At 27.8% G+C, this 72089-nt stretch overlaps 1 protein-coding gene across 1 annotated transcript; it reads right to left on the reverse strand.

Moving 5' to 3' along the window:
* Nucleotides 1-32802: 32802 nt before the first annotated feature.
* LOC148299640 (neuropeptide CCHamide-1 receptor-like) lies at nt 32803-58740 on the reverse strand. The gene is made up of 6 exons (XM_088275858.1): nt 58612-58740; nt 51864-52052; nt 43312-43415; nt 41248-41385; nt 37596-37727; nt 32803-32965 (listed from the first exon to the last, which is right to left on the reverse strand). Exons 1-6 carry the CDS (start codon nt 58708-58710, stop codon nt 32878-32880), a joined length of 750 nt encoding a protein of 249 aa, XP_088131984.1. The 5' UTR covers nt 58711-58740; the 3' UTR covers nt 32803-32877.
* Nucleotides 58741-72089: the final 13349 nt, after the last annotated feature.

Below are 72089 nucleotides of genomic sequence, written 5' to 3' on the forward strand. Positions count from 1 at the left end.
AAATAAAACAATTGTGATTATTATTTAAGAAAAAAGTATATTGCTCCAACTATTGAAAACAAAATCTTTGCCTAATAAAATGGGAATAAAAATTGCATACTATAGTGTGTATATATATAAGTATTGTATAATTTAATATTATGAATAATAATTTTGGATTATTTAAATAGTGCCATTTTCGAAAAATACTGGCGCTTATAAAGACATGGATTATGATATGATAATGGCAATGATAGATATATTTTTTTTGCAATCCTTCGTCCCCAAGAAGGCTTAAAAATTGTCATGAATACAGATAACATCGCCCAGAGTATGGTCACCACAGTTCATAGGTTTCATTGACCGAAGTGTTTTGAATTTGAAAAAAAATATTTCGCATAGAAATATTTTTATTGTATCTTAGGGTACTAAAAAAAAGATTCTCAAATTCTGGATTTAATTCTCTTAGGAGTTATTTACATCAAGATATTTTATTGATATCCATAGGTGAAGAAGAACATGGAGACTTGGGCATTTACAGGGTTTACGACGTATCGTTTGTCTTATTTATAATTGACCTTTATAAGTAAATTGAAATACTTGATAAAAAAATGTTGTTTATTTATGTTTTGCTGGCAGTTTTCCAGCCTGCTTACATTAATTTTATATCGTTTTTTTGTGTAAAAAAGTACGTTTTCTGAAATATGTAAGGCAATAAACAAACACATTATTTTACTACCCCCTAATACATATAAGAACAAAGGATTTTCTTAATTCAGCCAAGAATTATGCGTTTTCCCTCAATCAAACTTTTTAGAAATAAAAAAAGATTAAAAAATATTGCGAAAGCATTTATTTATTTCAGTCATTCAAGCCTAAAAAACCACACATAATACTTAATATTGGGAAAGAAAATCCATTTAAAAAAAAGACATTATGAATTAATTTAAAAAAATACCGTCAAGCTAATGAAAGTCAAATACACGGGTTTATTATAATTATAATTCATTACAGAAAAAAATTGGAAAAAAATTTGGTGAATAATGTTAGACGTTAATTTACTTTTTATTGAACGTTTCATTTTAATTTCCGTCTCAAAATACTGTCCGCAGGTAATATAAAATTCCGTCTTTAAAAAAAGTTGTACCGTTTCCTCATTTAAAAATTTCATCGTTTTCTATTTATACCAATAATATTAAATTTTTAACAGAAGAAATATACTAAACAATTTTGAATATTCTTCATTTTCGTCTTTTTGCTCTATACTGATAAACTATGTACGTATGTACGTCATAGAAGTGACCTGGGATGTAGGTATAGCTCAGCTCCATTACTACAAGTCCAGAGCCTAGTAAATCAGAAATGGACGAGGAACTTGGTAATTCCTCTTTTTTCTGTGCATATAACAGTAGATGATAATTGTTTACTTCCCTCGACTATTCCTGTTTCTACCAAATTCTAGAGACTCAGTTTGATCCATCTGTAAGTACGTCCAATGTGGGATAGAATAAAAAAAAATATGCACACATCGCTCACTCCTTTCAAGAACGTCATAAATCAAAAACCCTCAATTTTCAGTTGTGTATGTTTTCGGAATGCCCAGAAAATCAAATGTCTCAGCAAAAGCGGCATATTTTATATTTACAATAGAATTAGTAGTTTTGCATTTTGAAGAAAATGTGTAGTTTTTTATTTTTTTTTTAAATAAACTAAATATTTTTCAAATGGAGAAAAAACCTTCAGGTTTTACCTATAAAGATCTGTTACACAGTAAAAAGTTCAATAAGTGGCTTGATATTTATTTTTAATACAATGTGTTATATTTTTAAACTTTTAAAACGTTCTCCTGAAAAATCAAGTTTTTTTTATTATGACGTTCTTGAAAGGAGTGAGCGACATTTCATAATTCGATTTTTGATTACTCATAGTATCAGTTGAGCTGTAAACGTCTGAATCTCAAATTCAGCTTTATATTTTTATCTCTGCCCATATTACCACTTCATATTTTTTTCTTCTTCGTCTTAATCCTCATTACTGAGGGTTATGAACCTTGTCGAAGCAATGACTCTTCGCCAGCTCTCCTTTGACTGCGTTGTACGTAGCACTCCAACCACCGAGATGGCTGCTGCTGTCTTATCCATCGTGTGGGGAATCTTCCTCTCCCTCTTTTCCCCTCTAGGCTACCAATCACTAACCAGTCGTCCCGGGCTATCCTCGTTACCACGCACAACGTGTCCAAAGAACTGAAGAATCCGTCGTATATAGACACTGGCCAGAGTCAAGCCATCCAAGTATTACTCCTGACGAATGGACTCTTTGGTGCTTTTTGCTGTCCATAGGATTCGGAGCATGCGCCTCCAACAGCACTTCATACAATGCAACGAAAAGTTTTTGTTATCTTAAATGTATACCGATTTTTCTACATCTTCATCAGACTAGTCATTACTGATTTATCATTCCAGTGATTCTTCGGATTTCTGTTTCGGTCTCCACATTTCAAAATGAGTTATGTAAATAGTTAAACTCATGGACAAATTGATTAATAGAGTCCTGAAACAGTCTACGACAGTAGTAAATTTATCTCTATTTTGATTATTTGCTGTCCAGATTTTCCCAATCTTTCGTTTCCAATCTATTAAGCAATTGAGCCATCTGTTTATTGTGAGCCGATAAATCGAGTTGTGTCTTCTGCAAATCTCATATATATTTGAGATCTTTCTCTCCCCTTCTGTTACTCCATCTCATCATCTATCTAGTACGTTTTTAAATGATATATCCTCTAGATATTTTATTTATTGTTTCGGCATTTACTTTGTGGTAAGACATGCTAACATTATTAAAGAAAACACTTGTTTTATACCACTTTATGACTACTAGTTTCGAGAGGGGTAAGTTAGGGGAGGGGGGTTAGTCAAGGGGGTGGAGTTTGAAAATAAAGGAAAATGTAAAACCATAATTCTAATAATAATTTTCATAAATTTTCACCTTTGCTTTCCATTTTTCCTTTATTTTCTAACTCCCCCCCTTGACTAACCCCCCTTCCACCTAACTTACTCCTCTCCTTTTTATAGAACAGTTTATTATTAATTATGCTTTAGTTTACATTACCTGAGGATGGAAGCTTAGATTCCGAAACTAGTAGTCATAAATAAACTCAATTGGAATAAAAACAAGTGTTTTCTTTAATAATTTCAATATATTCTCCATAAAGAGTAAATTTAAAGTATCAGAATGTAATGTGCAATCTTCTTTCACGCCTTTTTGTAATAAAATATTTCCGAGAAAAAACCTATTATGTCGACCTCATATTTTTTTGTAATTTTTATTATTCTATTGATTTTCAGTATGCGTGATTTGAGCACCTACTTGGATTTTTCGTATGACAAATTTTGTACAAATAAACGTTGAGAACAAGTATTATCACCTATGTTGACACAGCAATCTCTTCTAAAACCGTATGAAGGCAATTCCAATTGACACATTTAAAAGCTTTTGTATAGTCCACAAAGCAAAATGTATACGGGATCTTCAATTCTCGCTTTTTTTGCTGTGTGGTATATTCGAGATTGATCCGTAAGTATATTTACGTCTGCTCGATTTCAACTTGCTGTATTGAAATTTGCTAGTCCAAGTGAAATTTCAATTTCGCTTTCAATGAATGTAGCAATGTATTGCTGGCATGAGAAATTATTTTTTTTTTTTAAATATAGGTACTTTCTTTTTTTTTGAAGATAACATTATCTGATTGGTGGACATTTTATGGTTATATCAAATTTAATATGAATTTAATAAATATTTTAATATTTCAAAAAAAAACTGTTGTGACACGTTTTATAAAATGTCACTAACCCTTAACGTAGTATTTTACGAAAATGGCGCTTTATAAACTATTGAAAATTATTATTACTTTAAACCAAATTGGCGTTTTAAAATGATATTGAATGTGTCAATCCTCGTGTCTCGATAGATTTTAAGAAATATTTGTCACTATCAATAAAAAAATTAAATAAGAAGGTCCAAATTCTCTTATTTAAATATGTTTGAATAGGTTCAATGTAGATATAACGTAACGAAAACGAAGCTCCATTGAGGTAGTATATGAAGAATATAGCGATTTAATAATTTAAAATAATAAATGGTTACAAATAAAATAATATTTTAAATCAAAGGGAATATTGTTGTTAGCTGATTGAATAAAATAGATTTGTGATATTTTTTAATTTTATTTTTAAACACGAAACGACCTCTACTTAATTAACAAGTTACTATAGATTTTTTATAAGTTTTTTTAATTTTTTGCCTCAAAAATTATAAAATATTGAAATGTGGTATAAAGTTTTATTCAGATGTACCCTTGCACATTTTACATATATACACATTTTGTTTAAAATTGATATATCATTCGTAGGGTGAATAAGCCGGTGTCTGATAAAAATAGCTTATTTTTGTTAGTACAAAAAAAAACGACTCGTGTACCTACTGTCTTTTAAAAGACGTCAACTTATCACTTCAACCTTTTCATGGTTCGTCATTTCAAAGAGAGTGTTTTATTTAGAAAATTATGAAAGAAAAATAAGATGTTATATGTTTGAACAGTTTTATAAAAATATTTGAAATATTAAGGGTATAATAAATAATAAATTTAGACCTTTTTTCCTTTCTTTGATATCAGTCAAATTTAAATGGAGTCAATTGAAGTTTGAGATTATTTCAATTAAAAATCGAAACCAAAAATCTTAAAAAATTCCATAATCCAAAAACCAATTTTCTTAAACTGAAAAAATAAAAAATATTAAGAATAAAAATTAAAATGAAATTAAATTAGGAATGTATAGGAATAATATCTTAAACATAAAACTCGACAACTTTTAAGAAAACTTTTACAAAATATTTCTTAATTACTTCTTATTAATTTTCTCATAAAAATAATATCATCTAAGAACTCCCTCAATTATATTCATCTTTTATATTTAATATAAACAAATAATTTCACGTATGTTTGTACATATACCCTCCCCATTATATTATATTATTGAAACCTTAGAACCCAACGTTATGCTAATGCGGAAAGGTTTTGCGATAATTGTTGGAAAAAATACAAATATCTCCTATAAAACGTTACAAAATATAACCTTTTAAACCGGTCAACCTCGTTATCCCTACCTTACAAGCTAATTACGGATTCTTTGAATTTGCTGTGATAGGAATGAAAGTAGCCTTGTGGGTTGGTTTGGTGTAATAAAGTAGATAGTTACGCCCTGCTTTTAGCATACAAATCCAATTACTTCGATTCTGCGTGGCGATTGTTAATAGATGTGACCTCAAATTGAAAAAAATAACATGATTATTTTGGTATTTAAAACAACGTTATAATCAAGTATTTACGACAGACATGCGTTACGAGCCGAGGTTAAACATGCACTAGTTAACATGCACGAGGTTAAACATGCACTAGTTGTAGTGCATGATGGTCTTCGGGTCGACCAAAAATCGCATGTGTTAAACATTTTGTGAAGTTTTAAGTGTGTAAATGGTGCTATGGTGGTGAAGGGTTATTGTTTGCATGCTGTAATAGTAATTGTCCTGAAGAAGAGACGGGTACATCTCGAAACCAGTAGACGTAAAAATCTCGGTGAGTGGTTATATACTAATATTATCAACATTTTTGTAAAAAAATAAATAAGTAAAAATGACTAACTACAAAGTAAAAGCTTTAAATATTAATAATATTGAGGGTAAATATGGTATTTAATGTGCTGTTGTAATAAAACACTCCATTATTTTTTGACATCTCAACATTGATGAAGGGATGAATTATCAGTCTTACATTTCTTTGTTTAACACTTGTATTTGTGTACATTAATACAGATCCTAAAATTGAAAGAAATAAGCCCATTGCAAACTTATGAAAATGATTAAAGGAAAAATGTTGTAAAATCATTTTATTCAAAGTGCTCAAATGAGACACATTATTTTTGACATTTCTACACAGATGAAGAAAAATACGGATGTCTTGACATTTACAGGGCTGACGATCGTCAGAGGCTGGTTAACGTGATCACTTTGAAACATTCATCAATTCCACCCATGATTGGCAGCCACCCTACTCAAATTCCTGAAACTTCTAGATATATTGATCAAATTCAAAACACTAGAGATATCTATGGTTATATAAATATATATATATATATATATATATATATATATATATATATATATATATATATATATATATATATATATATATATATATATATATATATATATATATATATATATATATATATATATATATATATATATATATATATATATATATATATATATATATATATATATATATATATGGTTATATATATTAACAATAAATTTTTCATTAACAATAAATGGTCAATGTAACTTTCTAACAAATAATATTTTTTCTTTCAGGTTACACCATTTTCAGTGAAAAGGCAAACATTGTATTTTAATTATTATATTTATGTTTTTTAATAAAATACTTATAACACTAAATAAATGACTCAGCTACCTTAATTTATTCAGGAAAACATCTTGTCGCGGCAAAAAAACGTGGGTTCATATTCATGAATTTTATTATTTCTAATTTCATCCAAAGACGATGTCACGCAAAAAACACCTACCACCCTTATGTATACAACACGCTCCATCTGGATTATTCCTCTGTATTTCAAACAAATATATGTTTATTGAGAATAATTATTAAGATAAAAGGGTTTCTTTATATACCTCGATATAAAGCTTAAGGTTGGAGACATTTCAGGGAAATTTTCTTTGTCATGCAAGTTGAAATTTCCTCAAGGAGTTTAAAATGAAGTTGTTTACAAAAAGCTCGAAGCGTTTGAAACAGTTATTAATTATGTAGTAATATTATTCTAAATAAGTATTTTTAGCACAAAGAAAGTTTAAAGTTTAAGCGCTTTGTTATCTATACAATAATTTATGTTTTTTAATAATTGAATATCTGGTAAAAGCTCGAAGAAGGAACATACAATCAATGGATTTTTTTTTCTAAAATCGATTGGATAGGGATTAATACATCCATTTTTGCTTATCCGCTAATGTTATATTACACGCAATATATATATATATATATATATATATATATATATATATATATATATATATATATATATATATATATATATATATATATATATATATATATATATATATATATATATATATATATATATAAAAACATTTAATCTTATATAATATAAATATATTTATATATATATATATATATATATATATATATATATATATATATATATATATATATATATATATATATATATATATATGTGTATATATTTTTAAATAAAATTTATCAATATTAGAATCATGAAATTATCATCAGCTATGTGCAATACTTACAATATAAAGGTCTCCAAACAATAAAACTTAATGTCTATTTTATTTTTCTACTTAAAATTCACCAAAAGGTGAGATGAATATTATATATTATTTATTTAAGTTTTATTTAAATCTAAAATCTACTATGATACGTATTTTGATGGATCATTTTCAAACTCCGTATTTGAAAATATAAATGAAAGTTACGGTGTTTGAAAATAATACAGAATGCATCAAAACACGTATCACAATAGGCTTTTAGGAAACATTGGTATTTACCAAGTGTTTGTAACTTAAAAATGGATAGATATTACCACAAAGAGACAGCCGAATCAATTAACGAAATAATATTTTACTTTTTCTTCTTCTTATTGGTGTGGCCTGTTTTAAAGAGGGATCAGCGTCCTGCGATGTCGATTCCCAGATATCGATCCATCTCTTTGGTGGTCTGCCCGGGAGTCGTCTACCATGGGGTTGGCCGTAAAGTGCGATGTGGGGGAGACTGGATGGTTCCATTCTCCTCACATGCGCATAACATTCTTCGTTGCCTTATTATATTATACTCTAGTATATTAAATATAGCCTATTACAAAACAAATTTTCACACGCTATTAACACTTACAACAACAGCTACAACAAAAAATATTTCAAGGAAAAATGCCATTAAATAGTTGCTACTGGGTCCATACTCTAATAACATGGTTTAAACTATTTTATGGTATAAAATTACCTTTCAAAATTCTAGACTCCTCCATTTATAAAAATAAAATAACTAAAAGTTATTTTCAGTCGCTCTTTTGTTAATATTAGCTTTATGAAGGTATTTAGCTATGTTAAATTCAATTAAAGGAGGAAAAAAATATTTTATTTGAGACGGATTTGTTAATTGAAATAGAATTTCTTTAAATATTAAACTTCGTACTATTTTTCCAAAGCGAACTGTATACAGTTCAATCAGTATCTCTAATTGGGATAAATGAGCGATTTATTCAACAATGTAACCTTTCTAAGGGTAAACGTTGGAGGAATAATGATATATACTCTTCTCTAGAATAGGGCTACCACATTGTAGGACAAAGAAATTGATATTGATCCTGACAATATTGATGTTTTGGCGATCTAAAAAAGGCTATCTAAAGAGAAAAATGGAGAATATTGAGCTAGTGAATGTCGTTATAAATCTGAAAACAATGAACTATAAATTATTCTCCTTGCCTACAGTCCATCAATGAGAATTTCGGAATTCTTGAAAGCCAAAAAAAAAAAATTCAAAGGATAATTTCCTTCTTGGATGAAAAAAACTTTGTCTCTTGAAATACATTCAACTTGAAAATATTTTTTGCATCTTTAAGCGAAAATGATCCGATGGAATCTCTGGAAAGTATGATAACCCTACTCTAGCATTCTAATCCAATAATCTCCCTGAATGCAAAGAAAATATTCCGAAATGGGGAACATGTTGTTATTTTCGTACAAATATACAATTTTGAATAAAAGAGCCTTAAAAAAAGACTCAACAGCTGAAATCTGCTATTCCCACCAAAAAAAAACTTCTAACTTGAAAATGATCTAGAAAAATATTAATTTATGTATTTTTTGTTTTAAACATCAAAGTAGACTCCGAAATACGTTTAATCAGCAAGAATTTAAATGTCAAAAAAATATCACGATTTAATTAATTGGAAAAACAAACTTCTTTTAATGCACTCTCACAAAACTGTACGTATGTTTTCTCTTTTTTTGACTTCTGATGGTCTTCGGTACCCAATGCACAGGGCTCTGCATCAAATGAATGCATCACCTATAGTGGCAAAGAAAAAATAATCTACAAGGCAAAATGAATTTTTTTCTAATAATTTTCTAACAATTTATTTATGTGTATAAATATATATATACACATAAATAAATTGTTTATTATTTACTTTTTTTAAATGTAAAGCTTTACAATTCCCGAACAAATAAAATAAAAATATATAAGGGTTTCTCCCCATTTCTCTTTTATTATATTTATTCTTTGTCGGCATTTTATAGAATCTTTGGTACTTAAGACGGATTTACACATGTAACTCTATATTTATCGTTGCTCATAAACAATGCAAGCAATTCATTTCAATGGAGGAATTCTACTAAATGAGCGCAAGAATCAAAGCAAACTTGGTGTAGTGTTACAACCTAATCACAAACAATATATATATATGTATATATATATATATATATATATATATATATATATATATATATATATATATATATATATATATATATATATATATATATATATATATATATATATATATATATATATATATATATATATATATATATATATATATATATATATTTATATATATATATATATATATATATATATATATATATATATATATATATATATATATATATATATATATATATATATATATATATATATATGTATATATATATATATATATATATATATATATATATATATATTTATATATATATATATATATATATAAATATATATATATATATATATATATATATATATATATATATATATATATATAAATATATATATATATATATATATATATATATATATAATATATATTATATATATATATATATATATATATATATATATATATATATATATATATATATATATATTTATATATATATAAATATATATATATATATATATATATATATATATATATATATATATATATATATATATATATATATATATATATATATATATATATATATATATATATATATATATATATATATATATATATATATATATGGATACTGGATATTTATACGGATTGTAATTGAAAATCAAAAAGATAAAAGATACAAACGACTGGTTAAATTCTATTTAATTGATTTGTTAGTAAATAATAATAAAGTATAATAGTTTAGTGAAACGGGTTTTATTCCCATAGGGGTTGAAATAAATAAAAATGATTTCTCGCTCCCAATTTATTAAATATATACCTAATTTGATACCTGAATAAATTATCATATTAGCATCACAAATAAACGATTGAAATAACACTATGTCCATTCGATAGTGTCTTAGACACCGTTTGGTGTGATTTAAGATAAGACGAATAAATAAAAATTGCTTTCATCATTAAAAATTAATTAACAATAAAAACCATCAAGTTATTTTTACTTCTCGTTAAATGTGTGAAATATGTTATTTAATATTCATACGTATTTCAAAAGAGTATTCGTAAAATAAATCTAAATTTACATTTTTCACTAAACTTTGTCATTAACAAAATACGCTTTCATCTGAAAAAAAAATCAGTCTAATTTCAATGTAACTACCCTTTTTATCCGAGTGATGTCCTGTAAATTTCATTTTAACTCCAAATGAATATAAATAGGTCACTGTAAACTTTTAATCCCCCATTTTAATCAAAAGGTCCGGAGAATGTTTATCGTCAAATGTTACGTTAGTATTAAATGGACATAAAAAGTTCACTATGAACAGTTCCAGGGTCGTAATTACTCATAGTTAGTAGACTTATAATGAAATGTGAAATTAAAAAATATATTTAAATTTAACTTATTAAAAAAGAAAAATAATGGAAGTAGAAAATTAAAAAAAATATTTTATTATTTTCTATCTTATAATTTTCCGTTGCCTATGTAAATATATTTTCTATTTTCATACATTTTTCTACTCCCTGGCAAGCATTTTATAATTACAACCTCGCGATTTACTACAACAACAAGAAAAAAAGAAGTTATTTATATTAAATAAATACAAAAACTTAAAAACATTAAAAAAAAAAAATCTTAAAAACAATATATCATATATAAAACCGTCTTAGTAGTTAACTTTAAACTTTATAGAAAAATCTAATATTTTTTTAATTACTATTGTAGAAATACCATTTAATAAACAACAAAACTTATTTATTTCACAAATCACAGAATGCAGAGTTCGCTCTTTAAATATATATAAATAATCCGCCACCGTGATGTTATGGCCAGTACGCTCGATTACCGTACACAAGGTCCCGGGATCGGTTCCCAGGGGAGGTCAAATAAATAGAAGTGATTTTTTCACTCTAATATTTATTCAATATTACCCTGGACTGGTACCTGAGGCGGAAGGCTGATTACCTTTCCTTCGTGTGTTAACGATAAAGATAACACTGTGTTTATAATGCAGTGCCCTACGCACCATTGGGGTGCGGAAAATGGTTTGAATGAATATTGACAATAATAAAATACAATTTAGTTTACTCAAAAAATCAATGTTTGATTTTAACATTTAATATATGATTTGATTAATGTTGTCTGCTAGCAAATAATTCCCGGAACATATTAGATATAATTCAGATAACCTACAGAAGTGAATTATATTTTATGCATATTAAAAATACCTACCACAGTAAGGTAAGTTTTATAGGTTATGTAAAAATCACGCATGCTCGATTTCTCGTAAAGGTGGAGGTTGAAAGGAACAGCAGAGAAGGGCTCCAAATTCTGACGTCACTCTCATCTTGAGTTCAGTGCTCACACTTTGACAGGTATCTGTGTCATGTTTTACAAACCGTCAGACCGTCTAGTTGTTAGAAGAAAACATATATGTATATCTACATGTACTTTTTACACATACATACAACCATCTGAATTGATTTCAAGTTGTATTGTAATTTTTCTGAACAAGTGTTATTTTGTTTTATTATTTAACTTTTGTTTTGATACGATAAAGATTCAAAGTAATCAATATTCAAAATCGTAGCTAGTGGCTTGGCTAAAATCATTCTATTACAGAATTAAAAACGAAGATATAAGAAAGGAATGTAAGTCTGGACAAGGGATAATTCAAAATGTAAGGAATAATTCTTTAAGGAGGTATGGACATGTGGGGCGAATGAATAACGAGAGAACGACTAAGAAAATATATATGACGAATGTGAGAGGGAGAACAGAAAGAGAACGGTCGAAAAAAAACAGGATCAGATCAATCCCAACCCAAAATCTGGTGGTGTTAAAAGTCTGCGTAATCGGAGGGCATATATGACTAAACGAATGGATGTGAAAGAAGCGAGGAGTGTATGTATGTCAAGACAGAGTGTGGCATTCCATCCTCTATGCCTACCCTGCGGCGAAACGGCGTGATGCTTGTAGTAGTAGTAGCTGGTGGTCGAAATTAATATCAAATTATTCTTTGGAAAATTATTTATTATTATCTTATTTTGAGTTATCCGTACGTGATTATTATGCGAATATAAATATATATATACTTAGTAAAGCAAATAAGAGTGATAATGAAATCCACATATAAAAGTTCAATATTCATTCATAGAACGTATCTCTCTGAAACGTGTTTAGATTACCATAACTTCATACCCCGATATTTTTGTATTTTAGTACTGTAGAATGCTAAAGCAGTCCGTTACATGACGCCCTTGATGTATTTATATAACCAGAATCAAAGAAATATATGAAAATATAAATATTATATCTTGTGTGCCCAATTTTTTGTTTTTAAATGCTAGATTCTATTCTATTTTGTCCGCCTCCGTAGTGTAATGGTCAGCACGCTCGGCTACCGTTCTGGAGGTCCCGGGTTCGATTCCCAGGGAGGGGGGTTAAAAAAATATAAGTGATTTTTTCACTGTAATATTTATTCAATATTACCCTGGACTGATACCTGAAGCGGAGGGCTGATCACCTTTCCTTCATGTGTAAACGATCAAGATAACACTGCGTTTATATGAAGCAGTGCCCTATGCACCATTGGGGTGCGGATAAGGGTATTTTTTTATTATTAGATTCTATTCCAATTAAGAATAATTTGTATCAAGATTTTTTTTGAAATATCTCAACATAGATGAAAGAAATATGAAGGGATATTTCATAAATTTTTTGCAGGTTGCTAATAATATTTTTTTTAAATAGGTACTTATTTCAACCATAAATATCGCCAAAGACTTAGCACATGGAAAATCTTTTCAATTGAAGCATAATACAACTTTCGAAACTTATTTTGGAGAACAAAACCTTGATTATGATCCAATAAAGTTAAACAACTTTCTTCCACTATCTATAAAATTATTAAAATTCATATAATAGAACGAATTATAAATAAATAATGGAAGTAGGTAGATCTGAATTAGATCGGATTATTTGGCCATATCGAATTTGATTGGATGTCATGAACATTTTTCTTTCTTATAATTTTATAAATAAATATTGTAAAATGTGCCATCGGCCAAGGAAATCTTAGTGATGGTACATGATTGTAATTTATTTTTGTTATTATCATATGTGTATGCTGTGATAAATAAATGAATGACTAAGACTAATGCCAAATGACTTTTATGTTTTGCAATTCGCTACGATATTGTGCAAGTTTATGTTATCCATACTTGAACTTAAAATTTTCCATAGATTTGTTGGATTCGTGCAGGTGGATATGAGATTTAAAAAAACACATTTAAAGACGATTTAAGTGATGAAAACCAAGGATTGCGAAACTTTTTTGAAAATGTTTACAACAGTGGTTGTTAACCTGTGCTCCGCGGAGCACTGGTGCTCTCCGAACTTCTTGCAAGTACTCAGCGAAATTAAGAAAACCAAATTTGATGTTGACTCATTTCCTTTGCAATTTAAGTTACAAATATGTATAATAAATTGTGTGCGCTCACCTCACAACTGCAGTCAATATATCTTTGTTTTTTATATCATCATAATTAAAACAATTGAAAATATCTTGGGAGTAATGTGCAGGAATTTGTACAGACGGTGTCCATTAACGGTAGGGTCATTGAAAGGATTTGTGACCCTTGATTTGTGAACTTTGACTTAGCGATTTGGAGGATATGAGAGTAGCTATATCAAATATTAGGCATAATATCGCTGAAATTCGTAAAAGCCGACAAGCACAGGTGTCACATTAAATTATTTTTGTCTCAAAAAGTTTCATGCGAGTATTTATGTTTTTTTGTATTTTTTTATATGTATAAAATAAGCAGTTTTATTTTCAATAAAAGTTATCTTTGTACGTTTATTGGATTTTTAGTTTTGGTGAACCGGGAATTTTCCTTACGATCAAAAGTGCTCCTTGACTTCAAAAAGGTTCAGAACCACTTGTTTAGAGGATGGTAATAAAAAATAAAAAGATTTCGGCACACAAAAGAATTATGTTGACATAAAAGGATTTTTTTACTAAGAATTACAAGCAATGGTTGTTGCCCGTTTTGACTTATACCATTATATGTTTTCGGCAGAAGCTTTTGCTGAAAACAGTCAACAATTTGTATACAATTTGGAGTTTAAGAACAAAGGGTTGGGTCGGGATACGGTCTCAAGTGGGGGATGTTTCAAACCGCCTTGAAGTTCAAAGATGATGTATATATTTGCAATGCTAAGGTCGTCAACCCAGGACCAATTGAATTGACTATTCAAAGACCAAATCAATTTCGGTAGAAACAAGTCTCCGTGTTCCAGTGGAAAGCCAAATATATTTAGAATTCCGGAGCAGGCCGTAAATTCTATAATTATAACACGTATTTATCTCAATTCCTTTCACATCGACAGGTCTTATTGTGGACGCTTAAAGAGTGCCGTGGACCGTCAGACTTTCTAGGTTGGATCTCACACTTCCTCCTATTTTAATTTGTTCTTAAAATAGCAAAAGCAAAGATTTTTTTGTAAATTAACATTTGTGCAATTGATTTTTTTTTAAATACAAATATATATTTTTTAATTTAAACATTTAACATTAATTGATTTTATTTGTTCGGAAATTGTATAGCTTTCCATTAAAAAAATATAAAAAGGAAAATAGTTATATTAGCAATAATAAACATCACATTCCATTAACAAAAATTCTTACATTAATAAAATTATTATAACGCCAATTAAACAATTCCACATGTATGTTATAATTACTATTAAAATAATTAAGAGGTAAAATAATACCACTTAATGAGTTTTATTACATTACACACGACTAGTTTCGAAAATTACAGCTTTTAATAAAAAGTAAAACTAGCAATGTTTTACTTTTCACCTGTAAGTGAAATCAATTGTAGTTTTTGAGTGATATTTAACTATTTTTTTTAAATAACGTATTACATTACTGCCGAATCAATAAATAATATAAAATTTAAACTTATAAATGTTTTGTCATATTTTGAAACCTTAAATATTTAATATTCAAACATGGTTTATATTTATTATAGAAAAAAAGTAATTTACATTATCAAAGGTAGTTAAATAATATAACAAAATAAGATAATACGCAATAAATATATCTTTTTAAACTTCCATATTACCTTTTATAAAAACAGAGTTTACCTCGCAAAAAATCAAACAAGCTGCTGACAAGAGAGTCTCACCATTTAATTAGTTTTGTTTTTTTTAAATATTATTCCAGTGTCAATTGTTAAATATAAATAAAATATTTTCCTGCTTAGACCAAAAAAAAACTTGAAATTGAAACATACAAGTTCATAAGACGTTTATTTCATGTTTTATATTTTAGATTTCGAATTCAGTGTTTTGAATTCAGGATGAAAGGAAACCACACACATTTCAAACAAGGACGAGAATCAGCCCTTTTCTAGGATTTAACGCTTCCCTTAAGGCTTAAGGTTATAACACGACACTATGGCGCCATGGCAATTAAATTCCAGGAGATAATTAGTATTTTCAAGGATCCGCAAGTAAGCATATAACTTTATCCACATGCCTCTATTTTGTACAGGTTGTAATGCTTTTTTCCAAAGTATTTTGAAATAAATTTTTTTAACTTCAATTTATTTTATTGATTATTAAAGTCGGTGTCTAATCAAACGACCTTCTTAACTTAAAAACGTTAACGACTTTCGCAATAAATATTTATATATATTTTTTCATTTTTTCCAATTCTTTATATTTTCACTTTGGTCTATGTGTATAATATGTCTGAATATCATTTTCTATATAAATAAATAAAAAAAACATTTTTGTTATTTTATCGTACACATCCATTATTAAATTCAAAACTTTTTAAAGGTTCTTCGTCTAGACAAAACAATAGAAGAAAGAAAATTGAAAACAAAAATACCTTTATTATTTTTATTTGTGTTTCTATTATTCATATGAATATTTCAATTTCACACTGTTTCTGTGAGCCTGAGCGGCTCATTAATTATAAATAGGTATTAAATTGTGATAGAGTGGGTTCGAACCAAAAAGCTCTGACTTAAGAGTCCGCGACACTAACCACTGGACCACAATCCGAGTCAAAGAAAGTTTCAAAAATATACTGAGCATTGAAATATGTTACCAGAGATACTAGGACTTTTTTGTGACAAGAAAAAAAATGAGTACGCAGTTTTTCTTTTCAGTTAACATTATTTACATAAATTCGATTAAAAAAAATAAATACTGAAAAATTAAGCAACATTTGTTAACTTGTATAAATAATTAAAGTTAAACGTGGAACTTTTCTTTAAAATTATACATACCTTATAATCCATGTTAGTACAAAATAAGAACTTTTTGGTTCAAATCGCCAAAGATGAAATATTGTTAAAAAAATAAACATCAATAAAATGTTTGTAATTTAAATTAAAAGAAAAGTTTTAATATCGTATTTTCTCAGTGAACCCTCGGAATTCACTAACCATGGTCAGTAATAAAATGGAGGACATAAGCTTTAAACAAACATTTTATATATTTAGGGATCTCCTTTATCCATTGGCCATATATTAAATTTTTGACGTCAAATTTAGATACATGTTTTCAGGATGCTTAAATAGAACAAAGGCATTTTTGCTTTCACTCGTGTACGTTGAATATAATAAAGAGAAACTAAAACATTTTTTTCTTGTTGTAATAATAAAAAATATTCGCTTTAAATATTCATAAATATAATATAATATGTTAGATCAATGAGTCATATTTTAATAAGGAATTTACTACCCCATCTTCAGGAATTTTCAATTGACTTTCATTTTTGACTTTGAACATTTTTAATGAAAATGAAACGTCAAACGTTTTACAAACGACAAAACCTTATAAAACGTTTCATTTCAGTAAAAATCCTGCAAGGACAAAAAATATAATTTTTCAGAGTTTGAAAATGTCATTAAAATTTTACTCGGTAATACGTAAAATCTCTCAGTATTAATATAATTTTTTGTGGAAAAATTATATTTTTTACCCAAGAAGTAAACCATACAACTTCTTTATTATTGGAATCTATTTGTGGTCCCGTGTTGCACAATCATAGTCATTCAAATCGCCTCCCACTCTGCCTCAACTTGATTTCACTTTTTACATGAACTGCCTGAAAATAGAACTCAAACGAAACTAACTAACTAACCATCACGCCGCTTCTCCGCAAGGGTAGGCAGAGAGAATAGAGCGCCACACCACTCTGTCCTTGCAAACATTCTTCGCCTCTTCCACGTTCATGCATCTCCTCATACATACCCGCCGATTGTTACGACTCCTAACCTGACTTTCAAGTATTTGGCATACCTGATCGTGCCATGTTTTTCTCGGTCTTTCTCTGCTTCTTTTCCCGCTAACATTCGCCTCATAAATTTGTTTTACTGTTCTCTCCTCACTCATTCGTTCCACATGTCCAAACCATCTCAAAACACCTTTCTTAATTTTATCGATAATGCTTATCTCAGCTTTGCATTCCTTCCTTATTTCACTATTCGTACATCTATCATACATTGTTTTGTCGCACATTCTTCTGAGAGATCGCATTTCAACTGCATTCAGTCTACTTTCATCCTTCTTTTGCCAACTCCATGTTTCACTTCCATACATTAGAGTTGGAACCAGGACTCCGTTGTGCACTGCCAGTTTAGCTTCCGCTGATAGGTTTTTATTTGCTATAACTGATTTCAGTGCACCATTAACTTTGTTCCCAGCATTTACTCTCCTTTATAAGTCTTTATCAATCTTTCCATCCCTAGAAAACATACTACCCAAATACACGAAATCATCTACCTGTTCCAAAATCTCTACGTTTACCAATATTTCTCATTCAGATTTGCATTCTTCTCTTTCAAAAACCATAATCTTGGATTTGCTAACATTCATCAATAAATCACTTTCCTTGCACACATTATACACTTTTGTCACCAACCCCTGCAGGTCTTCTCTGCTATCAGCAAGAAGATATATATTTATATATATATATATATATATATATATATATATATATATATATATATATATATATATATATATATATATATATATATATATATATATATATATATATATATATATATATATATATATATATATAATATATATATATAAATGTTTATGTGTGTGAGTGTGTGTGTTCGTATGTATTTTATTCGATGTGACCATTGAAAATTGGGCGTCATAAAAATAGTAAGGTTCCTTATAGCCGGAAAAATGTTACGAACACAATAAAGAAAGAGTGTTTCAAGTCGTAACTTCCGCAGTGAGTTATCCAGAGGAGGCAAACCTTTTTAATAAATAATATTTGCGCTTCTGATCCGATTTCACTTTTCTAAAAGTTTTAAAAAGAAGAATCGGCCTGCGAATTTCATTATCACTAATTTGCTTGTAATTCAAAGCAACTGATGAAGGTGGTTGGCACGAGTACTTTAGGTTTCTGTACAGATTTTCTATTATTCAATGAACAACGGAAACAACTTTATGTAACTTGTTTTTTAACAATTGGGTTTTTTACCATTCAATCGTGTCTTACCACAAAGTGAATGCTAAATTAATAAATTAAATATGTATTTCATAGGAAATGTAACAAATATTATACACAAAATATTAAAACATTTTAAACAATATTTTGTCTAATAACAAGTTTTCTCAATACCAATAAATCTTTTTAAACTTTTCGATTCAATAACTTTTGCCAACTTTATAATGGTTCACTTTCATACCGGTTGGAACCAGACTCTCAGCTGTCGCTGAAAGGTATTTATTTGCCATAACTAATTTCAGTGCACCATTCACTCTGTTTCCAGCATTCATTGTCCTTTCAATATCTTTATCCATCCTTCCATCCCTAAAAATTATTCTTCCCAAATATACGAAATCGTAACTAATCGAAACTGTTCCAAATTTCCTTATTTACTACTTCTTTACACCCAGTTCTTCATTTAAATTTGTCAACATTTATCAGCACATCACTTTCCTTGTACACTTTGTATTATTATATTTATAATGATAATAAATTAGGTTTTGAGGCAGAATTATCGGAATCCCATATTAACTTTGGGAAAGCAACTGTGTACGGTAACCATAATAACTTAGGATTTTGATTTTATTTAATTTGACATGTTATCCGGAAACGGAAGTACATTATGTACTAAAATATTTACCCTGGAATATTTGTACCATATAAGTTTTTCAAATAAGAATTTTCGTGTCCACGGAGTTAAACAGAAAGGGTCGACCAATTTATATTTTCCTTTGTCCCTTAATTATTTTTAGGAACAAATTAAAATTTTCATTATTCAGTTGAACTGAATTTTTTTTCACAACATTTTGAGTGTGTCCACATACTTGAAAACCACAAAACTGAATATTCTCCACTTACGTCCCCCTCCGTAGTGTAATGGTAAGCCAGCTCGGCTACCGTACTGGAGGTCAAGGGTTCGATTCCCAGGGGGATAAAGTAAATATAAGTGATTTTCTCACTCACAACATTGATGACGAAAAAAATTAAAGCCTGGGTATTAACAGGGCTTGACAACCAAACTTCTTAAATTAAAAACTCCTAGATTTATCATTTTATGCACTGCTTTGTGAAAGAAAGATCGAAAAATGAGCATACTCTTTTTGTCTCTTATATATATATATATATATATATATATATATATGAAAAAAAATAATCATAAATAAAATAATAATAAGTGTTTCAAATAAGTGTGATAACTATCTTCTTATACTGCATAGGGCACTGTATTATATTGATTCAGTGTTTTCTTGATCGTTCCTCACATGATGGCAAGGTGATCACTCCAGGGACGAGTCCAAGGTAATATTAAATAAATATTAGATTGTAAAATCGTTACTATTTATTTTCACCTCTCTTTAGGAACTGAGCCCGGGACTTCTAGCATATTAGCTAAACACGGTAACCAGTACACCACGGAGGCGGATAAGTGATAACCTTAAATTAAAAAAAAAAATGTTGGTAAAATTAAAACATAATGTTTAATTCAATATAGCGTAATCCCTAGCAAATATATTTTTTCAAAAAAGTTACCTTGACATAGATGAAGAACACAATTATCGATGGCTTGAAGAATTTCGTCAATAACACATTCAATATCATATTTGAGGGTCATAAAGTTTGCCGTTTCTTTGTCAAATTTATTGTAGTGTTAAATGTAATACGACAGATAACTCCGTGTTATCACAAATAATATTATTTATGAAGTGATCAGCGATCACAGGCATACTTAATCGATATATTATATTTTTTAATACTTACACCCATACTTACTTCATCGAGTTTTCAAACATGTTACAAAATTTTAATTAAGTTTAAATGTGTATGAAAAATATAACTCTGCAAACGATTTTCACACGTATTGAGTAATGCTTATAGACAAAATAAAAAATATTATGAGGCGAATGTAGTTGGGAAAAGAAGCAGATGAAGACCGATTAAAACATGGTACAATTAGGTATGTACATGAAAGCGGCCGAGTCAGGAGTCGAAATAATCGGCGGCAAATGTTAAAAAACATAATATATAGACCAAGTATGCCTGTGATCGCGGATCACTTAATAAATAATATATAATATTTTTTGTGATAGCACGGAATTATCTGTCGTATTACGTTTAACAATTCAACAATAAATTTGACAAAGAAACGGCAAACTTTATGACCCGGAATACAATATTGAATGTGTTATTGACGAAATTCTACAAGCCATCGATAATTGTGTTCTTCATTTATGGTATGTAAAGGTAACTATTCTAAAATAATATATTTGCCAGGGATTACGCTGTATTGAATAAAATATTATTTTAAATTTTTACCTCCGTTATTTTTTAAATTTTATAGTTCACTTTTCCGCCTCCGTGGTATACTGGTTACCATGTTTAGCTACTATGCTGGAAGTCCCGGGTTCGGTTCCCAAGGAGGGGTGAAAATAAATGTAGCGATTTTACACTCTTATATTTATTTAATATTACCCTTACAGGTCCCTGGAGTGATCACCTTGCTTTCATGTGAGTAACGATCAAGATAACACTGTATCAACACTGAAACACTTATGATTATTATTTTTCTTATAAAAGAGACAAGAAAAGTATGCTCATTTTTCGATCTTTCTTTAACAGAGCACTGCAAAACTGATGTCTTTCTTTTAAGAAGCATATTTTCACAAGAGAAATAACCTTATTTAATATGTCGCCTACTTTCAAAGTCCGCCAGATCCATGTAAGTCGATTTTACAAAAAATGTCAAATTCTCCGGGTAACATTTATAAAATATTATAAAATAGAGAATTTTCCATTTTTTTGGAAAGTTTTTCAGTATTTAAAAAAAAAACACGAGACACAAACCGCTAATGACATTTAATTTTTTACCTATTCCCGTTCTCTGATTGGCCGATATAGGCCAAAAGGCAAGTTTCATGAATATATCGGAATTTTAAATACAAGGCTGTTTTTAAGTATTTTTAGCAGGGTTTTCAAGTTCCATATAAATTTTTTAAATAATAAAACCCACAATTGGCATTCCGATAGAGAATTTATTTTAAAATCTTATAAAATTGGATCTGGCGGATTTTGAACGTAGGCGATACACTACCATAAAGTAAATTCTATACATTTAAAAGGGAATTTTTCCCTTTGACATTTCATTTTCCTCACTATTTTATCTACTTATTTTACGACTAGTTTATTTCACAATGTTAACAGTTTCATGGTATTTTTCTTCAAAGAGTTTTTCATTTGTGTTTCGCGGATATGTGTTTATATTTCTTATTTACTTGTAACATTTGAAGTAATAATTTATCCGTGTGTTGTGCGTAATTTATTATTTCTGCGAGAATATTTTTTACTTTTTTAATAACCTTCGCCTGGAAATATAAATCCGTTGATATACCAAATACTTGAAAGTGGTCAGGTTAGGAATCGTAACGTGGAAGAGGCGAAGAATGTTTGCAAGGACAGAGTGGTATGGCGCTCTATTCTCTCTGCCTACCCCTGCGGGGAAGCGGCGTGATGGTTAGTTAGTTAGTTAGTTTTGATATACCATTTATAAAACATTTGTGATAAATTTAGGATATTGATAACGGGATCCATATTGTCAGAATATTGAAGCTGCCAAAAAATTATTATTGATTTCTTGCTAAGCGATTAGATTTTTCATTATTTTTTGACATCTCAACATAGATAAAGTAGAATATGGAAGTCTGGGTATTTACGGGGCTTACAAACATCATAGGCTGGTTTAAGTGATCACTTTACACACGTGTAATATTCACCAATTCTACCCGTGATTGACAACCACACTAGTCAAATTCTTCGGAGCTCTATATATGCGATCCAATTTTGAAAATCTCGCAAATGCCCAGACTTCCATATTCCTCTTCATCTATGTCCAAAAATAACCTGAAAAATAACTCCTTTTATTGGAGATAATCCAGATTTGTGAACAAGTACATATTTGAACACACTCAAAATGTTGTGAACGTAGAAAGGTCATATTTAATTTTAGCCCTAACTGTTTATTTCATATGAAACATACTCGTACAACATTTTGAGTGTGTCCAAATACTTGTTCATAATATCTGTATTATCTCCAATTACACGAGTTATTTTTATATGTTATCGTGAATGTTACACAAGCATAAAATGATCACTTTTTACAGCCTATGATAGGTTGAAAGTCCTGTAAAAAAATTGACTTCCATATCCTACATCATCTATGTTGAGACATCGATAAAAAAAAAGAAATAGATAACTTCTCTAATGTGTAAAGGCAACTAGACGTAATTCAAGTTGCGGCTGTTTGACGTAACACATCTCAAAGCATTCTAAAAACTAGCCTCTATTATATAAAATCACAGATTTTGCTCTATCTCTTTTCTTTACAGATATTCTGATAATAATCTGTTGGCGAAAAGCATCACTTTAAGTTAACTATAAGCTCGTTTATCTCAAAACTACTGTTTTTAACTTGCGGCTATTTGCATTTGCACATTAGTTCTTCAAATTAGTGAATTTGTGAACAAAAATTAGGACCGCTAAAAATATTGTGAAATCGTTATCATTATTTCCTTTAAAAAAAAACATCGTTGGTTTTACGCATAGATTTCAGTTCAATATAAATTTATCTTAGTTTATCAAAATTCATTAATAAACTAATTTCGATGGCGGGAAATTTTGATATTTGACTAAGCAAATGCTTAGTTGAAGTATTGCACCTACCACTTAGTCAAGCTGGAATAAAGAGTTAAAAAAAAAAAAAAAATAAAAATAAAAATAAATATATATATATATATATATATATATATATATATATATATATATATATATATATATATATATATATATATATATATATATATATATACATATTTATAATAACATCTGCTATTTTACTCATGATTAATGACTGCATATATTACCTAAAGTTTCATTTACAAATATAGAACATTACATTTGAAAATGTCTCTTCGTATTTTCAAATACCAACACCCCTTATTTGTTGATTTTTTTTTTGTAACAACAAAGGCTTCATGTGATATTTTCAGAATTATTTCACGTGTTCAGGAATGCCTCAAAACATATATTTAAAAAAAATGTACTCACTCTTTAATCGGCAAGTAGTTTTGATGGTTATATTTAGAGTGTGTTCAAATATTTGAATACAAATACAGTGTTCAATACCAAAGGGGTTGATATAGATATTTCAATTGTAATCTCAAATGTAAGTAATATATTTATATATTTATATAAAAATAAATGTATGTGTGTATTAGATTTATTAGACGTTGAAAATGTGTTTTAAAATATTAAATTATATTAAAAATGTGAAATTTATAAAATAAATAGAATTAAATAAATAAACAATTTCGACTCCTTGGTCTGAAATATAAATGAAATTAAGTAGATTGATTTTTTTAAATTATTTGAACTAATGTTGCGCTTTTTAATTTTTTTAATGAACCACTTCTATCATCATTAACGAAAGATAGTGAGTTATATTACAAGAATACTATATTTGAGCTAAAAACGTATGCTTTACAAACATATTATATTAATTTAATGAAGAAGTTAGAAGTTATCTTAGAGAAAAGACACCGCTTGTTTTGAAATAAATTTTTGAAGTGGATTTGTAGCAAAATAAAAAAAGTCTTTGTAACGCTTTGTTAGTGGGCGATAAAACAATGTGAACCATACATTGAAATAAGTATGTGCTGTAGAGACGATCGATTCACACAGTAGTATTAATAATTTTGACATTATTAACTATTTGGTTGTTAAAATCTAACACTTTTTTCTCAGTGGTATTTATTTCCTAGAAATAAGGAATTATAACCGGTTTTAAGGTAATAAAGTCGTTAAAAAATCCAGAAGTTATATTGATGGAGCAGATTACTTTAACTCTTCTTTTAGATGTTTATTTTTAACGACTTTTGTATTTTGTCAAATACTTTTTTCAGTAAATTAGTTCTAGCAAAAAATATCGACATTCGTATCTTATAAAGTTACATAAATCTACTTAACCTGGAATATGCGATTGAAACGATGCTATTATAGCTATTACTATTTTTCTTATTATTAACGACTTTGAAATTTTAAAACTTGATTTACTTTGTCAGAGCAGTAATTTTACTGATTAATCAGTATGAATATTCGTTCTCATATTAAATAAAGTAAAAGTTCTCCACACTTCGTCATCCACGTGTTTTTCTTGACAATTTGTAATTTTCTCCAAAACACACCCTTGATCGACCAATATACGGAGCATCGTTAAGAAGGGATCGTTTGTAGACTTTATCCAGATTTTTACTTGGTATAATTGTGTTCATTTAAAAATTAAGGCAGAAAATGTTAGTAAACAAACTGGTAGAAAATTTTATTCCAGACCTTTAGTAATTGTAATTTTTCATGAAATAGATTTTAAAATGAAAAAGTGAAAAAAAAAATTTCAAGCACTAATTTGGTAATTTTTCATTTTATAATTAAAATGTTACATTGTTTTAAAATCATTTTTAATTTTCAATTTTAAAACACAGTTACATTTTAACTATGGAATAAAATTAAGTTACCAAGAATTTTAAAATATTGATTAAGATTGAATTCCTTTTTTAGCCTGTTCTTATTTGAGAAGTTTTTTCAAATTTAAAATCGCTTTAATTCGATGTTCCTTATCCAATCTTTCAATAATCTTTATAGCCAAATCGCCTTTTTTAATAAAATAATAAGTAACTTACAAACTAAATACATATTTGTAGAAATAGATCTTGATTTTTTTTATTGCAATAGTTGAAAGTATTTTTTGTTGATAAGTAACATAACGAGTAAATGTCCAGATAAAAAGGTAAATATACGTTATCTAGATATGTTTTTTTTAATGTAAAGAAATTAATCACTTTTATATCGTTATCATACAGGAGAAAGTGACCTAAATGATCATTTACTATTTGCTATCTTACCAGCTTAATATTGCCCTGAAAAAATCCCAAAGGATTTTAAACTTGGAAGTATAATATTAACTTAGTAAAAATGACTAACTGCATTGATGTTTATTTTCTTGCAAAGCAAAAGTGACTTAAATGGCCCTCCTGAATATTTTACGTTTTAGTAGTTGGTCACTTTCTCCTGTACGACTACGATATTATGACTCGTTTATCTTAAATGTACTTATTCATTAAAAAAGGAAATCATCTAAAATGTATACTCGTTTATATGTTAAATATTTATTGAAAATAATATACAACGTCGAAAATTGGTACAAATATTAAAATAACATTTCTCAAACATTATTTAGGTTTTAAACATTTCGTTTGTAGTCTGTATCTAGATTTTTGCTTGGAATAATTGTGTTTATTTTAACATTAAGTAAGAAAATTTAAGTAAACAAACTGATAGAAAACTTAATTCCGCAGTTTTACATTCATGCATCTCCTCATACATACCCTCCGATTATTCCAACTTCTGACCTTACTACTTTCACGTACAGTGAAAAACTTTATCATGCCAAGTTTTCTACGGTCTTTCTCTTCTTCTATTATTAACAACATTCGCCTCATAAATTTTACTTTTCTCACCAGTCGAACATCTATTATGATCATCGTTTTGGCGCACATCCATCTGAGAGGTCGCACTTTTTCAAAAACATTTGGTATTTAACAAATAAGATACATTTGTTCATAGTGTAATAATATATTTTTAAATTCTACAATGTTATAAACTTAATCACCTCATGGCCCTTGCTTCCCAGGGCTCCCATACAAAAACCAAAACTCCCTAGGGGGGGAAGGGGGCAGCTTTTTGGAACCTTTATACTGTACTTTATTAAGCTTTGTAAAAAATAAATAGTCGTATTTTTACGTTACATTTACGTAGTATTTTTTTCTACATTCTCATGCCGTATTTTTATAAAGACAACTTTTATTACAGTTCAACGTATGAGGAGCTGAAGAGGATTTCGCATAAAAGACCAGAATGACGAATTAGGTGTCATTTGTTGCTGTAGATCAATCCACAAGATAAGACCATAGAAAAAAAATTATTTGACCATCATCGCATGTTCACGAACGATGAGTGAACTAAAATACTATAAATTGAATGAAACCAATGGATCATTGATACATTGATACATTTTAGAAAATCATATTGCTTTTATAGAAAGTATTTGGCGTTTAATTTGTAAAACTCCACTTTAATTTATATATTAAATATTAAAATCAAATACTAATTTTTGGAATCTACAAAATTGTAATTTATTATTAACAACACAATAATAAAAATTGTGACAATTGTTTCTCCTTATTATGGCATTTTCAAACTGCATTCTGCCATTACAAGGCAAAACAATTGTCAAAAAACTCGATGTGTTTTAATAATAAAAAATATCTAGGTGTAGAAACAAAGTAGTTTCTAAAAATCAGCTTTTGATTTAAATATTTGAAATGTATTCATTAAAATAAAACATACTTTCTCTTTTTGGCAATCTCGTGTAAAAGCTGATTGGCAAACAAAACACTTACATGCACAAATTTAATAATTTAATTTCGTTTTTACTTTTTATCTTGTTGTTTTATTATATTTTTAATTCCCACATTTCATAAATTACTCTTACACTCATAATATTCAATTCACAGTATGAATTATTCACTCACTAATATCACTGATAAATCAAATAAACTAAAAAGTTTCACTGAAACTCAAACTTTCAGCTAATGGAAAAGTTCAGTTTGTGCGATAAACACTGGCCATAAAATTACAAGTTTGTCATTACTGTTCTAAGGTGAAAAGTATGAAGCGGTACACGACATCCCACTACGAATGCGCGTAATCGACTGATTCTATAGCATCTCTATGTCTCCCACCCCTATGGTCTTACATTTAAGTAGGTATTGTACAATATTAAGTGTGTATAATAAATTGTGATGTTTTCTTAAAATATATAATAAAAATTATTAAATATTAAATTAATATTTAATTACACACGGCAAAATATCGTTTCATTAAATTTGTGCAGTGTCATTCAATACTCTCAGTAACTCAATACATATTTTTTTTTAAATAATATTTGTACGAGACGACACCTGCCTCTTACATTCCAAATCTTGATCTTCTTTATGTCACTCCTTCCATATTTTTTCTTCTTTTTCCCTCTATTTTCCCGTATTATCATAGTGGTGAGGTCTTCGTGCCATAAGATGTATCCTATTATCATCTCATTTCTGTTTCTATTTTTTCCAAAGAGTTTGTTTTTATTTCGTACTTCTCAAAACTTTTGTCTTTCTTTCTATAGAACTTTTTATTTTCATTCCTCCATATATATATACATAAACAGTTGACAGTTCATGTTGACTTCGGTTTTTAAATTGGCAACTTTGTTTCTACAGACTGTAAATTTGACAGTTGAAAATTGATTTGTAGTCAATACATTTTCATTTCACCATGAATAGACTGAATGACCATTATGCGCGTCGTAGGTTCGGTGAATGGGAGGAAAACAATATTCAGCTTGATCCTCTTTTTCAACCCAACATTTTGTTCACCGATGAGGCACATTTTTGGTTAAATGGCTATGTTAATATGCTTTTTGACTATTTTAAAGAGCATCCATTTATAGTCACTATTTGGAGTGCTTTATGGGCAGGTGGAATTATTGGCCGATTTTTTTTTAAGGACGATGCCGGCCAAAATGTTACGGTCAATAGAGAGCGCTCAAAACCATGATTACTGACTTCTTTGTACCTCAGTTGAATGGAATTGATGTGACAGATCTATGTTTTCAACAAGGTGGCGCAGCATGCGACACGGCGGGTGCCACCATCAGTTTATTGCGGGAAATTTAAATTTGTTTACCTCTAAAAAAACATCCTTTATATAATGACGACTTGTTTTGAGGCTGTATCCTTCAAAGACATTATTCATTAGATTGAGTGGCTGTTCCAGTGGATTTTCGTTCTTAATTAATGCTGAAATGTCCCTGAAAATCCGACAAACAGGATTCCATTAACTTTTTTCCCCGTGTTTCATTAAACAATTACAATATTTTTCCTACTCGCACGCAAAGAAATATTGGATTTTCTAATGGTAAGAAATTTGAAATAAAAGATTTTTTATAAATATGTTTATGGTAAAATATTATTTTATGCCTTCGCTATTCATTACTTTTCTTTTTATCAAATCAATGGATATTATTGTTTAATACTTACCTAACTTCTGATGAAAACTAAGTTTACGAGTTAAGTTGGCAAAACCTTTTCGTTATTTTCCATAGATGTCGGTAATCATCCATCTTCACAAGAAAGTCGACCAAGTCAACTTGTAGAAGTCGCTTACTTACTTAAAGCATACTTTTTAACATATTTTCAAAACATTTTTTTTCTTGAATCGTTTTTAATAACGAAACATACAATTTTCGTACCATTTGGAGGTTATTATGAATTTGTTTATTTGTGAATTGTATTTTCACCAAAACAACAAAATATTTAGGACTTATATTTTTTTCTTACCATCATAAAATTGCAAAGGTAACTTCATGAAATCGATGCAATATTATGCTGATATATTAACGATTTTTTGTAAACTTACAATTTATATTTTCAATTTTACCCATTGTTTATTTAATAAAACTCATTTGTAAATAACTCACATTTTATTTGTTATATTTTACAAACACATATTTGCTATAATTTACAAATTAATTATATGTACAAGTCTTTATGTTATGTTGTTGAATACCTATTTTAATGATAAATATTATAAGGTTTCAATTACAAGTTACAATTTATTAAGCGTAGAGCCCCGCCGATTTTTTTATGTTCAACTTATTACATTAATTTTAATAATGTATTACACTTATATATTTTGTACATAATATTTATAAGAATTTCATATGATTAAAATTTATATACAAATATCACTTAATTTCCAGCTTTTATATTTCCTTTCAAAATTTTCTTACAAAATGTCAGTCGCCTAAGAAAATATATTTTTAAATATTAATAAAAAGTATATTCCAAGGAAATCTGGAAAACCAAAAAATTATTTATTCAACCATTAAAAAAATAAGGATGAGTTCGCAGAATAATAAGAACTGTCCAGTGAAGGAATTCCGGAAAATATCCTTTAAAAATATTTTGAAGTAATTTATGTTTAGCGGTGTGAATAGTTACTATAGTAGTTAAAATAATACTTTTCTCAGTTTTTACTTCTTTCCAGCAAAAATGATTAAATGTTTAAGAGTCAAACCTATTAATAATCGAAATCAAAAACCGAATTAAGTAACGACTTTTTTAAGAAGCTGTTTTTATTTAAATTTCATGGCCCATGTATAATTTTTGTACATATTTTAGGAATGTTAATAAAAAAATTGTTTCGTTTATTTATATGTTTAAATACGGTTTAAAATGAATTTTATTATTAGGAATATAGGTATTTACAATATTTTTATTTTATTTTGACATAACAACGTAATTTTTATTACCAATACAAAATTCATTAATAAAAATAATATATACATGTATATTTATATATATATATATATATATATATATATATATATATATATATATATATATATATATATATATATATATATATATATATATATATATATATATATATATATATATATATATATATACATATATATATATATATATATATATATATATATATATATATATATATATATATATATATATATATATATATATATATATATATATATATATATATATATATATATATATATATATATATATATACATATATATATATATATATATATATATATATATATATATATATATATATATATATATATATATATATATATATATATATTTATTTTTTATTTTATTTTTTTTTTCTGTCGTAAATTACTATCCTGTCAACGTTTAAGCTACCAAAACAAGAGCTATGATAATTATATACATACATATATTTTACTCATCTATATATAAAAGGTTTTTCTTTTTTTACCTTTATAAGATTGAATAGGTATATATACCACTTTTTTGTTTAAAATTATTTCACACGGAAAACCCATCATTTTGACGGCTTTGAAGTGGTAAATTTGTTTGTAGTCGTCAGTATTTACATTCTTACAGTAAATTTACATTCTTACAGTAAACAATTTCAGTATGATAGCGTTCACAATCGCCTATTGAGATATACCAAATTTTGGAAAGTGGAAATTATACAAAGATTAACTAAAAAAAATGTTATTTTATGTCAACTGGATAAAAAATACTATTATATTTGACATGATAAAATAATTTCACTGTCTTAATTATTTTCGCATAATATGGTATTAATTTTATTACATTTGTTCATATTACAAATCTTTTTTTTTCAATGTTTGTACTACATTAAATTTAAAATTAAAACAAAGAAAAAAATTACATTATTCGTTTTGTGAATTGTATGTTTTATGAATATGACATGAATTTTTAATGGTGAACGGCAGATGTTTTAAAACTTTTTTGATCCAAATCTCCTTTGAGTACCATTTGTGCTCAATGGTACATTAGCGGCCAGTTTTCAACTTTTATACGGGAAAATAAAAACTCGCTATCGTGTGGTATTAAATACCTAAAAGGATAAAAAAATCATATTTACAAATTTTTTATTTACACACAAACACACACATATATATATATATATATATATGTATATATATATATATATATATATATATATATATATATATATATATATATATATATATATATATATATATATATATATATATATATATATATATATATATATATATATATATATATATATATATATATATATATATATATATATATATATATATATATATATATATATATATATATATATATATATATATATATATATATATATATATATATATATATATATATATATATATATATATATATATATATATATATATATATATATATATATATATATATATATATATATATATATATATATATATATATATATATATATATATATATATATATATATATATATATATATATATATATATATATATATATATATATATATATATATAAATATAAATAATATATATATATATATATAATAAATAAATATATATTTATAAATATGAGTTTCTTATGGATTTTACTTTAATACGTATCACCGCTCAATATCCCTCTACATCGTTGGTTCACTAATACCAATGCCCCCTCATTCACGTTTTATTAAAATCAATTGTGAAAAAATAACATTTTGATGTTCTATTTTGATACTTACAAACGAACTTATTGGAAAATGCGTATTATAAGAGACCTAACACTTTATTTTGAATAATGTATCAAGAGATTTATGTTAAAAAATACAAATCTTGTTGAATCATGAATATTTTTTTAAAAGCAAAAAAAAATAGAAAATTTTTTTTTTTAATAAAATGCTTATAAACAAATATACATATTTATCGTTAAAGTTTTTTCTTTGCCCAGATGCAGGAAAATATTTGACAGCAAAAACGTAACAAGTAATGTAGTTACGAACTAGACGCTTGTGATAAAGAAAAATATTTTTTCTATAATTATAAATACAGGACACATAGGGCTCAAATCAAATCGGTCTGGAATCAATTCGGTTGTTTATTATACTTATAAAAGGGCAGGGTAATCAGACCTGCGCCCTAAAAACACATAAATAAAGAATTGGAAAATGGAAATGACGGAGGCGCCAAAGAAAAATAAATTCGGAGTAATATATTTTCAGTATGATGTATAAATAGAAATAACACAAAAATATAGTATACATATCTTAAAGACAACCTTAAAGTGCTTATTATAAATTTACGTATTTTTTCATGTTTACATTTTACTACAAGCAATCTCATTACTGTAGTGAAGTGGAAGGTTTCCATTCCCAAGTATAGTCACTGAAGTTTCAGCGCCGCCTCTGAAAAAATACAATTAAGCATTAAAGGTAAAAGTAACTAAAGCTTTTTTGAGAGATTGCTGGCTTCAGGACGGAAATACTTTGAAGCGTATTCGCAAAATATGCCTTGACCCAGCCAAACGTGTACTAGGTCACAGTATATTTTGCTTGGCATTTTTTATAAATTTGGCATAGCAATCCTGCATAAACAAATATAAAGTATAAGTCTCGTTCGACCGCAGATTTTTTACTACTGGATAGTGAGGAAGCTTTCATTTTATATATCCGATCACAACTAGCTCGTGTTTCGATCACATTTATGTACATATCCCTCTTGTGGCATGTGTTCGAGAATGTGGTACAGTCGACCATAACACTACTGCCGTGGTTCATCATCATCTCAAAGAAACGACAACAAAATCCATCAACACAGTGTATATTATATCCCTCTCGAAATGTTTTTTTTATTTATAAAAAAAAATTGATAAAATTAATAATGGTAGCATCTCTACTATAAAAGAAACTGAAACGATCATTCAATTAATGTTTTTTTTTTCTTCTTGTATGTAGATGTTATTTTCTTTTTGTCACTTTACCTTGTTGAACTGAAAAGATTTCCTGTATATTTTGAAATGTCTTAAGACTCATATGAATTTTTTTTGTTTAATTTTTTTCTATTTTAATAGCCTATTTTTACAGTTTTGAAATATAACATGCGACGTTGGTAGATAGGGTTTAAAAAGAATTTGTGCCATAAACGACAAACGTTTAAAAACGAGAATGTTTTGTGAGAAAAAGAAATGATACGATCACAAATGAATATTATATTGGTAACCCTATGAAACAATTTCATTTTCGAAAGAGGATGTGTAAATATGACGAATCGTTGATAAAAATAATCGTATCGTTATTTTTTGATACTCGCTTGAAACAAAAAACGACATGTTTTAATTGATTATTTTTAGTTCCGATAGCAGATTCCATTAAACAATAAGTAAAATAAACATAGAAATGTAAGCAATGAATAAATGTGCCAAAAATTTTTTTTTCTCTAAAATCGTTAAAAGGAAATTTATAAAATTCACGTTGGAAATGTTTAAATATTAATGAATATCTACCATAACAAAGCTGTGATGGAGTATAGAAGTGTGGTATGCCGAGGTAAAATTTGTGGAGCAAAAACTAAAAAACATGTCAGAAATCAGAGGCCCCACAGACCGTGTTCAATTTCAAAGTTCACTTTGCGAATATGCTGACAGCATGATGGATTACGGAATTTTGGTTTGTTTTATTAAATTTAGATATTTTTTTAATTCATTGTCTAAATGATCTTATATTCACATTTTTTATATAACTTGATTTTGGTGATAAATGGACCATATTTTAATTTAAAATAAAACATGGAGTAAGTCTCAGGGGATTTAATAATTGTTAGTGGGTAGGAATGATAGAAATGAGATGGATATTGTTATTGGATTTCGAATTGAAGGGCTGGTGTGATATACAACCCCACTATCTGTTTGAATACTTGAATTTTGTCATTTCAGTCAATAAATCTAAAAAAGGCATTAAAGTATTTGTAAAATACGTCTCCATAATTCTAAGAAACAAGTTTTAAAAGCAATTCCATCCGACAAACCTTTCAGAAATTTCCAGTATTTCTAAATCAAGGAAAAGTAGTAAAGTGCAAAATGGATACAGAAAAACCACCATAAGTTAAATTGGGTACAAATAATTGGATTCATAATGAAGGGTGTTATTTATTTCCAGTATGTCGTCACCAGTGAGTGCCCGTAATCTTAGTCCCTTACAAAGGGACTGAATTAGGAGAATGAGAATAGTTAATGAACCTTCTTAATATTCTACGAGCTTTGACAGAGATAAAACCATTATAACCCGTTCCCTGTTATGAGAAATAATTATTTTGTATAAATGTTTCACAATGTTTTAGAATTAAATGAATACCACAAACAAAAAACAAAAAAAAAACACAAAATGAAATCTTAAGAAACCCCTTTATTTCATAGTAAATTGGCATCATATTTCATGAAATATGTGTTTCATGTGTCTGTGTGTTTTTTTTAATGTATAATAAATTTTAAAAAATGACATTTGACAAGTAAAAACTACGCGATTAATAAAAATGCAACGATACACGCTTCAACGTCGCATTGAAATTGCTAAAATTAACTACAGAAATGGTGAAAATTTTGCAATCACAGTTCGCGAAACCAACCAGCACTTTTTGGTCGTCGTGAAGCGCCTTTTTGGCCAGCAATAGTGAAACTTGTTAAAAAATTTGAGCTGTTGGGACAACTTGGTGATATGAAGAATCGAAACCCTCAACGTGTCACTGTTTGGTGCGGTTTTCGGGTTGGTGTATATATATATATATATATATATATATATATATATATATATATATATATATATATATATATATATATATATATATATATATATATATATATATATATATATATATATATATATATATATATATATATATATATATATATATATATATATATATATATATATATATATATATATATATATATATATATATATATATATACATATACACATATATATATATACATATGTATATATGTATATATATATAAATATAAATATATATTTATATATATATATATATATGTATATATATATATATATATATATATATATATATATATTATATATATATATATATATATATATATATATATATATATATATATATATATATATATATATATAAATATATATATATATATATATATATATATATATATATTTATATATAAATATATATTTATATATAAATATATTTATAAAATTTTGTTGCTCTGCATTGATTAAAGGACCAAAAAAAGCAAAATGTGAGGGCAAAAAAATTATCTAAAAAAATACGTAAAAATATTTTTCTAACGACATCATTAAATCGTTATTTGAACGACCTTAATACTAGTATAATCAATTTGCTATTACAAACTGATATTCCAGACTTATTTCTGCGGAACAAGTAATCTGAGCACTCCTATAAAAAAATATTTATGGTATATTTTAAATTGGGAATTGAAATATTACCCTTTTTAACATATAAAAAAGCTGCTATGAAATTCAAATTGAGTTGAAAACTGTTTATAAATTTATATTCATTTATTTTATTTATTCTCTATTTAATATTCATTGATGTCATCAACACTTATTTTACCCTGCTCTATTTAAAACAACTAACTGTTATTTTTTAACATTTTTTTATTTTAAAATTTATCATTTATCAAGGTATTAACTAAAACTTACTGTCACGCGGCTGCCCATTTATGCATCTCCTCATATAAACCTGCTGATTAGTGCTCCTGACCTGACCACTTTCAATATACTGGTATATATGTACATATATATATATATATATATATATATATATATATATATATATATATATATATATATATATATATATATATATATATATATATATATATATATATATATATATATATATATATATATATATATATATGTATATATATATATATATATATCTTTAAATATATATATATATATATATATATATATGTATATATATATATATATATGTGTATATATATATATATATATATAGATATATATATATATATATATATATATATATATATATATATATATATATATTTATATATATAAATATATATAAATATATATATATATATATATATATATATATATATATATATATATATATATATATATATATATATATATATATATATATATATATATATATATATATATATATATATATATATATATATATATATATATATATATAATATATATATATATATATATATATATATATATATATATATATATATATATATATATATATATATATAAATATGTATAATGCTTTTTCAATTATTTAATCTAACTGTGATAGTTATTTTTGACAAGTATTTATGTGTTTATTTTGTATGAAATTTAAACAATAAGAATGTACAACATTTTGAGTAGGTCCAAATACTTGTTTACAAATCTGGATTATCTCCAATTATAGAAGTTATTTTTAATAATATTTTTTGACATCTCATCAAAGATGAAGAAGAATATGGAAGTCCAACATATAATATGCCCCGACTTATGTTCTTCTTCATCTTTGATGAGATGTCAAAAGTGATATGAAAAATAATTCCTATAAATGCCCGGACTTTTATATTCTTCTTCATCTTGATGATTTCAAAAAGTAATATAATAAGAACGTTTATTGAAATGTACTTTCTAGTTTTTTTTCTCTTTTCTGTTTCTTTTTCTCTGATAAATTAACCCTTTTTTATAAAACTTCCAGAGTGACTTTGTAAATTAAATATAAATCTCAGTTACGTATTCCTTACAAAATACGAAATTAAGTGTTTAACGCAGTAAATTTCAGTCATATTGAAAGATATTTCAAAGTGATTCAATAAGAAAGATGAATTATAAAATGTCTATATAATACGTAAATGAAGTGATACATGAGCTTATAATACGAGTATATATGTACATGCGTGTACAAAAGTAGAAAAATAGCTATTCATTACTCTTACGCGACATGGACAGTTCGGGTAGTAAATATGCTACAGTTAATGTATTTTTTCAATTTTACCTTCGTATCGAAGTGGCCATATTTCTTCTGTTGGATGCTCTGGAGAAGGTTCGCCTTGTATTGGTCAACGAAAGGGAATTGGCACGTCTCGCAGTACTTGAATCCCTTCCTGATTTCCTACACAAAAGGTACCTGAAAGACCGAGAAAATTTAATCAAAAAATATCTTAATTGTGCTCTCGATACATTAATTCAGTAGTTTCTTGTAATAGAAAAGCATAATTATTTAATTTGTTAATTTTACTAAATCATAAGGCAGATTAAAAAGGAGTAATATAAACATCACAGTTAAGTTCTATTAGAAACTAATAAATATGTTGAATGTTAAATGAAAATTTAAAAAAAAACTTATTATTTACATTCCTCGATTTTTTATTTCGAAATATTAAGACGGTATGTTAAATATGTCAAAAATACAAAATGTTTTCATTATTTAATTTGGCAGTCATTTTATATACGAATTTATTTTTAATGTAAGATTTACTTAGTAAATACCATTATTCAATTACATTTATACCATAACTTTTACAGGGGTATTAACCAAATAAAACTTCAACTAAAAATGTATAATTTTTTTTATATGAAATGAATTTATAACAATACCTATTAATAACGTAAATTTTAAAGTAGTAGACACAACATACTCGTAGAATAGGTACTCTTAAGGTCGAAAGCTATCGAATATAAAAGAAAAATCAAAAGATGTAGTCTCATTGTTTGTGAATCAATGCTTTGTTATAATAGCTATAAAATTGAATTATGAATAGCTAACAATACCATTATAAATCTCTAGATTCGTTATTACGAACCCCCTTAATGCAAAAAATATATACATTGCCGTACGTTTGAAGGCTCAATAAACATGCCTTTCTTATGAGCGTTCATCCAAGTGAGGAACAATAATGGTTTTTATCACACGCATTTTACGGCAATTCTTCGTGAATTATTTGATCCAAATATACTCATGTTTTGGAATACTTCAGGGTAAAAACAGTTTCATCGCCCCAATTCCAACACATGTAGGCATCCAAAACAAAATTACAATCGAAACAATGGAGAACGTTCTGACATACAAAAACGTTATGATCCTTTTTGTTATTTGATACCAAAATACATTCGGGTAAAAAACAATTCTGGATCCCCGTTCTACATAGTTGCATTGTCAATGAAAAATGTAAGCTTACAATAAGATTAATTGTCTTTTTTTTCATTTTCATTTTTATCACAACTCAAACGAAAACAACCCTCGTTATTTACTCGGACCATTTTTAAATCATTGCCACCATTTTATTAAATTGTATAAATTAAACGATTCTCGACGTTATTTTTCCTTCATTTCGTTTTATCCGATTCATGTTAAATTAGTTGCAAATGAAATTTAAATACGATTCACAATTAGGTTTCGAAAAAATTAGCCAAACTCAAATAATAGAAATCAGCATTTAATTTAATTTTCCTGAGCACAGATAACAATAATTTTCTCGATATTAGGATATTTTTTCACAAGAAGATATACGTTTACACTTCTGATCTCATTTATTCTTCCTTTTTTATAGTATTTCAGATCTGTCTGTTCTATTATCCGTTTCTTGTGAGGACTTTCAGATGTGACACCATCGCATTGGAGTTCTTCCACGTTGTCTTCTTCCGTCTGGGTTCTCTTGAAGAGCAATTCGGGCCAGTCTATTTTCTTGCATTCTCTTGACACGGGGATTCCAAAATCGTCTTCGTTGTTTTCCATACCTCACTATCCTATCCGCTCTACATATTTTCCGATTTCCGTGTTCCTTATTCGGTATCTTTGCGTGTTTTCCGTTATGTACTTCAATGTCCTTATTTCTGAGGTTCTTAGAAGAGATTTGGTTTTCGCTGTATCTGCTCTGGTCGCTATTCTATATGTAGTAATCGGTTTAATACAAATTTTATATATTTTTGCCTTCAATATTTATCAATTTTTCCAGATTTTTCCCTTAGGTGCACCAATAATACAGCCGTGATATTGATCCCATTTTTTTACCATTTTCAATTATGTATTTATATCATTCAACATGTAATTTTTAAAGTAAATAATGTAATATAATACAAATTAATAAATACAAAAAAAAAAACAAAATAAAAGCAATAACCATTTTTTGTGAGTAAAATGATGCAATATTAAAATTTAATTACTATTTTATGCGGAAACATTATTTCTAAATCGAAAATTATATCCTCTGTATACTAAGGGTAGACTGCGGCACGGTAGGGATAATCAAGTTAAAAATCTATATCGGAAGCAATGAGATCACATGATTGCATTACATTGTGCTGTTATCCACATACATACGTAGGAATATACATCATGTATATTAATATTTGTTTCAATATCATATTATCAAACTGAAAAAGGCCAAGACTGAGAATTAAGGGTTTTTTAATAATTTTATTCTAGGTACTTTTTACCGTGAATGTTAATTTGGGTAGATTTTATTTAATGATCTAATGACGTTTGCACCATTTAATCAGAATATCGTAAAATAACCTTGATAGCCAAAAACAAGTCAAAATCAAAGATTTGTGAGGTTTTTCAATTGATGAGTACGATATTGGTCCAGTGGTCTGTAGCTGACTTAGATTCAGAGTTTCTAGGTGCAATCTCTACCATAACTTGTTACCTTTTTCACAAATATGGTGCATAGCACGACATAGTTGCTGTGTTGTATTTGCTTTTAATATATTTTATACCTTTGTTTGTTTGCAAGAGATGTTGAGTATCTTTTAAAGTACAAATGTTCAATTTAATTAATATAATTTTACATAATTATCAATTTTATTTACCTTTGTATGCTTGTTGTAAGTGCTTTTAGCATTAAAAATATCGACTACATTTTGGAAAAAAAACTTTGTCGACGACATATATGGTTAAAATCAAAAAGTATTTTTACTGGCAGAAACCCTCAAAAAATGCAGTGGACCTTCTGATTCGTACAATTAATACAACATTCCAAAATTTAAGTAATATGGTAGTCAATCATGAGAAGAATGGTGAATGGCAGGTTGTAATTCCCTTAAATGCCCAAACTTCGTTATTACCACCTCAAACAGACTTCTGCATCTATATTCAGAGATAAATAAACATCTTGGTACGAAAATTACAAGTTACGAATGAGAATATATAACCATTCACAGAGATTTTTTCCCACCGGTTTCGAGACGTACCCGCCCCTTTTTCAGGACAATCACAACAACAGTATGCAAACAATACTACCCGTATTTACCATGGCACTATCCACACACTTTAAAATGTTATCACATGCGAATTTAGTCGACGACTTTGAACAAAAAAAATAATAGTAAAATGACTAACCGCATAGAAAATGAACTTTATAAAATAAAACAACTTTGTTTTTAACACAAAAAAGTGGTTACAAACAAAGTGGTTTTATTTTATAAAATTTATAAAATATGCCACAAAGTAACTGCAAAAAACATTCAAGAAAAAACAACAAAAAAATGCTTTAAACATTAATAATATTGAGATGACTCGAATTAGAGTTTATTTTTTCAGGCAGAAAGAGGACATACGAATTTACAGTACAACGCAATTCGAACATTATTGAAGTTGGATTAAATACACATTGGATTCGGTGCACATGAAATAATTGCAGATATACCGATTGAAGTGTTTCCTGAAAGCTCCGCTTACACAGTACAGCGCCACAGGGTTTACGCAGCTGTTCATGAACGATAAGCAAAAGCCCACGATGCGAAAGATATGCCAAAATGCGTTGTAATCCTCCTCTGCAGTTGGACTGAAATAAAAAAATTACATTATTTATTACATTCTGCATATTCCTGTTATGAAATCGAACTGAATGTATTTATTTATTTATTTACAAAACATATGCGTTACTAGTAAAAAAAAATATAATACATATATGAATAAAAATGATCCCCAAGGCGTCTTTCTTAAAAAAGGCAATTGGGAAAATACGACTTTAAAACAAGTAATACGTTCTTTTATTTCGATCACAAAAGTTCTTCAATAAAAATGAAAAAAATACGTAAAAAGGCTTTTCATTAAAAAAATAAGTAATTTTAAAAAGCTTTTTATACACAATTTCGAGAAAAAGTATGTGAAAGCGTATTGAAATAATTAATCTCTGTCATATGTATCATCCTTATGAAAAGCATTGAAAAAATTTGGAGCTTTGAAAAATGAGTATTTTAGCGCAAGTGTTATTATTTTGACAGTAAAAGATTTTCAGTACAATATTTAATCTGTATTTCAGACATCGTTTTAAACATAAAGCTTTTGCGTAGCTCTAAAGGTTCAATTTCCTGGAATTATTTTTATATTGAAGTGAAAGGTTATTTTGAAATTTTCCATCAACTTATTTTAGATGTTTTGATAAATCAAAAATGGTCCATAACTGATTTTATTAATGTAATTATCTTAAATTATACTAAAGTTGTGATTTTAAATAAATTGCGTATAAAAAAAATGTTAAAATTTCTCCATTTACCTTTTAACGTTAAATTTAATCAAGTGAAAATAAAAATAATATTGATTTTTTTAACAAAGTTGTTTTAATGTTTAAAACTACATTATTGATAAGTTGAAGCATTGAAAAGATTTATTACATTTAATTGGTTATTTTCAAAACTGAATTAACTAGTATGGGAGTATTGAAGCAGCAAAATCTTTATTTCCATAACGCATTTTTATTTTAAAAGGTCACAAAATACGACAGTTAATTATCAGGGACAAGTTATTCTAAAACGTGGATTCGGCTGAAGAAAACGATCTTTGTTTTAGTTTTCCGTGTCTAGAATGGTGTGGGATTCTCAAACGTTTTCAAATACGTTGGACCGGACGTGTCAGAAATGGAGAAATATTATATGGTAGATTTATTTTTTCCCGAAAAATCTTTATCGATAAATAAAAATACAATACCTTCTTGTAGCTTTCAAATAAATGCAGGGTAGTTTCTCATATAAGAACTGAAGAAAAGGAATAAAAAATAGCAGTTATACAGCACTGCTGATGTTAAAAATTTTACTTTGTAACGAAAATTCCATGCAACAAAATATACGGGTGTATAACCAGATTTTACTCATTTGCCTAAAAAACATATTCTCTTATATTAAATACCTATGCTCTTAACCCATTTAACAACAAACTGAAACTAAACGCAACCTCATTCGTTGCATTTAACGAAATTCACAAATACAATTTAGAAAATATTTCAACGTATCTACCTAAATTTACAAATATTATATAAATGAATTGTGTCCCTTTATCTGTCAAGGTCATACCATACATATATCTTAAAAACAAGATTTGTGCAGTCATTATTATTACTGTAATACTAGTAGTGCTATCGTCCACCTCTGTAGTGATTCTGCGCTGGAGGACACGAGTTAGATTCTCACAGGGATCAAAATAAATATTTGAATAATATGTAGCAATATTAAAAAGCTATTCAGCTGACAGGGAAATGTTTGGTTTCGGTTTTTTTACAAAGCCTAGAACCTGAGACGTGAGTCGTTATTTTTTTTTATTGATTATATTTGTAATTTGCCTTTGAAAATATTCCTTGAGTATGTACAAGAATTAATAGCATATTTAATTTATATCTATCAATTAAGATCCGTCTCATACCTCATGTATTTGTCTTATTCGTCTTGTCACATTTTAATGGTTGAAATCTATAAATGATTATAATAATTCTTACCTGTAGTAAAACCACATCATCGTTACGTGATAAGGGAGAAAACAGATGGCAAAAATCAACACGAATGCCAACACAGTGATTGCCACCTTTCTCCGAGCTCGTACCTACAATAAAAATACAAATAAACATAGCATACTTTAACATATTATATGTACTACAATTTAATAATCTTGTGTTTATTTATATTTGATGAAGTTTACTCTTTTTTCATTTCATTTGAAATCAAAATCCTGTGAAATAAAAAAAAAACATCTTACAAATAAGAATATATATATTTATATATAAAAATACATATGTATAAACATGCATGTATAAATGTATATATATATATATATTTATATATTTATATATATATATATATATATATATATATATATATATATATATATATATATATATATATATATATATATATATATATATATATATATATATATATATATATATATATATATATATATATATATATATATATATATATATATATATATATATATATATATATATATATATAAATATATATATTTATATATATATATATATATAAATATATATATATATATATATATATATATATATATATATATATATATATATATATATATATATATATATATATATATATATATATATTTATATATATATATACATATAAATACATATATTTATAATAACCAATAAATGTCTCTAGTGAAGTTCTAGTGATTTAAGAACAATGTTTCTTAATTGGTTCATATATACATAAATATAGAACTTCCAAGAATTTGAGTTGTGTTGTTGTCAATAATCAGTAGAATTGGTGAATGTTACAATATATATATAAATATATATATTTATATATATATATATATATATATATATATATATATATATATATATATATATATATATATATATATATATATATATATATATATATATATATATATATATATATATATATATATATATATATATATATATATATATATATATATATATATATATATATATATATTTATATATTTATATATATATATACATATAAATACATATATTTATAATAACCAATAAATGTCTCTAGTGAAGTTCTAGTGATTTAAGAACAATGTTTCTTAATTGGTTCATATATACATAAATATAGAACTTCCAAGAATTTGAGTTGTGTTGTTGTCAATAATCAGTAGAATTGGTGAATGTTACAATATATATATAAATATATATATTTATATATATATATATATATATATATATATATATATATATATATATATATATATATATATATATATATATATATATATATATATATATATATATATATATATATATATATATATATATATATATATATATATATATATATATATATATATATATATATATTTATATATATATATACATATAAATACATATATTTATAATAACCAATAAATGTCTCTAGTGAAGTTCTAGTGATTTAAGAACAATGTTTCTTAATTGGTTCATATATACATAAATATAGAACTTCCAAGAATTTGAGTTGTGTTGTTGTCAATAATCAGTAGAATTGGTGAATGTTACACGTGTGTAAGGGGATCACTTAAACCAGACCATGACGGTCGTCAGCCCCGTAAATGCCCAGGCTACCATATTCTTCTTCATCTATGATGAGATGTCAAAAAAAAATATTTACGTAAAAAAATAATTAATTTTGTTTCTGATACTCAAAATACAAAGATGAAAAATTAACTTATTATTGAAATTTGCGGGAGAGGCTTATGAATTTGAATGGTGTTTTTTTGTTTTCTGTGAATATTTAAGATGTTTCTGTAAAAAAAACTTCCAAGGAAGTGCTTGTAAATAAATTTATTTCCTGTATGCTAAAAATAAATAAAAACAACACTTTTTTGTTAACAACGAAAGAAAAAATAATCTGAACATTTATGTCGAAAGACAGTAATTTCCTGTTTTTATTATTTTTAATGTTTTCGTGAATATGAATGTCCGCCTCCGTAGTGTAATGGTCAGCACGCTCGGCTACCGTTCTGTAGGTACCGGGTTTGATTCCCAAGGGGGGTAAAATAAATATAAGTGATTTTTTTACTGCTATCAAAATAAAACAGCGTTTATATGACGCAGTGCCCTATGCACCATTGGGGTGCGGATAAGGGTTTTATTATTGTTAAAATATCCAAATTTTTGAATAGACAATTTCTTTTCCCCGAAGAGATTATGCATACATTGACCAAGAATACTTACTATTTTGACCGTAAGGTTACTTTTTTTTAAACTAATTTTGCAACATAGGATGTTGAATCTGATTTTGTCCGAAATTTTAAATAAAATTACCATCTTTATATAACAATACATTTGTCCGCCTCTGTAGTGTTATGGTCAGCACACTCGGCTACCGTACTGGAGGTACCGGGTTCGATTGTCAGAGAGGGGGGGGGGGGTTTCAAATAAATAAAACTGATTTTTTTCAATATTACCCTGGACTGGTACCTGAAGCGGAGGGCTGATCACATTTCTTTCGTGTGTTAACGATCAAGATAACACTACGTTTATATGATGCAATACCCTTTGCACCATTTGGTGCGGACAAGGGATTTAAGAATATATATAACAAAACAACAGTCGATATAACGGGATAAGCAGTATAAAAATACTATCTATCACTTGAAGAAACATATGTGTAGCCTTTTAACACTTTTAACTGATGTTTTTCAAAGGCAAAAAAAATTATGCATCGATTTTAATCTCGCTATAAACCCGGCCACATTTTCCGAATATTGCACAATCTTCAATTGACCCCGACAGATTAACTGTCAAGGAAACCATGCTAAGAGGCTTTCTCGGGGGGTGAATATTGTGTAAGGCTTCCCAAAATAACCCTTACTCTGTGTATTTACGACCACTCTGGTGACTTCACCCTCTTTAAACTAGAGAAGATTAGCCCCAGCCGCTTTAACGATGCTTGTCTCCTGATACCACCTAAAAAAGTTCAGAAGGTCGAAAACTCAATATGTGGTTCGGAGTTTGTAAAAATATGTTTTTATTTTAAAGTACTAATCCAATGGCGAATCATTTCGTATTTTATTTTTGTTTCAGACATTATTGCACTTTCGTTGAATAACATAAAAAGACAACAACGTTTTCAGGCGTTTCCCAGTCTCATAAAAATAATCCGGGGTTTGGATCTTGCATACATCCAAATTAAAAAGTCTCTGCTAAATAAAAGTTTTCTCAATCCAACAAAGATGGGTGTTGTGAACTCATAAATACTGCATCACGACAATTAAACCCTTATCTTTAAACCCTCTTCTTTAAACCCTTATCCGTACCCAATGGCGTATATGACACCGCATCATATAAACGCAGTGTTATTTTGATCGTTGACACACGAAGGAAAGATGAACAGCCCTCCGCTTCAGGTACCAGTCCAGGGTCATATTAAATAGATATGTTATATCTAGGAGTATATATTTAAGTAGTGTGGTTGTCATTCATGGTAAGAGTGGCACGTGTATAAAGTAATCAATTTACCAGCCTGACAAATCATAAAAACCCTGTTAATTCTCAGACTTCCGTATTGTTGAATCTATGTTGAGTTGTCAGAAAAATATAAAAATAACTCCTGAATCGAGAAACATTTATTCATTCCTGAATGGAGATTTGCGAACCAATATTTGGAAACGCTCAAAAAGTTGTAAAAAATATTTTTCGCTTTTTTACTATGCTCGGGATATGGGCAATTTGTTTATTTACAAGCACTTCCTTGAAATTTATTTTTATAAAAGTACCCTTAACATTCACAGAAAACAAAATCATTACATAAATTCAACAGAATAATTAGATTATTTGGGTATCTTCTTAGCATAAAAAATACTGTTTTCTATATTTATTTTCTATAAATATATATAAATATATATATATATATATATATATATATATATATATATATATATATATATATATATATATATATATATATATATATATATATATATATATATATATATATATATATATATATATATATATATATATATATATATATATATATATATATATATATATATATATATATATATATATATATATATATATATATATATATATATATATATATATATATATATATATATATATATATATATATATATATATATATATATATATATATATATATATATATATATATATATATATATATATATATATATATATATATATATATATATATATATATATATATATATATATATATATATATATATATATATATATATATATATATATATATATATATATTTATATATATATATATATATATATATATATATATATATATATATATTGAAACGTCCTGTTTATATGATACATGAAAAAGCGTCGAAATCAAACAGCAACGTATTTTTATGAGTGTCCGAAGATAACTTACCATACTATATTCTCAATTTAACTGGTTTATTTACATTTTCATCATATTTTTCTCATATTTGCCTCTCAGGGTACCTACTGAAAATGACTAAAGTTTTGATTATGTCTTATGTTATTACTTCTCATCTTCCTTTATACCGTGTTTCTTCATTGCTTGCGTTTACTTTACCTATAGTTACTTTGTTTTCAATTTTCTTCTTAACCTGTTTTATATTATTTTCTATCTATATCCTAAAGTATGTTTTTATCGTACGTTTAACCTGTTCTTACTTTTACGAGTGCGCTCTTTTACTTATCTTTTCTGAACTTTGTTTCTTACTAGATGTTACCGTATTTTAATAATACTGTTCCAAAATTAGTATTTCCAATTATTCATTGTTTATTGTTTGTTTATTGATTTAGATAACATTGTAATTTAAAAAAAGTCAAACGTTTACAATGAAGTTTAGAAAATATTATTTTTGGTAAAAGCGATTAAAATTAAATTTAAACATTCGATCTACACAATTTTTTTATATATTGAATTTAATTACGTATTGTTTATTGATAATCATAGAACTAATTTTTTATATTAAAGGCTTTTAAGAATTCTTGTTTAAAAAATAACGTAAAATATTATGGATTTTGTACGAACCTGAACTCACCCTATTGAATTAAAAGTTTGAACAAAGGCCTGTCTTTGAGTTTAACCTGAAGTCTGTCATGAAATATTCTACCTATATTAAATCCTGACGTCAGTTAGCTAGAATATATGGAAAGCGTGAAGCCTAAAGATCTGCCTATGCGATCGAACATTCCCATAAAAGTACTCGTCTTTGTTGAAGAGTAATTGCCATGAAATCGGTGTATCACGATTGGCTCCTCTCATGACCTGATGACCTATCGGCTTTTAAACCAAACACAGATTTTTTGAGTCTACTTAGTTGCATTTTATTAAAAAAACACATAAAATTGAATATTGTTACAATTGTTTCGCCCTTTTATGGAATTTTATTTTATTTGTTTTTTATTTATTTATTTTTACAAAATATATTACATACATAAGTCATATATACAGATCATATTCCCGATGAGTATTTTTTATTGACACATACTGGAACACAAATAATAGAGTGACAAAAATGTTTTTTTTTTTAATGACCAAAACTAATACATGGTAAAATATAAAAACAAAAAACAGGTTTAATAAATAGGCATAAGAAGCATATTTAAAATAAATAAATGAGAAAACATAAGGTAAGAATATATATCATTCCATAAAGTTTTTTTTCAGATCTTTTATTTTGGATCCCCGAATGGGGATTTTCAAACATTTTCAAACGAATGTTTGTTCATTCGTTTGAAAATGTCATAACAGGGTGAAACAATTGCCACAATATTAATTATAATCTGTTTTTTTTTAATAAAACACAACTTAGTAGACTGAAAAAATCTATGTTTGATATAAAAATTCACACATAAATTTAAACAAATTAAACGCCAAATCAATAAATAATAAAAGTTAGGTTTTTTAACAATAAATCTAAAAATCATGAAACTTGTGTACTGTTGTCGATTTCCGTTACATTTGTGCATATCAGGGGCCGGTCTGAAATTTGAGACTACGTGGAATTTCAACTAATTTAATTTTTTTTTCAATGCTCTATGAAAAAAAAAATGTTTGTTTTTCATTCTGAATAAATAAATATTTTTCAAAAATTAACACCTTCCATTTGTATTTGTTTAAATTTTATTTGAATATTTACATAAATAAATGACTTTGTTATATTTACCGACAGAGTTTTATAAACTTTATTCTTATTAAAAAGCTTAAAATTTCAATATTCCACATTTCATTATAACATTATATATAAAAAAAGACACGGTTATGCTTGTAATATTTTAAGCTACAAAACCACATTCAATTTTCATACATCAAATTATTTTCCCAGCCCACATGATAATATGTATGAAATGAATATATTATGAACATGGTATGCAAATTAAAGTCAATATTAAGAATCTTACTGCGTATTATTTGTTTAACATATGTTCAAATAAAATAAAAATTAGCCACAAAGATAAGATTTTTAATTAATATATTAAATATTAAATTGATAAAGTATCGCTTTTTTCTTATGTTAGTTATTTGTATTATGACTACTGCCAAATCAATGAATGAAATTAATTTCCCTTATTTTTTTAGAAACATAAAAATAAAAAATGCAATAAAAAAAAATAAAAAGGAGTTTGATAATTTAATTATCAAAATTTTATTTATTATTTTTGTATTTACTTAATAAATTTTATTTTATATTTACATTTTTAATATGTAACCAGTTTATAGTAAAAATATACTACACATGTGTTGTGTAATGTGTTGTTTTTTTGTGATATGCACAGTACATATAACGTAGTTTAGTATAGAGTGTTGTAAAGTAGTAAGTTTCATGTTAAAAGCTTTAGATATATATTTTAGTTTAGTAATACTGCCTTTTAAAGCCCTTGAAGCAATTATGTAGGTGCTGTTTTCATATAAAGTATTTTCACTTGTAAATAAAATATCATGTTAATTCCATAAGGATGCTCTAGGAAGCTTAGTACTTTCATGAATATAATATCAATACTGGTTAAGGGATGATAATTTGTAGTAATTAAATAACGCTTAACGTATGAATACAAATACGTACGTATGGTATATATAATTGACGCTTTACAGTTTAATTGGCGCTCATTCCATCAAAGTAATTATTTTAAATTCGTTAGTTACGAGTACAATCAAACAAACTTGCCAAACTACCGATCACGTTACCATGTTTCATCAAGTTATGAAACATAATTTAGAAATGTTCAAACGATTATAATTAAAACTTCTTGGGTGTTAATTATCTTTTAATTTTTACTTCAGCGTTTTTGTAAGCTTAATCTAATAATATTACCTTAAATACATGTAAAATATGTAAAATTATAATATATTTAAATTAGCTTCTAGAAATAACTAAAACATTCACAGTCGGCACTCCAAAATGAATTTTTATTTTTGTCTATTTTTTTTTCACTATCGAAAGGAAAATAAGTAGAGAAAAATCTAATTTTTATGGAAACATACAAATCGCTTTGTGACGAGAAGATTATTTTCACCAGTTGATACAAACAAACGACATAACTTGAGCTGTACATATATTTTTAAACTATCATATATCATTATTTTTATGAAAATATATCTAATTTCATACGTTCGTTGTAAAAGTGTACTAAATAATAATTTAAACCAGCCTATTAAAAGTCGTAAGCCCTGTAAATACCCATATTTCCATATTCTTCTTAATCTTTGTTGAGATGTAAAATACAAAATAATTATTATTGATTGCATGACTCATAATAGAAATAACTAACATAATTTACTATACTCCTATTACTACCATTCGCTCCACGTGTATGGACACGTGTATGGACCACCTTAAAGAAATCTTCTTAATCTTTTCTACTATCCCTAGTTCAGCCTTACATTCCTTTTTTATATCTTGGTTTTTAATTCTGTCATACAATGATTTTTCACACATTTGTTTGAGGGAGCGATTTCTTTTTTATCTATATAATTTTTAATTTATCGTTTTTAAATTATATTTAAAAAATAAATAAACATAAATTATAAATGTTAAAAAATAATAAGTAAGAAAAATGCTAAAAATAACACAAATTTTAGTGTGTCCAAATACTTGTTCACAAATCTGGATTATCTTCCATTAATTATAGGAGTTATTTATCATATAATTTTTTTGACATCTCAATGTAGATAAAGAGGAATATAGAAATCTATGCATTGACCAATTCTACCTATGATTGACATCCAAGATTCGGACCTCACAAACAAATATAAGAGTTTCTGCTCAATAAAAAAGCTTCTTCGTCTCACCAATAGATGTCACTAGTGAAAATTCTATTGATTCTTGTACAATGTTTCAAAATTGTATCATATATATGTAGAACACGAATTTAAGTAGTGTGGTTGTCAATCATAGGTGGAATTGGTGTGATCACTTTACACGTGTGTAAAGTGATCACTTAAACCAGCCTATGACTGTCGTAAGCCCCGTAAATGCCCAGACTTCCATATTCTCAAGCTTTATTGAGATGTCAAAAAAAGTAGGGCTTTATGAATTACTCACTTGTCTCTGCGCTCCTCGAAGCTCTCCGGGCACGTTGCGCGCGCTGAGCACGAGGTGGCGCGCCATCAGCGCGTAGAACACGCCAATGACTGCCAGGGGAAGGGCGTAGTACAGCAGGAAGCGAAGGAGAACTATGATGCGGGGGTAGTCGGGTCCCCACTCCTCGGGGAAAGGGTAGCACGCCAAGAACTTTAAATAATACAAATGTATTTTATTTATTGTTTCGGCATTTACTTTTTAGTAAGCCATGATGAAATTATTAAAGAAAACGCTTGTTTTTTTACCACTTAAGTTTATTTTATGACGACCTGTTTCAGAAGCTAAGCTTCCATCTTCATTTCCATTCAGTTTACAGGTCTAAATGTAAAATGTGAACTTCGTTATCTTACGATTGGTTATACTGTCACCCATTATTCCATATCTATCAAATAACTATTGGCAACAAATGTTATTAGATCATCGAGATATGATCTTACCACTGATAACGTAATTTTTGGCAAAACGGCATTTCTTCTCAAATTCTAGTGCTAGACGTATGACTTGTTTATCATGGCCCCCAAAAATCTTTTATATGCGGTAACACTTGAATTTAAACATGTTCAATATTAACATGACGTTTTTAATGCTTTTCTTATATTTGATTGGATTTTTTGTCCGTTTTATCCGAAGTTCATTAAATAGACGCCCGTTATATGTTTATCGAGGTTTTACTGAACATATAAAAATTAACAAAGTTTAATTAGAAACTTGTTAATTTTCTGTTGACGAATTTACCAAAATAATTTATTTAGTATTAAATGGACCTACATGCGAGCAATATAGTTCAAAACAATGCAAATGAGTAAAAATTTCTTAGATAAAATGTACATTGTGAATATGATAGTTTTGAGTACTAAACGAAGGGCAAAACGAACCACTTTTCAAATATAATTATGAGTTTTCGTATTTAAGTTGAAAATTGCAATTAAAATAGAATGTAATCAACTTCGCTTTCGGCTTCATGAGTTTTTCGCTCCAAGAATTAAAATTTACCTGAGAATGAAAATACATAATATTACTTGAATCACCTTGGAAAGAATTCCCAAAATTTCACAGATTTAGAATTAATACGGAAATGAAATACGTTATGATAATACGTAAATCATCAAATAAGATGTATATATATATATATATATATATATATATATATATATATATATATATATATATTTATACTACTTCTATTACTCAGAAGCGTGCATTCTTTATAGGCAAAAAAGCAGTGCCTAGCCTGGATTACTCGCGTTCCATTAAATATGGTGTTTCTAAACGACCAGTGCCTACTATCCCTAATCGTTACCCAACCCTACGCCTACCTTAATTAAAAACTCTGTGCACGCCATTGCTTCTACTACCACCATGTCATATCCCCGCAAGGGTAGTCAGAAAGGATGGAACACCACACTATTCTGTTTTGACATATACTCCTAGCTTCCTTCACTTCCACACATCTTTTTAACGCAGACTTTTGACACCACCAGATTTAAGGTTTTGATTGATCTGATCGTGCCAAGTAAAGACATTAGTTCCGGTCCGAAAAAGTTCGGCCGTCGTCGTTCGGTTCTCCGGCTTCCATTCGCCATATATATATATACGTTCTTAGTTACAAACTCTGAAATGATCAAGCTACCGTCTTCGTTATAAAAACGATAGATAAACAATTCAACCGCATTGGAATTGTTTGTTGATATTGATCTTGGGCTTTGATTATAATCTTGTTGTTTCGTTGTAAGATTTTAAACCCCGCTCTACTACAACTTGTTTCCAATTTTTATACTTAAGCTGCCAGACTTACCGAAAATATCATAAAAATGAAGTATTTACGTATCGTATTCTTCGTATAAAAATATTCTGCTTTAAAATTCTTTTTTTTCCAGACAATGTTTTTTTTTTTATATAAATGAAGTACAGAAATACTTTTAAAATTCTTAGAAAAAAAAAGAAATATTTTTTACTGATATTTTTTTATATTTTCGTTTTGTTTTTATTTTAAATAATATTCCTGGAGTAAAATTCAGAAGAGTAAGTGATGTGAAAGTATTTACACGTGTAGGAAGGCTTCACGTAAATCTTTTCTTCATACTTATGAAGTACGTACTTAAAGAAAATATTTTTATAAAGCTTTCTTATTCTATGTTCATTTCCTATGACAGAGGAAAATAAATACGCTCACATACACAAGAGTGTTGTGTTGTGTTCCAGTCCGAAATATTTTTTTCACTCATTGATTCGGCATTGGTCACATTACGACAGTTCCCATCGATTTTTATTTTCATTAATTGGTAGAATAAAATAACAATCATGTAATTTTTTCCACGTGATTTTTATTTGACCAGAAACCGGCTTTCGTTGTAACTGGTCTGATAAAATTCATGTGGAAAAAATACATAAGTAGTTGTTATTTTATTCCATAAAATGTAGTTCCACCAAGAAACGTCAGTACAAAACGTAATTATTTTTTTTCATTAATTAATTCAACAGTCACTCTGTATTATAATATCTTTTCATTTTTTTAACCTTTATTACTATTTTTTACTTATACCAAGTATAATAAACTCAAAATTAAAAAAATAATATTGTTCGCTGATATTGGTGCAGGTGTTTTGCAATAACATAAATCAGATTTTAATTTTGAACATTAATTTTAGTGGAACTGCATTTTATATGATAAGAGTACAAGTATTTAGCTTTTTCCACTTTTATTTAATTTGAATGTTGACTAAATTTCCAGTTTAACGTTTACTTTTAGATTGTCTTCACAGTTTTGCATAGATATTTTAATTTAAATTTGACCCAGTAAAATTAAATAAATGTACAAAATGTCAAACAGTTGTTCCTTTATTTTATATTAATTAATCAGGTTTCAAAATACATTTAAAAAAATGTAATATTTATAAAGAAAACACTTGTTTTGGTACCAATTGAGTAAATTTATGACAACCAGTTTCGGAAGCTAAGCTATCTTCAGGTCTAATCGTTAACAGTTTACGTTAAGACCTGAAGATGGAAGCTTAGCTTCCGAAACATGTTGTAATAAATTTACTCAATTGGTACCAAAACAAGTGTTTTCTTTAACAATTTCCACGTGTCTTACCACAAAGTAAATGCCGAAACAATAAATAAAACAAAACATCACACATCCTTACCCATTATGTGATCTGAAAGTAAAGGCAGAGATGAAAACTTATTTTACCAAAAGGCATTTTATCTTTGTATACAATTCGATCCCATAAGAAATAAGTTCAAAATCCGTGCAAAAGGATGAATTTCAAAAATAGGAAAGGGACAGTTGGAGCAGCAATTAAGAGAAACAACTTCTTTCTTTCTTCAAAAATATCTTGTATTATCAAGTTTCATAAATTATATCACAAGATTTCATTGAATCCAACCATTTATACCTTTTGAATTTTTTTCATATATTTTTTTTCTAATTTCATAAACGTTGCCAGATTTTTTTTAATTCCATCATTTTTGAAGAATTTAAATATTTTAAAAATGATGTCATTTCCTTTTTGTGTTAGATTACCGTACTAAACTCTGGACATAACTAAGACTAAATATGCTTTATTTAAAAAAAATGCCTACTACCGCACAACACGTATGTACGATAATTAGTATGCACAGTGTCTTATACGTTCATTTTAATTTTGCTTCATTATAAAAGATGTCTTTCACACAGTTTTACTTTAAATAAATTGTTGTATTTACCATAATAAACGTCGATTTTCAGTACTAAACTGAGCTAACGTTGACGGTTACGTGGTTTTTTTTTACGAATTTTTCGTATTGTTGTATTTCGATGAAATGGATCCACTAGTATATTAGTTTGTTTGGTTGGTTTATCGGCAACGAAAATTCATTCAATGTGGGTAAATTTTCAAATAAGTCTTCTTTATTTTCCAGGAGTAAAGAAATGGGTGGCTAGATTTGATCTTAATTACTTATATTTATGTACATACCTACTAAGAATCTGAATGTGCTTCTATCGTACTCAATGTCGTATGGGGAACTGCACTGGATTGATGTTATGTTAACTTAACAAGGTGCTCAGAGCTGCACTCTAGATTTTTGGATTAAGTGATGGAATATTTGAAAGAATAAAGATAACCTGCTGTAAGGGAGAGAAAATAAAAGAAAAACTGAATTTACCAATTAATAAGAACCATTTAATAGATTGGTAAACAAAATAAGAAGGAGGAAAAGACACTTACAGCAATGATAAGGGTACTTGGGGTTACATACTAGTGCTAGTTTAATAAATAATAATTTAAAACACCACATAATCTAAAAAAAAATCATTTGTATCAAATAATTATTTATTAAATTTATTTTTTGTTGCATAATTACAATGTTACATTATTAAATCAAATAATATTCTACGACATAAAACCTTTTACGGGCATTCACGTTTGTAAAAGTTTTGAATTATTTCAACTAGTCGAGAGAAGGTGGTTTGAATCGAACAAAGAAAGTTGTGTTGAGGTTCTGGTTAAATTATTTGTTTTCACTAGTTGAGATTTTGCCGTGCTTAGCCAAAATAATCTGATAAAACCATCACCGTGATTTATCCTAATTATAAATTAAGAGAATAAACCAAAGTACTTTTCGGAGAAACAAAGCGTCATGAAAAAATCATGGGTGACCACCACAAACACAATTTATTTCATTCATTCATTCAAACACTTATCCGCACCTCAATGGTGCATAGGGCACTGCATCATATAAACGCAGTGTTATCTTGATCATTAACATGAAGGAAAGGTGATCAGCCCTCCGCTTTAGAAACCAGTCATGGGTAATATTGAATAAATATTAGAGTGAAAAAATCACTTATATTTATTTGACCCTCCTTAGGAATCGAACCCGGGACCTCCAGTACGGTAGCCGAGCGTGCTGACCATTACATTACGGAGGCGGACGAGAGGCGGTTTTTTTTGTTGTTTTTTTTTTATTTATTTATTTTTACATTTCATAATACATATTATCACAAATTGCTAATAACAAAAATGTGCCCTTACTGAGTTTTCCCGTGCCGCGGGCACATTTTACAAAACTTATTTATAAAACTATGGAAAAAGAAAATTATTTGTGACATGTATTCATAATACGACATTGCCGAATGATGCGATCTTTATCAGATCTACTCACCTCTTTTATCCATTTATGAATAGATCATTTACATAACATTTACCATAAAGTCATTTAAATAAAATAATTAGTTTTCTTTTAATGACTTACTGGATAATGGAAGCAGGTTGTACAACGATATTGCGTAATAATCAAAGCTCTTTATAATAAAACAGATATGTGTTAGGCTTTGTTTTACGTGTTTCTGCTTTTTAGATCATGATTAGTAATTACCTATGATAGTATAGTTTATCCGGCTCAGTTATGAATTATTAAACCGTTTGACTTGAGTGTTGGAGGTTTAAGGTTCGATTCCTAAGAGATTTCACAATAAATATCTGTAGTTATTACCAAAATTAAGTAAAAAATCACCTTATCGTTTTTGATCAAGATAACACCCGATGCAGTGCCTTATGCACCATTTGATACGGATGATGGTTTAAAGAATGAACTGTTTTCATTCAAAGTGATTTAAGTGAAAAAAAAACGTTTTATAAAAAAATATATACGTGGTTTATGTATATTACATTATATTCATGTGTTTTCATTTATATTCATGGACATGTTCACGGATATTACTATATGCTTACAAAATTTATCACAGAACTTGACTTTCGCTCTTTGCGTCTTGAAACAAATTAAGGCTCAAAATCTGAATGCGCCTTGTTGAAGATGAACTGTATCCGGTTCTCAGAGTGTTTAATTAAAATATGGGATAGCTACTTGCGACATAGAAAGACCTTTATTAATTACATCCTGACCACTGACCTACTTGTGTTACACTGTAAATTACAAAGACATGTGACAACATGGCTTGACTCTGGCCAATGTCTGTACACGACGGATTCTTTAGTTCTTTGGACCCGTTGCGCGTGGCAATGAGGATGGCCTGGAACGACTGGTTGTAATCGGTAGCCTGGAGGAGAGTAGAGGAAGAGAAAGATCAACCATACGATGGACCGATTAAGTTAAGACCATACCAGCAATAATAAAACTCAGTAAGCTTCCGGCAACGCATAGAGCGGTACGTCAGTTCGTGCACATTTTTTAGAATACATATTATAATATTTGTGTTTTTGTTTTTTTTTAATTTTATTATGTTTTGAAAAAATATTTTAAGATATTTTTGTTAACTCCTTATCTTTCAATAACGCCTTTCTTTTCAAAATCGATTTTTTTTTTAAATTTATTTCGAAAAAAAAAATTAAAAACAGTGAAAAAAAAAAAGTCAAATGTATACATTAAATGTTTAATCAAAAACTGATTTTTTTATTCTACCAAGTTGTATTTTAATTTTTAAACAGAACACATTAAAATCAATTTGATGACAATTGTTTCGCTATGGTGTTAGTAGTTATGGTGTTTCCAAACGAATTTGATCGTCAAATGTTCCCTGGGTTTAAAGGAAATCATGTTGCTATTTAACGAATACTAGGCCTTAAGACAGCAGCAAGCACCTCGGAGGTTGGAGCGCTACGTACAGCGCAGTCAAGGGATAACTGGAGAAGAGTGATTGCTTCGAAAAGGGGCACAACCCTCAGTAATGAGGACGAAGATGGAAAAGGGTGACAACATGACTCACCTGAGTCGTAGGATTGACTTGAAAGACCCTCAGGTACGATCCTGCGGCAGCTGGTGCGGCGCACAACATGGCCAGTAACCAAATCAAGATGGCCGTCATTATAGTGATGCGGGTAGCTCTCTTCCCGCCTCCTGAAACAAAATTGAAAACCATGAGAGATAGTGGAAAAGTTTATTAAAAAAGGTGGAAAGAATAAATCAATAGACCTACATTGCAACCATTACATTACATTACACCCTTCATTGTTTAGTAAAAAAAAAATACCTTCATTAAAGGTTGCCTCAAATCTTGCATTCAGTCTAAAATCACAATAAAAAAGGCTTTTTTTGCAAAAAACATTGTTAACTTAATGACATTTTTTTATTTATCTAAACATCCATCCTAAAGGGGTCCTTGATATAGGATAACGTATATTTCGAAATAATATATATATATATATATATATATATATATATATATATAGATATATCTAAATATATATATATGTATATACATATATATAAATATATATATATATATATATATATATATATATATATATATATAATATATATATATATATATATATATATATATATATATATATATATATATATTTATATAAACATATATATATATATATAAATATATATATGTATATATATATATATATATATATATATATATATATATATATATATATATATATATATATATGCATATATAAATATTCAACCTAGAAGAATCTTAACAACATGCTTGATTCTTCAAGGGTTGGACAGGTGCCGTGGCGTAGTTGAGTAGACGATCGACTGTGGAACTGGCGCCGCGGGTTTGATTTCCGCCAATTGTAACATGAATTTAAGACAGATTTATTTTTAATTGGTCTGGGTGTTTGTGGTGTATTTTTCACGTTCTTCTTACTTTCCTACCTGCAGACAAGCCTCTTGAAGTAGTGGCTTACCAGGTTATTCCATTTTTTTAAATGTTTTTTTTTTATATTCATACCGTATTGAAACACAGGGGTCCTTAATATAGGGTAATGTATATTTAGATACTAAACATGTATATTAACCATTGAAGAATCAAAACGCTACGGTTGATTAATAATGGGCAGAATGGTAAACGTTAACATTGTTGAAATTGATAGCTTTATTTTATTTTATTATTATAATATATATTTTTTTTATTATAATTTTTTTTAAAAAGAGAAATATTTACGTTTTTATTATTTACACACAATTTTAAACTATTTATGTGAGCCTAAGTGGCTCATTATTATAAATAGGTATCAAATTGTGGTTGAGTGGATTCGAATTAAGAAACTCTGACTTAAGAGTCCGCGACACTAACCACGGGACCACGACCCGATACGAAACCTGATTCGAAGTTATTACTTTACAATAGCCTTATTTCATTTCTTACAAGCAAAAAAAAAAGCAATCGAATACAATAAACGCAATGAAATATTCTAAAATATGTCGATTAGATAATATAAATTATTTATTTATTTATTTATTTATTTATTTATTTATTTATTTAAACTTCATGTACAGAAAATAAAAAAAGTACATTGGCGGGCTTATTGCTAAAAAGCAATATCTTCCAACCGACCAAAGACGGACTAGTGATATTGATCAAAACGTTTGATACCATATATAGCCGTTTGCAATCAGTGGGCAGATAGTACTTGAACATTTAAAAAAAAAAACATAAATTACAAATTGACATTTAAAAAGAAACATAAATTAACAAAAGATGATAATAAGGAGGGCAAAGGAAGAAGGGAGTTTAAATTAACAAATAATAAATTAACATATATTAACAAAGGTTAATAAATTAACCTTTAAGTAAAAAGTTCTAGGTACCTACGGAATACTGCCATGTGTGAATGTCGTCTTGAAGAGGAGGACCTAGATCACATGTTCTTTGGGTGCCTGTTAAATGACGGCTACCTGAGCCTCTTATCAGACCTCGCCAGCATTACCATTCCATTTTCCGCTAATATCTCAACCTTATTAACCTCCCCTAGTAAACTTGTATATAAAATGATTTGTTCGTTTATTTAAATTGATTGTTTAAATTTGTAAGGGTGTATGATAAATGTAAAATAAATCAATAATCAAACTATCTTTAGTAATAAAACACACACAACTAACAGGAATGGTACTAATATTTTAAATTCAAATATAAAAAGTGTGAAAAAAAATATCTTGATACTGGCTAGAACCCTCTACATAGAAGGGTAAAAAGCCATTAAAGAGAAAAAGTATCATACTAGAATTAACTTATCCGTCTTAAAAATTGGTTATATATATATATTTTTTTCATAATAAAAAGAAATATGCCAGACAAATATAAACTACTGAAAAGTTTTAACCGGAAATATCGTAGTCGTACAGGAGAAAGTGACTAACTACCAAAACGTAAAATGTTCAGGAGGGCCATTTAAGTCACTATTGCTTGGCAAGAAAATAAACACCAATGCAGTTAGTCATTTTAACAAGTCATTATATTATACTTCCAAGATTAAAATCCTTTGAGATTTTTTCAGGGCAATATTAAGCTAGTAAGATATTAAATAGTCAATGATCACGTTTGTGTAAAACAATGCACTTGGTCACTCTCTCCTGTATGACTACGATATAGCTCACAATTTTTTTCTGCCGTTTCGTTATAAATGGGTTCCTACGCTTATCATAATATCATTTTGGCAGATTTTTTAATTTTTCTAAATGTATATGGAAAAAATAAATAAATAAAAAAAAACTGACTGATTATTTTGACGTAGTGCTAAAAAATTTCAAAAAATAAACCTATTAAGAGTCATTATGGTCGAAATATAAGAAATTTCTAATAAAACACCCCAGAAAATTGAAATTCGCTTCTCAACTTACCTGACTTTTGTGTGCTCATAATCAAACCGTGCATTTGCAACTATTAGTCTTCTTCGGTAGATATAATTAAGAAATAAATCTCCTCATAACATTCAATCTGAAATTGTCAGTCTTCTCCGTTGAGAAACGTGAAATAATTTCGAAAACCACACCGTTGAAATATCTGAATTGAGTCATCCTTTGATAAGGTTCATGGAATATAATAATTTTCGTTCTCTCAAATACTTGATTTTAATGTATCGAAGATAAGTTACTTCAGTGGAGTCCTTTGAAATTAAAATAAAAATGTTGTACATATTTTATGTGGTAAAATATTATGTTCATTATTAAAGGAGTATTTGTGTTCTTATTTTGGGTCCAAAACAAAAAAAAACACTAATAATCAGTCCACTAAAAACACACACACACACACATATGAAATGAAGAATGAAAAAATTGGGTATATTCCAATAATTATTGAATAAATTTAGTAAAAAATGAAAACTTAAATGATTGTCAAAAATAATTACATTATAGTTAACAAAAAATTAATGAAAAACAAAACTTTGTACGTATATTTATATACATATATAAATATATGTACATAGTTTTGTTTTTCATTTATTTTTTGTTAACTATAATGTAATTATTTTTGACAATCAATTGAGTTTTCTTTTTTACTAAATTTCTGTATAACACATTTACTTTTCAGTAAATGTGTTATATAGAAATGTCTTCAGTAAGAAATACAACCGATTTTTTATAATATTATTATTATATAAAATAAATTTCAACTCACAGGCATATCGCATTAGTGATGGATGATGTTTGAAATGAAAATTGGGACAAATTGGATGTAAGTGAGAAAACATGTTACATATAGAGTGTCGTTAGAGAGAACTTCAACATACGTAACTCATTACCCATATCGATGATAACGTATAAAAATACGTATGTACGTATTTTTATACGTTAGTATAGAATTTTCCAATAACTATTCACATCGTTGAGCACTTACAGCTGCGCGTCTTTGCGCCGATTTTCCTAAAAATTGTATTTTAAATTGCCACAGTACTCAACGTTTTATTTTTGACTCAGTGAGTTTTTCCGCATGCTCACGATATATGTGCTCAACGCAATGTTTTTTTTCCTAACTATTATATTTTTACTATTTTTAATTTGAATAACTCAATTATGATTATTTTCCCTTTTGATTTTGTTACAATTCGAACTTTATTTTCTTAATTAATGTCCGCCTCCGTAGTGTAATGGTCAGCACGCTCGGCTACCGTTCTGGAGGTCCCGGGTTCGATTCCCAAGAGGGGTAAAATAAATATAAGTGATTTTTTCACTGTAATATTTATTCAAAATTACCATGGACTGGTACCTGAAGCGGAGGGCTGATCACCTTTCCTTCATGTATAAACGATCAAGATTACACTGCGTTTATATGACACAGTGCCCTATGCACCATTCGGGTGCTTATAAGGGTTGTATTATTATATTATTAATTAAGTTTTCATGTCATAATGAAGTTTTACAGAATCGATGTATATAGTAATTTAAAATTCAGCATAAAGAATATTTTTATAGATCTAATATACATAAGTAAAAATGCATTTTTTTTCGAGATTCTTCTCCCACAATAATAATATTGAATTGAAGATATATTTTTTTTCTGTGTGTATAAATAGTTTGGAAAAATAGATTAATTTTATTTATATGCGTTTTCGTTTTCGTTTTTCGTGCAAGTAGTGGGCCAACACAAAATATGAGGAATCCTATTTTATACGTTCAATAAGACTCTTTATTGAAAATTGACTGGTTTTGGTAATCATTGTTATCTTTTCATGTATAAGAGAAAATTGCGCTTTGATGTATGAAATACATCGCTCATATTAATATACACATTTCTGTTCAAAACTCAGTATGTACATTAATTGTATAATACACATAAGATAACATTTCATTGTTTATTGATACCAGTGTTGTGTCTTTTCAGCGCTCTGATGCCAAAAGGCTTTGCTCATAAGTTATTTACTTATTTGCAAAAATACATAAAAAGAATTATCCTGAATATTTATTACTTTTAATTAAACGTAATAAGTGTAACTAAAAATAAATATAACTAGTCCGTTAGGGAAATCATTGATCGGAACTTCGACTGCACAATTTAGGTAGAATAAAGTGACCCACTGATCGTTAGACGCATCATATTCACCATGAAAGTCCTTAAATCATGCAGATGACAGATGAACATGAAATTTATAGATTCCGTCCCTTCCCAAACTGAGAAATTCATGACTCTAGGCATTGAATCACAGTACAGGATTATCAATAATAATTCACTAGTTTTGGAACCTAAATCTTGCAAAGGTTTTAGACATTACACATATATGCTTACGTGTTTTATGTATGAAATATTTGGTGGTTGTAATCTGCTAAGCTTTATTGTAGAATTTATAAGTGACAATTATTTGAAAATATATAGGGGTAAAAATATTTGTATAATTTTGTGTATAACACGAAATTCATCGAAAACTTATAAAAACTGCTGGGATATACTGTGATTATAATTTTGAAATATATGTTCTGTTCAACTATATTTTAACCAGTGTTTGTTTTCTGTAATTCATATTGAATAGGTAAATTCATTACTAAAAATTATGTCATTCCCTTTTATTTACAAAAGAATTGTTTTTTGCAAATATATTTTGTATGTAAAAAGAAATGTTCATATAAAAGAAATATAGTATGAAAAATCTTCACAAAAAATTTAATTCTTTGTTGCTTAATGTGTATTATTATTACCTACAAAAAAATCAATTTTGGGAAGAAAACAAGAGAAAAACAATAACAAAAGGCACATATTTTTTTACGCAATTTTTCTTAAATCGTTTCTGGATCGAGATTTTAACAATTCAATATATACATAGTTCCGAGCATTGTAAATTTTATTGATTATTGATTCGGCATTAACTTTGTGGAATGACATGTTGATCATATATTTTTTTTATGAACCACTTGTATTATACCACATAAGTTTTATTTTATTACACATGACTTGTTTCGAAAACAATATAAATATATATATGGGGTTGATAGGGTAATAAATAGAGGAGGGGATGGTTAAGGAACAGATCTTATCTAAAAATATCACCATATTCAAATCCAATTTTTATGTGAACGCCAATAAATTCAACGAAGCGTCCGTAACCGACCAAATGCTACGCGAAAGGGGACTTTTTGAATGTTGAAAATATATCATTTTTGCCATCACATTCGAAATAATTCATTTGGATTTTCTGGCATGTGTCTAGGTTCCTACCCAGTGTGCGACAGTTCTAGTTGAGCGTCTACCCAACCACGACGACGCCGGTAGCGGCGCCAATCGTGGTTGTTAAACGACTATCAATCAGTCACTATATTCAATTCAATGGGTCCTTTGCCAAAGTAACGGCAGTTTATATTCAAATCAAGATTAAACCAAAATATAATAGGGAAGTATTTCTCAGGTGAAGAGAAAGGATAAACCTTTCCCTTTGTGCAAGTTAGAACGGGAAATGAACCGCATGAAATATGTGAAAACCCCTTATTTCTCTTGAAAATTTCACATAAATTCATATAATGGCTTCGACAAGTGTTATCAGTTATCAGAAACTTAAAATATTGAGGGAATATTCATTTCTGTATTGTACCTTTCCACATATTACACCATTATAAGGGTATGATACATATTTTCATACATATTATTGAGTCTTGTTATTAGAATACTTTTATATATATATATATATATATATATATATATATATATATATATATATATATATATATATATATATATATATATATATATATATATATATATATATATATATATATATATATATATATATATATATATATATATATTTATATATAAATATATATATATATATATATATATATATATATATATATATATATATATATATATATATATATATATATATATATATATGTGTATTTTTTTATGTGTATGTGTGTGTATGTGTGGTTGATTTAGGTTAATTTTGTGCTTTTTTAAAAAAAAATAAAATACGGGTTTCTCTCGCCCACACACATCATATTCTCATAAAAATATTGACTTTATGTATTTTTAAAGTAACTCTCATGCACACCTTTAGTAATTAAAATAATTATTGATTTCAAAACTTGTCTTTAAGTCTGACATAATACTGTGGAATAAACATAACACCTTCGTTTGAATTAAGTAAAATAATTAACATAATACATTCGTTTGAAACTGTCACAACTAGGCGAAACAATTGTCACAAAAAATGTGTTTTTTAATAATGAAATACAACTTAGAAGACTGAAAAAATCAGTGTTTGATTTTTACATTTAATATTTAAACTTTAATCAAGTTCTACAAATTAAACTTTGAATTTATAAATAAACATACTATTGAATTAGTTAAAGTAGACTTTCCTCGCGGTAGCTGAATCGGTTATAAGTCTGATCTCTCTGGCGGTCAACGCTGATGAACTAAGCCTTCAACTATTGCTCAATATGGATGATCCCACTGAAGGGTTGATTCTAAGATAAAACCATGGAATTTTGTACTTTCAATACAATTATAATTTTTTTAAATAAAAATAATCATTTTGAACAATTTATTTTGTGCCATTTTCATAAATACTACCTCGAAACAATACTAAAAGACGTCGCATTTTATTTTTCACTGGTCAAATTTGTTGCATAGATGCTAGAGCATATCTGACTCATTATAATTAATTATTTAAAAAAAAAATCACTTAGACATAGATTAAAGATATTCAGAAACATATTGGGTAATGTAAAAAATTGCGTGTTTAGCTTATTTTTTGAGTAGCTAGTAAAAAAATAACGTCCACTACAATACATTATTAGCCTTAGTCAAGTGTTGTTGAATATAATATTAAAATCAATATATCTTTTAAATTTCAGTCAACACCAATTAGCAACAATTAATTTTCATTGCATTTCACACAAATTATTTGTTCTTAACTATTTCAGTGTTTTCAATATTAGCTAATTCAAGTTCCTTGGATTTCCTATTTAACAAATAAAGACAAACATCCATAAATAATACAACATTTATCAAAGTGTGTACCAACAGCGGTAGATCAGAGATAAAAACTGTAAAGAGAAATGAGTCTGAAATGAAACATTGAGGAGCGCCCATTTTCAATCCATATTATAAATATTTAACTCGATTCATCTTATCCTTATAGATAAGAATTAATTTAATTGAGAGCTCCGACACCAACTACATTGTGTCTTAATTTTATCAAATATGGCTTTAAAATAATTTACACCCAGAAAGGATCGTCTTAAATAAATTTTATCGAATGAAACCTAAAATTAAACCCTTAACTCCCTGATCAGACAGTAACCCAAAATTTAAATTATAAATTAAAGGGGATTCACAATTATAATTATAATTTTATACTCTCTTTTTTTTTAGCAAATAAAAATTTATCAGCGGAAGCTAAACTGGCAGTACACAATGGAGTTCTGGTTCCAACCCTTATGTATGGAAGCGAAGCATGGAGTTGGCAAAAGAAGGATGAAAGCAGACTGAATGCAGTCGAAATGCGATCCCTCAGACGAATGTGTGGCAAAACGATGTTTGATAGATGTTCGAATGATGAAATAAGGAAAGAATGTAAGGCTGAGTTAAGCATTATCGATAAAATTAAGAAAGGTGTGTTGAGATGGTTTGGACATGTGGAGCGTATGAGTGAAGAAAGAACGGTTAAACAAATTTATGAGGCGAATGTAGTTGGAAAAAGAAGCAGAGGACGACCGAGGAAAACTTGGCACAATCAGGTATGTCAAATACTTGAAAGCGGCCGGGTCAGGAGTCGTAATAATCGTCGGGTATGTATGAGGAGATGCATGAATGTAGAAGAGGCAAAGAATGTTTGCAAGGACAGAGTGATGTGGCGTTCGATTCTCTCTGCCTACCCCTGCGGGGAAGCGGCGTGATGGTTAGTTAGTTAGTTAGTTACTCTCTTATCTTCAAAGGACTCATAAGCTTAACCTTCAACGAGTACGCGGCTATGCAACTACGTAAAACTAATTCACAATAATGTGAACACCACGTCGTTTTATGCGCTGACCTACTTTTTATTATTCAGGAAGAAAATCTCTTAAATCCTTGACTATTTTGAACCAATTAAATTTAACAGCATATTCATGGGTGATTAAACACTGTATAATACTACTGAATGAGTTTAATTTCATTACACACGACTAGTTTCGAAAACAAAAGATATTTTTATCCATAGTTAAACAAACAAACAAAAAAAATATTTATGTTGGTAGGGTTTTAAGTAATTTTATTTAAAAATCTGCTTTTTCAAAATACATCACCATTATTATCAATGTTTCCTTTTACAAAACGTCCCATTCAACCCCTACCCCTCTATTTATTATCCTGTTAACCTGAAAAAAATTGCTCCTTAGTTTTACTATTCACATGTAGATGAAAATATCTGTACTTTTGTAAACTTGTCGTGTGTAATGAAATTAAACTCATTTTTCCACCTAGTTAATGCCAAATCAATTCAAAATTATCATTGTGTGCATTAAAGAATATTAATTTTCATACAGATTTAATTTTTGTTATACAGAGATACATTAAAGAGAAATATTTTTATTTAGAAGCCAATGATATCTTATTCGATCTATGTTATCATTCAAAAGCTCATAATTTTAAAAATTTATCTAGTTCACCTACTTTTGTTTGGCATGGAATTTCAAATTGCTGGTATATAACCATATGATGTGTAATAGTTTATGCGTAGGTCTTTGTTATGATTTTTTTGACTTGTGTCACATAGCATTTCCGTGAAACGAAAATGATAGGGTTGCCATGAATCACCCTAACTGAATGTAGTGGTAATAATACGTTTTATGGAAAAACCACATGACAGTAGGAAATGAAAGGCATCAAGGAAGGGGATCCAGTGATGAATGTATGCGGGCTGAAAACAGTGAATTTATGTTAAGTATATTATAATTTTTATTTCATTATTTATTTATTGTAAACATAAGTGAAATTGACGTCCACATTATTATCCTGAACGTTTATAAGTGTATTTTATATGTTAACATAAGTGAAATTGACGTCCTTACTACTATCCTGAACGTTTATAAGTACAGGTAACCGTCGTTTTGCGCCCGTTCGATTTACGCCAATTCACAATTACACCGGTTGGTGGCGGCCAAGGGATTATTTGGTTCGGATGACACCAAAACGCCGCGATTCTAATAGCAGAAATACGTTTGAATAGGCTAGTGTGTTAGTGAAATTGTATCGAAATTGAAAAAAAAAAATATGCCCAGCCGTGCTTAAGTTTAATGACAGAGATAACTTTTCAAGGAAAGCAATCCTTCTTTAAGATAATGATCCAGGACATCCCCTAAATTTTAACATTTTACACACGGGATTGGACGACAAGGTAATTTACATGCCCCTGACACAAAGTCAATATTACAACCCGTGGATCAAGGGTTTATTTAAACCTTCAAGCCGTATATGTGATTCAATGATATAAATATACCAAATTTAATGCGTTTCAGTTCCTATAAAACGACTCATTTTTAAGTGCATAATTTAGTCCAAGGGTGGCCAACCCGCGGCCCGCGGGCCGCATGCGGCCCGCCGGGTGTCTACTTATGGCCTGCGGATCATTCCACTTTTTTTTCCCTTAAGTGTACATAATACTACCAAAAGAATTTTTCATCGTGCGTAATTCCGTATATGGATATATCTTACTGTAGTGGCAATTTCTTCTACGGTATATTCGTGTTTAACAAACAATCACAACATTTCGCGATCGACTTTTAAATATACATTGATAAGAATACAATCTGCTTTAACCAACTGCTAGACAGACTCAAAGTCAAAATGCCATGTAAAAGCTAGTTTTCAATAGCCATGATACTAGCAAAAAATTAAAGCAATTTTCAGATGGTAAAATGGTTAAAGAATGTTTGGAGAATGTCGTTAAAATGTGTCCAGAACAGAAAACGTATTTCTCAACAACAACAAAAAGCTTGTCTCGTCAAACAATTACTAGGCATGTGGACGACATAAGATAATTTGAAAAAATTCTGACAAACAAATTCTGACATCTCACCAAATAATTTTTTATTTTTTTATTTATTATTTTTACTTTTTGTATTACCTATCTCTGATTTAAAACACATTTGTTTCAATCTTCTTAAAAAAACAATATCTTATCTCATGTTTGCTCTGAATAAATTTTGTTTTACGGCCCGGTAAGAAATCTCATTTTTAAAATCTGGCCCAGCTGTTGAAAAGGTTGACCACTCATGATTTAGTCCATTTAAAAATTATTACGATCTTAATTTTTTTTTAATTCTAAATGAATAAACATGTGATCTTACAATAATTAATATTATTTTTTGACAACTCATCAAAGATGAAGAAGAATATGGAAGTCTGGACATTTATGGGGCTAACTATCGTCATAGTCTGGTTTAAGTGATCATTTTACACACGTGTAACATTCATTCTTGACAACCACACTACTCAAATTCTTGGAAGTTCTATATAAAACCAATTTCGAAACATTGTTCTCGAATCACTAGAACTTCACTAGAGACATCTATGTATAGGTGAGATGGAAAGAAGCTTTATATTGAGCAGACACTCTTATATTAAGCCGTGAGATCCAAATCCTGGATTATGATCACATATCTACATGAGAAACTATCATTTTATTTTTTATTTTGCTTATAATTTGACCAGTTAATTTATTTTGTAAGATCAATTATTCAATGATTGAAAAAAAATAGTTAATAATTTTAACGTATGCTTTCTCTTTTCTATCTTTTTCACTTAACACACTGAACCATAGTGACACGTGCCGGATTTAGCTAATTAGAGATATTTTCCCGCGAGTCGCTAAAACCACATATTGTGCTTTGTAATTTTGGTTGAATAAATTTGTTATATCCATGTTCATACTTTTAAGTAGTTATGAAATTATTTAAGCTTGAAATTCCTAAGAACATTGAAAGCTTAGCCGAGATCAAAAAAGTTATGTCTTTCGGATTAAGGATAGCTTCTTAGATATTTCATATTCACCAACTTGTGCCTAACCGAGTGCTTTTGAAGGTGAATCCTTTTGAAAATAGATAATGTATATGGGGTAAAAGGGGTTTTTTTGCCTTAGTTATTGACATCACTTAATTCATATGTAAATATCTTATGAAAGCGACAATTTGAAAAACTATTTGAAATTTAGAATATTCGATTTTTACATTATGAAAATACAGCTTATATATGCAATGAGTATTGTCCAAGCGATAATTATAATAAAAAATTGGGGCTGTGAAACCTAGATTCGTATTTTGTTTTTGTTTTATTTTTTTTATTATTATATCAGCCTACGTAGTGTAGTGGTAAGCGCATTTGGGTACCACGCTAGAAGTTCCGGGTTCGATTCTCAGCGGGGTAAAAATAAATATGCGTTATTTCAGTCTCATATTTATTTAATGTCACCCTAGACTAGCACAAAAAGTGCCTTGGCTTCGTGCAATTGCGATCAAGATAACACTGAGTCGTACGATGCAATACCCTATGCACTAATTAGAAATAAAGAAATGAGGAATTATATTAATATGACAAGCTGCGCTTACGTTAGGTTTCGACGCTATGGAAATTGTTTATCACGTCATGTAAAGTATTTTTATTGTTTTTAATAAATGAATGAAATAAACAAGTATTATTTGATATAAAGACAAGAAAGCTTTTAAATTGTCTTGAAAAATATCTGTATTAATTCTACATATCGCTCACTCTTTTCAAGAACGTCATAAATCAAACATCGTAAATTTTCAGTTGTGCATGTTTTCGGAATGCCCAGAAAATGTACTATATCCCGGCAAAAAAGGCATATTTTAAACATAATATTTACCCTCTACAGGACAGAAAGTGTTGTTTTTGCATTTTGAAAAAGGTATGTTTAATGATTTATTTAAATATACTAAATATTTTCAAATGGAGAAAAAACCTTCAGGTTTTACCTAAAAAGATCTGTTGCGCAGTAAAAAGTTCAATAAGTGGCTTGATATTTATTTTTAATACATTGTATTATATTTTTAAACTTTAAAAACGTTCTCCTGAAAAATCAAGTTTTTTTGATTTATGACGTTCTTGAAAGGAGTGAGCGATATGAATAATCTATGTTTTGAACAAAAGTACATTGTTAGAGAAATTTCCAGTTCGGTTACTGTTGGGTGAATATATTATACGAAAAGTCATAGTCAATAAGTACTGGCACGTCACTTAGCCTATTGATGATTCATTCCTTTGGAAAACAGTTTGAGCGCTCTGTGATTTATGAGTGAACATTAATTATGTGACATTCACCCTTTATCTGAGTGTTCAAGTGTCTTTTTTCTTAAGCTCCCTGTGTAAATCTTAAATTTAATAGAGCATGAGCAAATGTTTGTTTTCCGTTAATAAAACGAAAGATTCTTGTAAAGTATTGAAGCTATTTTTATTGAAGTTTAAAATAAATAGCTCTCTTTTTTAACATAAATGAAAAAAATCCAATAACT

The sequence above is a fragment of the Brachycentrus maculatus genome, unplaced genomic scaffold (assembly GCF_059751285.1).
Source record: "Brachycentrus maculatus isolate JH-2025_06_01 unplaced genomic scaffold, ASM5975128v1 h1tg001029l, whole genome shotgun sequence".
Lineage (NCBI taxonomy): Eukaryota > Metazoa > Arthropoda > Insecta > Trichoptera > Brachycentridae > Brachycentrus > Brachycentrus maculatus.

Coding starts and splice junctions, on each gene's coding strand:
- LOC148299640 (XM_088275858.1), bottom strand. CDS start 58,710: ATGACGGCCATCTTGATTTGGTTACTGGCCATGTTGTGCGCCGCACCA. Junction 52,053..58,611: donor AAGTCAATCCTACGACTCAG/GTGAGTCATGTT, acceptor TATTATTTAAAG/TTCTTGGCGTGCTACCCTTT. Junction 43,416..51,863: donor TTCGAGGAGCGCAGAGACAA/GTGAGTAATTCA, acceptor TTTTTATTGTAG/GTACGAGCTCGGAGAAAGGT.